Source organism: Abrus precatorius, unplaced genomic scaffold (genome assembly GCF_003935025.1).
Source record: "Abrus precatorius isolate BTA unplaced genomic scaffold, Abrus_2018 Scaffold6, whole genome shotgun sequence".
Classification (NCBI taxonomy): Eukaryota; Viridiplantae; Streptophyta; class Magnoliopsida; order Fabales; family Fabaceae; genus Abrus; species Abrus precatorius.
Genome location: NW_020874406.1, coordinates 19,757,650 through 19,813,935, shown reverse-complemented (window position 1 = coordinate 19,813,935; position 56,286 = coordinate 19,757,650). Strand labels below are relative to the sequence as shown.

General features: G+C 29.9%; 4 protein-coding genes across 8 annotated transcripts; 3 read left to right on the top strand and 1 right to left on the bottom strand.

Moving 5' to 3' along the window:
* Positions 1–21,214: 21,214 nt before the first annotated feature.
* LOC113868574 (AP2/ERF and B3 domain-containing transcription factor RAV1-like) lies at positions 21,215–24,450 on the top strand. The gene has a single exon (XM_027504268.1). The coding sequence runs from the start codon at positions 21,446–21,448 to the stop codon at positions 22,607–22,609; it is 1,164 nt and encodes a 387-aa protein (XP_027360069.1). The 5' UTR covers positions 21,215–21,445; the 3' UTR covers positions 22,610–24,450.
* A 3,941-nt stretch (positions 24,451–28,391) lies between these two features.
* On the top strand, positions 28,392–38,583 carry LOC113868949 (methionine aminopeptidase 1B, chloroplastic). 4 transcript variants are annotated; one of them, XR_003505444.1, is made up of 12 exons: positions 28,399–28,582; positions 28,681–28,762; positions 30,057–30,294; positions 31,885–32,046; positions 32,131–32,172; positions 33,083–33,154; positions 33,378–33,457; positions 34,207–34,304; positions 35,210–35,257; positions 35,985–36,134; positions 37,394–37,654; positions 37,817–38,520. XR_003505444.1 is itself a non-coding variant. In XM_027504969.1 (11 exons), exons 1-10 carry the CDS (start codon positions 28,441–28,443, stop codon positions 36,128–36,130), a joined length of 1,110 nt encoding a protein of 369 aa, XP_027360770.1. In that variant the 5' UTR covers positions 28,399–28,440; the 3' UTR covers positions 36,131–36,134; positions 36,340–36,711. The 4 variants fall into 4 exon arrangements, 2 of the variants coding, with proteins under 2 accessions (XP_027360770.1, XP_027360771.1); XR_003505443.1 differs by having other exon boundaries at positions 28,392–28,582; positions 35,985–37,654; positions 37,817–38,583; XM_027504969.1 differs by lacking the exons at positions 37,394–37,654; positions 37,817–38,520 and adding an exon at positions 36,340–36,711.
* On the top strand, positions 37,221–38,616 carry LOC113868950 (allene oxide cyclase, chloroplastic). 2 transcript variants are annotated; one of them, XM_027504973.1, is made up of 2 exons: positions 37,221–37,654; positions 37,817–38,616. In XM_027504973.1, the coding sequence occupies exons 1-2, from the start codon at positions 37,414–37,416 to the stop codon at positions 38,338–38,340; spliced, it is 765 nt and encodes a 254-aa protein (XP_027360774.1). In that variant the 5' UTR covers positions 37,221–37,413; the 3' UTR covers positions 38,341–38,616. The 2 variants fall into 2 exon arrangements, with proteins under 2 accessions (XP_027360774.1, XP_027360773.1); XM_027504972.1 differs by having other exon boundaries at positions 37,377–37,657; positions 37,820–38,368.
* A 7,873-nt stretch (positions 38,617–46,489) lies between these two features.
* LOC113870355 (zinc finger protein WIP6-like) lies at positions 46,490–49,172 on the bottom strand. The gene is made up of 4 exons (XM_027506949.1): positions 48,738–49,172; positions 47,437–47,916; positions 46,669–46,747; positions 46,490–46,608 (listed from the first exon to the last, which is right to left on the bottom strand). The coding sequence occupies exons 1-4, from the start codon at positions 49,170–49,172 to the stop codon at positions 46,490–46,492; spliced, it is 1,113 nt and encodes a 370-aa protein (XP_027362750.1).
* Positions 49,173–56,286: the final 7,114 nt, after the last annotated feature.

Genomic DNA, 56,286 nt, shown 5'->3' with positions numbered 1-56,286 from the left:
TGTATTAACAAATTGATGATTCCTTGACTTGTTATTAAAATGACACAATATTTCCATTCAATTTTTAGCAGTATCAGTTGCTTTCTTACTAATTAAATGCCACATTACAAAGTCCCTTTTTGTTGCATAAAAAGGCAACGGATCCTTTTATTTAGGTAATAGATTATGTTCAAACTTTGTCTATCTCTCTAAATAGATATTAAATTGGCCCTGCCTAAACAGTAAACACGATATATTAAAATTTTGACATGAGAGGATCACCCTACCCAGGCATGGATGTTTCAAACTCGGAATTTTGTTAAAGCTAGAGAGCTAAATGGTGGTTTTTAGGCTTCCATCGATTTTGTTAATGCTAGATGTACCTATATGGCTGTAATTGACATGAAAGGAAGCATTCTCAGGTAGGCATGATGGTTTCCACAGTTATCTAGTTGCAACAAATGAGGATACGTATTAAGACACCACATTGCCCAAATTAGGGTGATAAGGGAGTGTTTAGTCTAAAGAGAGAATATACTTGAGCATAGTTGAGATACCTCTATAAATATGGAACGAGAAGGGCATTGTTGCTCCCTAATGCATGGTGGAGCATAATGCACCCTTGTTCGTAATAACGATAATATAAAAAATAATTTTGTTGCTAATAGTACAATAACTTAATTGCAAGTGTCCTCAAATCACAACTAATGTATTTGTCAAGTATCCTTTGCCTTATACTCGGCACATGTGATAACATTGGTGCATTCCATTAACTCAATAATACATGAATTTGGCCAAACCTCGAAACTCATCCTCTTTACTTGGAAACATAAGTTAATATTTGGACCTCTAAAGCATAAATACCTTTAGGTTAAAAACAGCCTTGGTAACCAAAGTAGATTGGACTATGTGAGATTAGTGCTTATCAATCATCAGTAAAGCATGATAATTCTACATTCACTCCTATCAGGCATCAATCTCTTCTCCCCCCCCCCCCCCCCCCCCCCCCCCAAAAATCAAAGCTTACATTAATCATCCCCACATATTTAATAGCAAACAACAAAGAAAAATGCTAGGCATCTACACCGTATACAAATGAGAGGTTGATATAAACTGTGAGGTCATTAAATCAGGTTTCTTAGACTTTGCGGGGACATTTGATACCAGTTGTGAAGTTAAGGTAAAATGTTTCCTTGACCATACCAAGCGCTCTAAGATTTTTCCAGATTTTGTTGCTGGCAATATGGTGGACAAATTAGGGTCACAACTAAAGAAGACAAAATTTTTTTTAAATAGATTCAACTCGCACTTTTCTTGTTTACTAATTCAAAAGTTCAGTTTAGTTTACAATTCTTTAATTTCAAAGAGTTTCTATAAATATTTAAAAGAGTTTCTTATAATTCTTTAATTAAAAGTAAAATTAAAAACATTTTCTAAAATTAAACCACTTTTAAGACTTAGAGTTGATTCTCAAATAAATTAATTAATAAGAGAACTAAACAACTTTTCATATTGGTGTAACTCTCCTATGCAATTTATGTTTTAGCAAGTTCTTTAGTTTTCCTTAGGTTAATTACTAAGTAGACTTTTAATTTGTAAACGAGTTGGATTATTCTTATACTCCTTTAGTATGTATTATAGCTTATAAAAAAATGTTACGCCACTCGCGTGATTGAAAAAGATTAATATAGGATAAATTACTTATTGCGACATGCATATAATTAGGATAATGTAGTGATCATATTTCCTCACAACTTTAACATGAAACATATTACTAAATTCTTTAACTACTTGAGACAATTCAACCATGCTATCAAGTCAATTATTATTACAGGCATCCATCAACGACCTTTCAGCTGGAACACTACTAATATGAAGTTTTGACTTTGAAAAGCAAAAAGAAAGACTACAAAAGCATGAGTGAATATGACTTTCACAAGCCTACGAATGCATGACTTCTGATACATATCAAATTAATAAATTATTTTCCTTTATCATAAACTTTTTCTCTTTCAGCCATGCTTTGACTGGAAAGTCGATTTCAAACTCTGCAAGTGTAAACTTAATTATAATATCAAATGACTGGCTATGGTGGATCCACGACCTAGAAATTCTTATAAATTCTATTGCGCAAGTATTGTATTAGTTTATTAATAAAAATAATGCGGGCACTACATAATTTTTCTTAAACATTATTAATCTATATATATATTTGGACATTATCATATCAATTATATTTAAAAAGCAGTTAAATGAATTGATGCCCGCGTTTAATTTTTCTTATATGTATAGTCAAAATAATAAAATGAAATACGTTATAACGCCAAATATAAAAAACATTAGATTGATAAATGAACGGTGAAAAAAAGGAACCTTAGTTCCCATGAAAGTGGGCTCAAATATATGTTTAAGAAAAACAGAAATAAATTCCCGATGATAGTGATTCATATGAAGATTTTATATCATATTGCCCACAAACATGCTTTTCAGTACACCTTTAATTTATCATGAGCTTGAGATAGAAGCAAGAACAGCTGCAAATATTTGTTAGAATTAAACTCGTTGAGTTACCCTCACTGTATCCCATAGTCACTAGATGCTGTCACAAGTATAACAATCTCTCAGTCTCCAAGAAGAAGAAGAATAGACAACACTTGCAATATAAAATACATATTGGTTAAAATACAATTCTTCCACCTTCGTTATGCTTATTTTTAACTAGAGTCGTTCTTGACTTTTTTGGAATTAGGCGAAATAAGAAATTAGGATCCTTTAAAAAAATATAAAATATAATAAATAAAATAAAAGCATATGTTAATAATTTTATTAAAATAATAAACTTTTTTAAGTGGCTATAATTTTTTCTAATAAAATTATAAAAAAAATACTTTCATTCAAACAACTCCTATGTTATAATTAACTACAAAAATACAAAAAATCATAAAAAATGGGTTCCATGAGCATTCTGAGATGCAAAATCATTAATGATAACATTAATATTAATATTTTTAAAAAATTCTTTATCGATTAATAAAATTGTGAGACCTTTCAACAGTTCTTGTGATATTAATGACTTTAGATAGATTTTGATTAACTTTAACTCTAAAAAACTTCTTTCAGTTGATGATATAGTCACCAAGACTGTAAAAAAAATTATATAAGTGATTAAAATATTTAGATAACAATCTGTAAATTTGACAAACTCAATAACTATTTAATTTTTTTTGGAGAAAAGTAAAATTTTTTATGAGCTTTAATGTTAAGAATAGTAAAATTTTATAATTAAATAAAGTTTTGAATTTACAGAAGTCAATAAGTCGACTATGTTTATAGCAAATGAGGTACGAGAAATTAAAAGGTCTTTTTTGTTTTTCTATTTTTTTCAACTACAAACTGTAAGAGCTAAAAAATTTTTCAAGTAAAAGTATGATACGATTTTTATTTTCGGCCTTTTAAACTTGGGTTCTAAGCGATCGCACCTCAAAATTACCCTCAAAATCAGGCCAATTTTCAACATGATTCATTTAAAAATAACATCTTACAACTAATACTGTTTTCAACTTCAAGTGAATTAAGGTAAATAATTTAATAAATTTTTATTATCAAAGAATTTATTACATGCATGAACAAACATATCTTAGTAAATTGCACTAAAATTTATTAAAATAAAATTTTAAAAAAATTAGTTATAATCAAAGCCATTTTCAAAAATAAAATTACGAAGAAACCAAAATAAGATTGATGTATATCATATTCTTGAGATCACTAGAATTAGATCTTAGGATAGGAATAAGGCTAGCTAGGTTGGAGGGATTTTCTTGGTTATAGTATCTAGTTGCTTTTCAAATCCTATGTTATATATGTCTTTCGTATATTGTTTTTACCATGTACTTTTGTTTAAGGGTTGGCTTATCCCTTGTGATTAATTATCACTTGTTTTTGTAGGTTTGATAATAGAATAAAATATGATAATATTTCTATCTTATATCATTTTTGGTATAATAAATTTTATTTCTTGGAGATTTAAATTAAAAATATACATGATAGGATATAACGTATCTAGTTTATTATTATAGATGCATATAAAATAAGATGAGTGTCCTATTCTTATCATATTATATTTTTATTCAACTCTTGTAATCTTATCCTCATTTCTTTTGCTTATTAAAAAATATTTTTACAAACTACCTTAATAATAAGCTCTGTATAAATTCTTTAAATGTCTAAAGATTCTCTTTATTAATATAAAGTCTAGTATTGTTACAATATCGTGAGAGATTGACATGAAATAACTACAAAGAGTAGGAATCAAATTTAAAAGAAAATCAGAAAAACAAAAAATATAATATTTTGAACCGTTATGCATTTGGACACGCACTCAAACTTCGACTTTGTAGCCGTGTTCATGTTAAATTTGAACGTAATAACTTGCTTTTCTCTCGACGTACCAAACACGGTTGTAAGAGTAAGATTTTGGATTTGGTTGCATATTGACTAGAACCAATTATGATAGAAGTAAGATATTATTACAGTCCTATAATTAATGTGCATTGGTGATCATGTTTAAAAAAATCATGTACATCCATTCTAATGCGATAATCGATTATGGTCATCAAAACACCATACTAAACAAGTACGTAATCCATTTTTTTAGCTTGCTTTCTGTGCTATATGTATAAAAAATGATATATATAATTGATAAAAAGAAGAGAGGAGAAAAAGGTTGATACTAAAAATAAAAATTCATTTTTTTCTTATTTTCATTTTCTCTTCAATCTAAATTCAATTTAATTTTTCATTCTAATAAACAAGTGATACAATTAGTGTGACTTATGTACATTACAGAAATATTTTAAATTTAAATAAAATTTATATAATATTAATTAATTAAATAAAATAAAATAATATTTTATGGATAATATTTTATTAAATTAACAAAAAAATTAAAAGATAAAACTTTTTAAATTGAAATAAAATATTTTAATTAAGAATCGAATCATTATTGATATAATATGTCATAATTTAAAATTTAAATGATTAATTTAAGGTTGATCAATATTGCAATAATCTTATATTTTTTTGAAAGAAAAGGTGTATTTAATTTAATATATTGTATTAAAATTTAAAATAAAAATTAAGTAACATTATTTAAAAAGCAGTAAAAATAAAAAACTAAACATTTGAGTTTTGTTTACATTTTATATTGAGAAGGAGACGAAAGAAAGAGATGAGTGATTACTAACTTTTATTTAAAAACTAATTAAATACGAGGGAAGAGATAAAAAAAATTTCTAAATCTTTCAAAACACTCTTACTCTTATTTTTCAGAATTATCTCATTTTAAGGAGTTTTAGTGACTCATGCAGTAAATTTTATCATTTATATTTTTATTTGTTAAATTAAATATTTAGTATAATTTAGAGTCAGAATAAAAAATAAAAAATATATAAAGTTATAATGTCATTTATATGTTAAATTTTTTGTTTCAATATTAAACATTCAAAATAGATAGATTTTAACCCTTCTTTCTTAAACCCTTTAAATATTTTATTTTTTTCTTCTTTTAAACTCTCAAATAAAAACTTTAAAAGAAATGTTACCATGTCTAATAAGCACATAAAAAATCTATTAAAAAATTAGTCAGATCTATAATATAAGAGTATGTGAACTAGATTGTCCTCAACTTATGTTAAAAAAACATTATGCCTTAATTAGTGATTAACTTGAGCCAAAGTTTGAGAATTTCTATATGCAAAATGATTTTCAAACTATAGGCCTTTTCAGTCATATATTGCAACGATAATTATCTCATTTTCAAGGTTACAAAGTTAGGCAGTGGTACATTTCTAAGCCGAAAACCACAAATTCTTCTAAAGCAAATTGCCAAATAAATATAAAATGGCAACCTAACTATGCAATATATATAAAGAATCCAACAAAAATTTAAATAGATAAACAAAATGGTAACCACCTGGTTGCTTCGATGGTCGACAGAAAATACTACAGTTGACCGTTTACTTTAGTATAGGCAGTCATAATTGAAGTTATTAGTTGACCACTTTAATTTAGGTAGTGGTTGAAGTTCTTAATTAATTTATCATTTACTTTATAATCAACCAAATATTTCCTTAATTTCGGGTAAAGATTAAGCCATAATTTTTGTTAAGTTAGATAATCATCCATCTCCAAAAGACAGGTATGTATGTGAACAAATATGTTAAGTTGATATGCAAGCTTCACTAATTGCATAAAATGAACCACAAGTCATCCCAAATCTCTATATCAAATATATGGATAATTAACTATAAACACACAAATACTAACTATTTTCAAGATTTTACTTTGATCAAATCAACCAAACCTGCAAAGTGACAGGGTGACCTGAATAATTCTTATATAGCCACATATATATCAAATAACAAAGTGTTAAATTAAAGTCTATATATATATATATATATACACAGAGAGAGAGGGAGAGAGAATCATAGATAGATTGAATGATTTTTCTAAATTTTGCCACAGTCTGATCAGTTTGACATGTGATTTTTTTTATTAACATGTTAATTATGTTCAGATTTCTATATTATTGTTAATTTTTATATTAATTACTTATAAAGAAAACGAGTTATCTAATCTATTCGAACCAACTTATTGGAGACAACGGGCTTTAGTTAATTAAATAAAAAAACAAATTTTAATCGAATCAGATTAAAAAAACAAATTTAATTTAGCTTCAAATCTTAAAAATTAAACTCTACATCTTAATTATAATAAGAATTTAAATTTGACTTCCATTTTGTGAATTTTTAGTATTAAGTGATTATCAAAATTAAGTTAACGACGGTTGAACTTAATTGATTTCTTATTTATTATAATAGAATAATTATAATAAAGCATGTAAAAATATATTTAATTAATCGGTAATAATTTAAAAAAATTTAAACATGTTTAATTTATATTTTAAAAATTAATAAGCAATGATAAGTGATTAAAATATACGAAATAAAAAAATTATATTGATAATTATTCAAATAAAATTTAAACCGTATTGAATTTCAAAATTTCTAACTGAGAATATATTAATTTAAATTTGTGTATCAAATTTTTTATAATATTCAATAAAGAACTCTCAAAACTAATAAATTTAATTAACTTACTAAAATCGATTCACCATGAATTGAATTCATAGTGAGTCAAGATGAGTAAATAATAATAATAATAATCTAACTCCATCCACTAATTTTGAAGAGTTATATCACTAAAAGAAAACCATATACAATTGGTATCAACATTGCATAATTAGCTCACTTATTATTTTGTACTGAGTCCATATGTCCTTCGGCATATTGAATTCATTTTATTAAGAAATTATATTTAATGATTTTCTCCTCATTCATTATTTGAGAAATTAAGAAAAATATATAATTAATGTTTAATTTTATAATTTATTTATTTACTTAAACTTATTTCCTAATGAATTTCAAATATATATTATCACATTTTTGGCTAATAAGGATGTGGTCACATTAATATAATGCGAATTACAACATAGTTACTTAATTATTTGTGTTATATAATACTTAATGCATGTAAAAATATATACATGATATGTGTATTTTTAAAAGTTTTTATAATTATTCAAAGTTTATATTTCATTGAGTGAATTCGGACTGACTTCAATAATTAAAAAAGCGGGTACTACAAATTATGAATTGTATTTTTTTTACTATTTTTTTATGAGAAGGATATGATAAAAATTAAATAATTAAAATATTTGTTAATCTCAATTATTAAAAATAAGTTTGAGGATACGTCTAAAAATAATGTTTAATTTAGTATTTATTTAATAAATTATTTTTTAAATTCTAAGTTATATTTTCAATTTAATAATAAAATTTATTATAATTATTTTAAAATATTATCTTATTAAATTATAATAAAGTAAATTTAAAAATAACATACGATAGAAATTAGTTTTTATAAATTATTCATAATATTTTTAAATAGGTTCAAAACACCTAAAAACAACATTAAAAAGCAATTTTATATTAAATTATAAAAAATATTTTAAAATAAAATATTATTATTGTTGTTAATTACTTGATTAGAATTTTAAAAGTTAAGATTAATATTTGTAGTATTTAAAAAGAAAAACAAAACAATGGTTGCTTGTGTCATAGGTGACGCAATGAAGAAAAACTGACCTCTCATACTGTAAGCAAAAGACGACTATTGGTTGCCAAATTTTGTATGCGAAAATAACTTTTAATTTGTCTCTTCGTTTTCACCATTTTCAATTCTCTAAATATAAAACTCGGTTTCATTTATCAAAACTCAACTCATTTTGTTTATGACAAGAAATGCCATCAAAATTTGCTGACACGTAACTTGCGAAAGATATGCATCTAACCAAACCCTTTTAATCAATTCAAATTTTCATGAGACAATAATCCAAAATGTACACCGATTAATGGGTATTAATTAATGCTAAAACTGCATCAATCTCGAATTGCAATTGTAGAAATGGACAAAGATGTTGACTTGGTTGACCTCGATTTCCATGCCCATCAAAGTCTTCTCCAAAACCAAAATGCGCCATGCACAAATTTCAGCTAAAATTTGAAAAGAAAAATGAACGATTTACATTTTATAGTATAATTTGGCAACTTGGACAAGTAGATTAGATGAAGACGTGGACGTTTGAGTGAGAAATATGAGTAGTGCTCTAGAATGCAATGCTTATCTTCAAGGCTTTGTACAAGTAGCAAACAAATGAAAAAAACAAACAAACAAACAAGGTGCTTATGTTTCTCTCTCCTCTCTCTTCTCTCTTCTCTATTGTCTATACTCTACACCCATTGGGTCCTTAACCATTATGCTGCCCAATTACGCACCTTCCACTTGGCCAAATTTTATTTGACTTTCTAACTCGTTTATGCGTGCCATGTCGGCAACATAACCTCAGGTCTTAAGTTTTTATAATCTGTGGTTTCTACTGTTTTCCTCTTTTCTTTCCTAAATATATCTTCACACATAATATGTGTCATTCATTACGTATGGACCCCTCCCATGTTGGAGAATATTCAACGCCACACTGTACCAACAATAAATCATAGCCAGTAGAAGAAATAACTCATATAAGAGTGTTCCTTTTACTCTATCAAAATATATTGTTTTAGTTTTTCTATATTTCTCTTCATTTAAGTTTTATTACATCTGCCAACTCATGCTGTAAGTAAAAAAATTATTAGATTCCATTGCATTATAAGTTCTGATTTTGGAATAGACTAATATTCATTTTCATAGTAGAATACAATATTATGTTTGAAACAGAATGGGTAATTCATTGTTTACATTGACTAATATTTGCTTTATTCTTATAATGTAAAATCATTCAAAAAAATTTAAGTTTTACTAAAGCGACACAAATTCAAATTATTTCAATGCTGCTCTAATTAACTAGTTTTAGCTGCATCGTAGTCTTTCTTCCTGTACAAACAAGCACAACTTTAAGTACAAATCATGAGCTTTATTTCGTCTGTAAAAAAAGAAATTATTTGTTGACCCAAAAAAAAAAAAAAATTATTTAGGTTAAAAGCGATTCTCCTCTTATTTTTTAGATGACTTCCACCAGATAGTAATCTTATTCAAGAGTTTATAATATCTCTATCAAAATCAACTTGCCAGTCATTATTTAATATCTTAAGAAGAGTAGAATCATAGCCACAGATTCCCATGTGTGGGAAACTTCTTAGAATCGACAACGAAATTGAGGGGGACTTCTTACATAAACTTTTCTACTTTATTCAAAATTCTAGAAAATTTACATTTTTGACTTGTTGTGAGAAAACTTTGAAATCAGAATTGTTATATATAGCAAATCAACGTAAACAAGAGAAAATTAATAATGTTGATGAATTGTATAAAATAAACATAAAATAAGAAAAAAAAATATTGTAATCAGCCACGTACTTTGTGTGCTATTCGTAAAATAATTTTTATACCACTGAACAAACTTTCATTTGAAATTGAAGTGACATTATTCTACAAATACTAAGGAATCACCAACTTTTTTTTGTACTTGCATGGATTTACATACTTTGATCAAACAAAGACCTACATGAATTATTGCTAAACTCAACAAAAAAATACTGTAACTTTTAATGTGAATTAGCCTAAAATCAACGAAAGTCTTGTTTGAGATAGTCAATGATGTGAGATGGAGATAGATTCCTTTTGATCAAGTCAAACACAGGGAGACCCCATTTGATGCAATCTGTGGATCTAAAGTCTAAAACCGCGGAAAGTTCAAAATTATAGTACATGTTGAGTTTAACCCATTTTTATTTTTAAAAAAATACTTATTTATATTATTGATTAAAAAATGAACAATTATTTAAAAAAATGATTACTAAAGATAGAGTAAATATAAAGGGCAGTTTTCATGATTAGGAAGAAAAAGATGGGACAATAAATAGGACACATTGTGGCATTGACAGATGAAATTTGAAGGAGAACAGAGAAGAGAGAAAGTAACCGAATGGTATCTTATCCTTGGTTGAAGCAATTGGAATAGTTATGTGGCACACAGGGTAGAGTGGGGGCCACTAGAAATAGTAATTAAGGAAAATTGGCAATGGTGTTGGTGGCATCTTACTTAGTCAACAAAAGCAACTTACAGTTGAGAGGTACATGAAGGGCTACTACTGGCACTGGTAGCTACTTGCCATGTTAAGCCAATCATAAGCATTCCTGAGCAAGTGGGTGTTTTTTGTTGCTTTATAAAAACAACAATGCATTGCACCAGCTGGCTTCTTCCCTTGTTTTCATTGCTTTCCTCCAATACCAGTGGAATGCAAATAGAATCTTCCTCTTCCAATTAAGAGAAGAAGAACCTCTTCTCATTTCTTTTAATAACAATTCTCGTTAAATATGTTTTACAGCACTTGAGCTTAATTAACTTTGCTAAGTTAAAAATTATAAGTTTATTTTATTTTATTTTGTTATTAAACAATTTTTTCAATTAAATACCTTGGTCAAAGAAGAAAATGTCTTTACTAACTAGAAAACCCGATGCAATAAATTGTTTTCAAAACACTTATATCGCGCGCACCTGTGATTAATTTGAAATTGCTCACCCTAATGATTTAGTCTCAAGTAATTAGTATAATTAATATTCTAACTTTGCAGTTGTGTAATCACTAAGATATTGAATGCTCAACCAAATCCTTGGGTAGTCTGAATCCTTTATTATCCCAAAATTAATATTAATTATATTTTAAATGGTCTAAAACTTAAAGACGAGCATGGAAGCAGTTTACGTTAGTGGGGTTAACACTTGGCCACATGATTATGTCACTGTATGATCGGAATATCAGTTAATTAATCAACATCAAAGATGGTTAAATTAATCACACATGTGAATAATTTATGGTTTAGATAACGATCAATCTACTTAGTGAGTTGTACAGTTTATATTATCACGTGCTTTGACCATAAAAGATCAAAGATCTAAATATCATCCAAATATCGTATGAGTTTCTTATAAAACAAATTTAAAAGCAATTAGTACATTAATTAATAATTAATGCCAACTATATTTAGCATTTTTGGAGTTTTGTGGCGCCGTGTGAATGGACTGAAGAAAAAGCACACAAGTTGGAAGATAAGCAGCACAGAAAACAGAATTAGAAATTCCCCTAAATTCAAATTAACAAATGCGTGTAGCTGACGCACCAGAAACTTCCATACCACAAATACTATCATTGATTGACACTTTCGTTTTTATTTGTCTATAAGAGGAATGATTACCCTTTTTCTTCCTTTTTTTTATTTTTTATTTTTTATTTTTTTAAATAAAAATACTAGCCACCTAAAAAGAAAATATAAATATAAGGATTGTTTTTTTTAAGTAGTTTACTATAAGTTTTCAAGTAATGATGGAACTCTTAAAAGGAGATATCGTATAAAATACACGTTTTGTAAAATGTTCGGAATGAACGTAAATTTAGATATTGGAAAATATAAACTGATAATAAGATAGTAAATATATTTTAACTAAGTTTACTGAAATTATTTTTTCAAAAAAAAAAAAATAAGTAAACATATACAGAATTTAAATGTTGACCTCTAATAAGTGAACATTACATCAGTAACATTACAGCTATATTATAGAATCACAATAAACTATAATTTATTTATATTTCTTCTCCGTAAACATAATCACTCCATCACTTATAATCAATCATATCTCCTATTATGAATAGAGAACAAAAGTTAAAAACTAGGGTATATTTTTATGTCAAATTATAACAACTATCAAACACACATAAGAACAAGGAAAGTTTGGGTATAATTTGACATAAAATTTTTTCCTGACTTTTATAATATGTGTGTGCGTTGGGAGTATAACGTGAGAGGGTTATTTTTAGGTAAGTAAATAAATAAATATAAATATTGATAATCAAATTATATTATAAACAATCAAAATTAGCTACTCTGAGGAGCAACAGTATTTGTTTGGAATAATTATATATTCTAATGAATACATTTTTCTCCAAAAAGTGAGTAAATTTAATATTTTATTTTATTTTTAATTAATTTGTTATAATTCCACAACATGACAAGTGATGGTAATAACGTGACAATGACACGCACGTAACTTTTCATTTGCAATGCCATAACTTAATCATGACTACTTGACGCAAGAACCATTTTAATATATTTTAAAAATTTATAAAAAAATTAATTTAAAATAACACACACACATATATAATAAAAATTAAGTTCATTTAATTAATAACTTTTTTATAAATTTATTAAGCGGTAATAATGCTAGCATTTCTCTAATTATTGAGTTGAGAAACTTTAATAATATTTGCTCTGAAAGTATCTTAATTCCTACCCACGTGTGTGTATCTAGTGAGAGTGTGAGAGGTGATAGAATTAAATCTTAGCCACATAATTATGCATAAATAAGCATAATTATTTAGTTGATTTTAATCTTAACTATCTATTTTAATTACCACATTTTCACGATACATTGAGAGAGAGGGAGAGAGAAAAGAAAACATCTCCCTTATTTCCATTAACAATTTCCATTATATATCCCAACTCATAAGCCATTTTTCCCATCAATAATAGAAATTCAACAATTATGTCAAAGCTTGCAGATTTGGCAATAAAGTTGCTTTGTACGAAAAAGAGAGAGAAAAATCATTTCTCTTGGATTCTTCCATTTGATAAAAAGGGAGTAAAAGATTAGGATTTGTGCATGAATTTTCAAGTAATGATGGTATATAAATCTTAGAAGGTTCAAGGTAGGATAGCATAATCTGTTCAGCATGCACTTCAATTTGGATATGTGTCAATGTCATTGTGGTGGTATTTGATCCATGCGTCTCCTTAATCCCGAATTTAATTTAACATTATCGTTTAAGATCTTCAATCACCTTGGATAACTAAGAATCTACTTATATAAACGCATAAATCTCAAATCTATTTAACTATTGATAAAATGAACCAACAACCCAACGAATATAGAGTATCGAACCTTGCATTAAAATGAAAAGAAAAGGAAAAAAAGTATCAAACTCCTTTTGTTCAAAATCCTCTTAATTAACCACTTGTATATCACTCCTGTAAATCCACCTAGAAAATTAAAATTTAATGTTATTTTTGGTCAAAGGCCAGAATAAAATATGATATCTTCGGCCTATCATTAGTTTTTTCAAGGTCTTCAAGTCGAAGCTGCATAACTAATAGGTTGTGATATAGATATAGGAAGAAAGGAAAATGCGCCACAAAATAAAAGCTAGCAAGTTTCCTATATATCTATTATACAGGTATTTTTAAATTTGAATAAATTTTTAAGTTAAAACGTTTTTTAAAGAAACAACAAATGCTTTTATTATTAATAACAAACATTTCATTATATTAAATACATAAAATAATTAAAATTAATAAATAATTATGAAAATGAATTATTAAAACCAAGCACATTATCTTTATTAATATAATGTTCAAATTTAAAGATTAATTCAAACTAGGATTGATTGAGCTTATAATAATCTTAAAAATAATTTTATTTAAAAAAATATGTTTGATTTGATATAATGTATTAATATTATAAATTTTAAGAAAAAATATATCTTCAATTTGGGAAGAAGATCGTACGTACAATTCTTCAAGTTTTTTTTTTCTCAATTTATAGATTACTCTCCAAAGCATTATTTTGCTTTTACAACACCACATGATAAGAATAACTACTTTGTTTAATGGATATATTCAATAGTGTTAACATTGTTTAAATATAATAAATTAAAGGATCCATATCAATTCAGAAGATAAAGCTTAAGGAGAAATTAATTTCATAGAAAAATGCTCACGAGAAAAAAGATTATTTTTGGTCCAGAAAAATATCCAATTGATTTTTTTTAAATTAATATTTAGATTATAGAAAACTGAAATTATATTTGTGCACGTACCACACAAATAGAATACCGATGATGTGTAAAGAATTGATCTGGTTGCATCGTGTTACACATCTTTAGATATGTGTTTGTTGTGTTGTAACTTAGTGCAAGATTACAAATTGATGACACAACCCCAAATCGTTCTACCCTCTTTAAACCAATAGAAAGAAAAAGGGAACCCCATTAGAAAAAAGCAATTGTTGACGCGATCATCGTAGTGAGATAATCAAGTCCAACGACAATCATTATTAAACACACTATATCAAGCATGTTAGGGGAAATATATATATACGTGTGACATGTCTATCCTAATTGTGAGAATATGTGCTTGTAAGATTATGTTAAAGCATCAAATTAAAGATTCCACGAACTATGATGATTTCATCACAAAACGTGTAGCAACCTTTTTCAAAACAAACGTGTAGCATCTTCGTTTCTTTCTAATTTTATGCCGTGGCACTTTTTTTGGGGGGACCTAGGGGAATTATTGACGTGGCAACATAATCTCAAGTCATAAATCTAACTCATCACCAACTTGAAAGCAGCCTTAGGTAAGCAGAAGGGGAAGTGGGAACAAGAAACGCACTTGAAATAACTTAGTAAATTAGGTATACGAGATAATCACTAGTATTGTTTTTTATTAGAGGGGAAAAGTTCAATGATAAAGATAAACGGGTACTTTTGCTTTTGCTTTTTGAGGCGAACAAGGGAAAACTATTATAACTAACACAAGGGATCAAAGACGTGAGAAATAATGGGGTTCCTCACCTCTTATCACAATCACCCTCTCTATAGAAAACCCTTTGTCGGAATTTGTTTGGTTGATTTGTGATAAGGGTTTCTGACATATTGGAAAGAAATGGTACCCAATATCTCTCTTGAGATTACCTTTGGGATTCTTTTATTATTAAAAGTGAAAAACGCACTTTAGCGCTGGTTATGTAAGATCAAAAGGTGACTTGCGTTCATATTGTGAAGGAAATAACAAAACCAAGCGCATTTTAAAAAGTGGAATAGATTGGCATTTGAGGCAATTAAAGAGATATCCGCAGTTGCTCAAGTAGTACATTGGTTGGAGTTTTTTAAGATTGTATAATTATAGCTTTGTGGTGAGAGTTGAAGCTTGATTTCCACTAATTAAACTATTTATTTCACTGCCTTATCTATATACCTTCAACTATAGTGTAAAATAATTATATAATAAAAAAGTTAAACTGCACGTTAATGAGAGTAGCTCCAAAATCCATTATGAAAGATTGTGGAAAAGAATATGATTGTAGAGAGGAATATTGGGGTGTGATTATCCTAGTGGTTATGCTTAAACTCTGTGCATGAGATTAGTTAAAAAGAAAAGTGCTTTATGCTATGATTGCTTTTGCAAATTAACCACACTTGGATAGGAAATTGAAGGGGGTATGACTAGCCAAGTGGTTATATATGCTTAAGCTCTGTGCATGGGATTAGTTAAAAGTGCCTCAGGCTATCATTGCTTGTGCCAATTAACCACACTTGGAGCAGTTTAAAGTAAGTTTTGAATAATGATTAATATCCAAACCAGCATGTTGTTAGAGTGAATGAAACAACCGAAGCCTAAACACAGAAAATATAGGGTATTTACTATTTGTCATTAGTTTAATCTACTTGTTGTGTGTACAGGGCATGGTATCGAAAAGTACTTGATATATGATGTAACCATAATTTTATCAGATTTGGATGACTTTGACGTTTATATTATTCTATTCAGCAGCCCTAAAAGGGCAAGCCGACAATTGACCTATTTGATATGATAAAAATATATTTAATTATAGATATAGGTATACATTTGGGTGCTACAAGGGCAACAAAAGCTTATCGTAAAAGAATATTAATTTGTGAAATAGAAATGGAAATCTTTACTGTTTTAGTTTCTTTGTACCCCCTTTTTGTATTGCTTTATGTTGTTATACTGCAATATTAAACTTTTTTTATTTTTAAAATACATTTTCAATAAAATTATGTGATTAAATTAATTTAAACAAGTATTTTTAATTATATTTAATGATTAATAATTCGTTTTAGTAAATTAAATTTACTTAACTTTAAAATAAACGGACGCTTAAACTTTTGTTTTTCCAAAGAAGATATTAAAATTAGAATCAGCTTGAGATTAGTTCAGATTTTGAAATTATAATTATGATTTTGAATTTTATTTTAAAATAGAACCTCGATTTTATAACTTAATTGTACAGAACTTTAATAAAATTTTTTTTTTTTATATTTTTAACTTTTAATCTCTATATTATTCAAAACTTTATTCCATATTCTATGATTATTATTATTTTCATTTTTACTGTCATTATTATTATTGACGCCTATATTACTAGAAACTGTAATTATTATTATCACTATTAATCATTTTTACTACAATAATCTTTATTTCTGTTGTTATTATTATTTTTATTATTGACAGTCATTGTCTTCGTTAGTATATTATTGTTCTCATTTTATCGTCCATCAATATAATTATTATTTTTATTATTATTAATCTTTTATTTTATTATTGTTACTACTACTAATAATAATAATATGAAATATTTGTTGTTGTCATTTGTTCACCATTGTAGATGTTTCTGCTCATTAGTCGTGTTCCATCCCATTACTCCTTATTTTCATCATTATGTGTCATTTCATAGGTAAATTAAAAACATTTTATTTATCAAACTCAATATGATTTAACCCATTCCTAATTTGTTAAAAGTGACACAATAAAAATAATATTTAACTTAAAATTATAATCTTATAGTTTAATTACTTACACAATATAAACATTAAAGTATGATAATAAAACAATTATATTTTTGACAGAAAAATACATTAAAATATAAACATAAATTTAACACAGATTATACCTAATTACATTAAAATAAATATAAATTAATATTCATAACATTGAACAGACGTTAAATTAGATGAATCGTACGTGTGATGGAGTGATCTAAGCAATAATATCACCAAATCATTGGCCTCTGTTACTTTTTTTTTCTTCCCTCTCTGTGACACCACAAGCTTTTCTCACACGCACGTTCCCACTTGGTAGGAAATAGGAAATGGTCATTATACAACAAAGACAACTTTTCCGTATGCTTGTTCCTTGTTCAACAATAATAACGTATGTCTACACTGTTCTCTCATACCCATTTTAATATATATTTTCTATTGCTTCAAATGTTAATGGTTTCTTGATGTTTCCTCCTTCACATGCCAACTAGGGATTAAAATAATGTTTTCTATTTAACAAACTAACCAAGTCATCAAAATATTGTCTGACTATACATTTTTTGATGCATGATAACTTGAAATATTCGTATTACCCAAGCTTCTTCGTACATAGATATGTTTATTTAAAATAAAAATATCAAAAGCTTAACCTTACATTTCGTCAGAGAGAAAACATGTGGAACCTGTTGTATTTGTACCAAACAAGGACTGAATATGGTAATAGATGCTCAAAACCCTATTTTGAAGATAAACCTCTAATCCTTACCGAGAAATGTTAGTAAATACAGTTTTTACGATTTTTTTAATACATTACTGTTAATTAAAAGTTATTGAGATTCATTGAATTGTATGTCCTTCCTTTTATTTAATGAATCTTGTAAGTGGTTATGTCAATTTTATAAATTTCAAAAAATAAGTAAAAAATATACCATTAACATTTTTCAATCTCTATTTGTACCATTGAGTTGAACTCAGGCTTGATTCTTTGATGTGGCAACACTTGAATATCTGTTGCTAAATTTGTTGGTGGCTATATAAACCGATAGTCAAATAATTGGAAAGAGAAAAAAATAATATTCTATAAATTATTGAATATAATCAAGTCTGAAACAAGTTTTTGAAAGAAAATGCAAGGTAAACTCCAAAGAGTATAAGAGATTTTCAAGAATAAAATTATTCTATTACTTTCCCTTTATATATATAGAAAAAAGCAGAAGTAAAACTTTAACTACGGAAAATTTTAGCATATGTTTTCGTAAAAATATAAAAACAATAAAAGATGTCTTCACTTTAGTGAGACCTGTAATTCTATTGTGTAGAAAAAGATGAATAGGCAAAGTTATCAAGTATATCTATTCTTATTAATGTCATATGTCTACTATCACACCTTAAGATCTCTTTAAGTGACTTTTAACTAAAATACTTTTTTTTCTTTTAAAACTATTTCAATAGTAAGAATATTTTATAAATTTTTTTAGATTGGACTAAGAATAAATATATAAATATGAAAATAAATCCTCAAAGTTACCTTAAGTACTATGTAGTGAAATATTTATTTATTTTTAACTCGTATACCAATATATTTTAGGAATTATTCAGAAGAATAACGCGTTTGTTGGCTACACTTCTTTGACTTGTGTAGAAATCAAACTTAGTTTCACTCTACCTTTTCTTTCGTTTCTATTGAAGCAATTCCTACTCAGTCAATCCATTGTAACTTTAGAATGGAGTTTAGTTAAGAACTGTTAAAGGTAATTTTTCAAATTAGAAGTGTCTGATAAACTCAATTAGCTTAATTTTTTTTATATAACAGATTGATTACAATAATACTCTTTTAATTGTTTGTAAAATTTTTAATAAAAAATACATATTTCAATGGAATTTGTTAAAAAAATATATATGTATAATCCCCAACTTGAAATAACAGAGAATCAACAGGATTCGATTAATTGGGATGAATAAATCTCATTAAAAATAATTTTTTTAATATAACTAAGTCTAAATAATTGCAGTTGGTTTAATCATTGTTTTGTATAGATATGACTCAACCTAACTTGTAATTATTTGTACTATTATGGATATGAATTCTTTTCCTTCACTGGATATGGTCCTATTGTATAAAGAAAGACAAACAAAATTAATAGATGTTACAGTTAATTATGATGAATAATTATTTGATAAAAAATATGTTTTTTATTTTTTAAAAAATCATATCCTACTAATTAAGAAAAAAAATAAGATTTAAATCTTACAATTACCTAAAACTTTTTTAGAACGACATTAACCACCACAACTACATGTGTGCATGGTCGATAACTGAATTATATTTCCAATGAATATTTAGTTTTTAATTATTTAAATCACGGATATTTTTTACAAGAAGCCGTTCAAATTAGTATGTTTTTCTCAATAGTTTTTTATATACAGAAAATAAAAACTCAATTTAATAAAAGATAAATATATAAATTATTAAAACTAAGTGGTGATTAATTATGTAGCAGTGACTAATATTATTAAATTGAGATATATTATGATAAAGATTGTTTATGGATGAGGAGCTATAATTGAAATTTTTGGTGGGAATATTATTATTGTTATTATTATTATTATCTTAGAAGAGGGTCCACATAGAGGACAGAGGCACCGTCTCTAGCACCCTGGTGGCTGGTTTTATCAACTAATCCGTGTGGAGTCTCTCCGAAGGCGAAGGACTTGTCCGTACAGAATCCACGTTGTGATATGCAATTTGTTTACCCACCGATGCCATTATTCACTCGTTTGTCAAACATATCCTTATATGTGTTATAAACCTCAGCTACAATGATAAATATGATGATTCATACTCGCTAGTGGCCCCAACCCCTTAAGTTAGTACATGTCAAGCACTCTTTCTCTCCATCAATAAATGGCTACAATATATTGTTATTGGCGGAGTCTATAATGATGCATCACAAGGGTTGTCCCAATCTGTACCTTGAACCATTCCAAGTCATTCTAAGAAGTTTCATTTTGGACAATGAATGCACAAAACAAACAAGAGAAACCCACTTGAGCAAATGAAACGTCCATTATATTGCAAGCCAAGAGAGGGGAATTATGAAATGAGGGCATTTTCCCTTTTCTTTTCTTTTTTTTTTAAATTTCTATTTTGCTCTTGTTTTTATTTTGGTTTGGATAATGAGAAGGTACTGGGGTGAACCTGGCTAATAAGACAAACTAGAACTTGGCAAGGGCGAATGAGATGAAGCCAAGTGGGGACAAATGAAGAAGGGTAAGAATTTCTTGTTGGATGAGGACGTCCCTTCTTCTTCAATGCCTATCCATGCCTCCAATAAAACTATAGCCCCACAACCCATCCAATTGGAAGGAAAAATATATAATCCCCTTTAAATTCCTTTTTACTAAACATTTGGTTTACCAAGATTCGCCCAACAAATAATAGAGTAGATTTTGATCAAGGACAGGAGTATCGGATCAGACATTTTATCATTTATTGTTAAAGAGAAAAACAGTTTAAATTGAATTGAGGCATGCAATTGCAAGGGAAAGAGAAATAATAGAAGGCATATATATATATATATATATATATATGTGCACAGGAGCAGCAAAGTTCAGGGGGGATGAACCTCACTAAATCAAGGTCCACCCTCCTCATGTGAACCCCATCAACTTGATAATATGTGGGTCCTACCTCACATACAAAGCCCACAACTCAAACATAACACTGAGTCATAAACACACACAGCCTTTCTCTGCTCATCACAACACAACAGATCCAAGACCCCCCATCATCTTCTCCTTTTTACCCCCTTCCATTCCTTACAGTCCCCACTTTCACACCATGAATCTTCCTACTCCCTTACCTTCCATCCCCATTTCAGTTGACCCACACCACACCATACCCACATATCCCCATATCCCAAATATTATTATTATTATTATTATACAAAAATTAATTAAACAACTAGTTATTAATACCACCTCATCATTAATAAATTGTCCCAACTAAGCATATTTTTCCTTTTCCACTTAGGATCATAATAAAATAACACATTTACTAGCGACAATTTCCCTCTATATATATTCCATCCTCAAACAACCCCTATTCCCACACAAACATAAACACAACTCACCTTGCTACCTCATAGTCAAACAAACCATAATCCTTCTCTTTTTTTCTTTCTCCCTCCCTTTCTTTCTTTCCTTTCTTAATACCCATACAACATAACAACAACATGGATGCAATTAGTTGCATGGATGAAAGCACCACTACTGAATCACTCTCTATAAGTCTTTCACCCACCACCGCCACGTCATCGGACAAAAAAACTTCTCCGCCGCCGCCCAACACGCTCTGCCGCGTCGGCAGCGGCGCAAGTGCTATCGTCGATCCCGATAGCGGTGGCGGAGGAGGAGCCGAAGCGGAATCGCGGAAGCTTCCGTCGTCCAAGTACAAAGGCGTGGTGCCGCAACCCAACGGCCGGTGGGGCGCGCAGATTTATGAGAAGCACCAGCGCGTGTGGCTCGGAACCTTCAACGAAGAAGACGAGGCCGCGAGAGCCTACGACATCGCCGCGCAACGGTTCCGCGGCAAGGACGCCGTCACGAACTTCAAGCCACTTACCGGCGCCGCCGCTGACGACGGCGAAGACGACGGAGAAGCCGAGTTTCTCAACTCGCATTCCAAGTCCGAGATCGTCGACATGCTGCGGAAGCACACTTACAATGACGAGCTCGAGCAGAGCAAGCGCAGCCGCGGCGTTGTCGGCAGGCGTCGAGGTGGAGGCGGCGCCGCCGGAAACGGAAACTCGATGTCGGGGGCTTGCGCGACGAAGGCGCGTGAGCAACTTTTCGAGAAAGCGGTTACGCCGAGCGACGTTGGGAAGTTGAATCGGTTAGTTATACCGAAACAGCACGCGGAGAAACACTTTCCGTTGCAGAGCGTTAACGGCGTTAGCGCGTCGGCGGCGAAGGGTGTGTTGTTGAACTTCGAAGACGTTGGAGGGAAAGTGTGGCGGTTCCGTTACTCATATTGGAACAGTAGCCAGAGCTATGTGTTGACCAAAGGTTGGAGCCGCTTCGTTAAGGAAAAGAACCTCAAAGCCGGTGACACGGTTTGTTTTCACCGGTCCACTGGACCGGACAAGCAGCTTTATATTGATTGGAAGTCAAGAAACGTTAACGATATCGGTTTGTTCGGACCGGTTGGACCGGTTGTCGAACCGGTTCAGATGGTTCGGCTCTTTGGAGTTAACATTTTGAAACTTCCCGGGTCTGATGCTAATGCTAGTAACAATAATGCTACCGCTATTACTGGGTGTTGCAATGGCAAGAGAAGAGAAATGGAACTATTTTCTTTAGAGTGTAGCAAGAAGCCTAAGATTATTGGTGCTTTGTAACATTAAGTTAGCTTCTTTTCTTTTCTTTTTTCCTTTTTTTCTTTTTGAGTTTTGTGACTGATGAAAGAAAGAATGGGTACGAGACCGGTGGTGTAGTCGCAAGTTGCAAAAGGTGAATTGTATATTACTTAATTAGAAGCTGAAATTAGGTGTAACAAAACTGTACAAGGAAAAAAAAAAAAGGTTTAATTAAGAAGGGGAAAAATAAAGGATAACTGTTTTAATTGTATATGTTGATGGCGTGATCGGGCGACGTGTGAAGTTTCTTTCTTCTTTTTAGTTGTGTGGGGGCAAGGGAAATATGGGACATGGGTTTCGAGAAATATCTGTTGTGTTGAGAAAGAAAAAACAAATATTTTGTTGGTGAATGAAAGGTATAATGCTAACTATGGTTGTGAGTTGATTAATTTTGGTGATATATATTTTGGGTAACCATAATGAGGCATTTTGTCTGGTTGTGAATTTTGTTATGATTATGAATAAAATAGAAAGGAAAGAGGGTTATAGCCTTGGTGCAGGGAGAGGGGGACCCCACAGGAGGCATGGCCTAAGAAAGTGTGAACAAGTTGATAATGAGACATTTGTCCAATAAAGAAAGAGCCTGGTTGGCAAGTGGGCATGGTGATTGTGTTGTGTACACTGTACATACCCACATCGCTTCTAATCTTAAAATCCTTCCCAGTACGTCGCTTTTGGAACGGTCAACTTTACATGAACCTTTGTTTTTGTGGCATCATTCTGCACTACTGCAGAATCTGTAACTCAGATTTTGCTCTAGACATGTTCTTCCCAATATCAATATCGTTTTGAAAACCACCTTAACTATTTTTCGCAACGGACGATTTGATTTGTGATCATTTTTTCTTCAAACTCTACTAGCTAGTGCGCTTATTGTTCATGTCACTTATCTTTTTGTCAAATTTCGGAAAGAATAATGTTGATAGAAATCGGATAAATTATCCGTATTTCTTTGATATACAACATATTCTTATGTTTTTATTCTTCATTATATTCTCCTGCCCGTTTCAGACAACGTGCTTTTGGAATTCCGAACTTTTGTACATACTGCTTTTTCCTCTTTTTCATGTTGGCATGTTGCTTACAAGATTGCTCGTAAATTTAGTCCTGCCTGATATATCATTTTGATGATCTAATGGAATTTATTTATTTTTATTAAAAAAACTCTTTTCTAAATCTATTGGTTTTCAGCTCACGGACTTCGGTTCTAGCACGCATTGAATTCTACGTGCCATAACAATAGTAATCGATTTCTTATTCTGAAACTACTAAAGTCAACACTACTCTAAATGTGCTTAATTCTGTTGTTGAGATTACATAGAGATGTTAATAATAGTTAATTGTGCACTGCTTCTTTTCAAATTTTTTCAAAGTATCTCAATGGTCAAATCTCACTGTCTACGAGTTGATACATCGAACCGAAAGCGACTAAATTAATTTTCGATAATATTATTATTTTTTATTTGGCAAACTACTGTATAATTATTAAACATTAACTATACAAGTCATTAGTGTATGCATTGAGTACTATATATTCTCATACTAATGTAGGACTATGTATTAAATATTATAGGCTTCGAAGCATATCTCTAGCCAGTTGAATTTAATTAATTATTTCTTTTATTTTAAGAAAATATCCTCTCACTGATCAAGTGTGAAATTAATCCTTTCGTTTGAACGTGAGATTTAATCAACTATTAGCAATAATCTTTGGGTTTATTTTTTTATCCTAGTTAATTGGCTGCCCTTGTGAATTGTGCCTAACTCTTACCATTAAACTGAAGTATACCAATAGTCAAATGTCTGGCAAAAACGAGAATAAATAAAATTATTGAAGATATATTATTTTTAAGCCCTCGTTTTAGTGGTTCATTTTCACATTTTTTTGTATGAAATGCAAAACTATAACGTTAAGTGTAAACTTCATTTTCTTTACTAATATTTTTTTATAAAATATAAGATTGATTAATTTTAAAAGTTTTTATAAATATATTAGTTTATAAAATTTTATATAAAAATAAAATTAATGAATAATTCATCTCTTTTTTTATTTGTTAACAAATATTATTCTTTTAAAAATATAAATATATTAAATTTTAAATAACATATTTATGAATATCTAAATTATGTAAAATTTAATAATATAATATAAATAATAAATAGTATATGTTTCACATTCACATTACAAGCATTCTATTTATCTTATACTACAAATGTTGGTAAAGTTACAGCTGACAAAACAAGTTAAGAACGCTACTTGTGAATCTTGTGGGTGTGTTTGGGGGAGGGGGAGGACCCAAGTGTCTTAGCTAGTTAACGTGACAATGTTGTTGCCTAAAAATAACGTTGACAATGTTTTAGTCAAACCCAAGATTATGAACAAATACCTACGTCATTAGTTAAAGTTGACAGCCTTCCAAAATTTATATTTTATTTGCTACAACGATTTTTTTTTTCTTATAGATAGTAGATAATAATGCAATACAGTGTATGCATACTGTTGAAATTTATTTTAAATTGTAATGAGTGATCAATTTGCCAGCATCCCAGCACCTTCCTTACAGCTTCCATAAGCAGTTCACAGGAAGTCATAACCCTAACAAATGTCCCTTTGTTTTATTATGATTTTTTAATAACTTAATTTTGCAGTTGATGTACTTCCACACGTTACATAACATCATGATATCAAAATTGATCACTTGTTATATTTTTATTTTGGGTAGCATAATAATCGGAATTAATTAATTAGACAACTCTCAACAACCTTCAATGGCAATAAATATAATAAAGAAAACCAGCTGAAAATAAAATTTTGTAATTAATATTAACTTAAACAAATGTTAGAACAATCCAAGTGCGGAGTCTGTAGATGCAAAACACTATATATGCATGATTGTAAACCTCTTGCTTTGCCCTTAATCCACGAGTTTGAGTTTCTGGATCATGTTGATGCTAGTCCAATGTATACCAAATTTCTCAATAAAAGCTTAATGGAATTATGAGGAAAGTTATGGTGAATAATGTTTGTGTATACAGTTCAATTACCCATCTTTGTATAGTTAGTTTTAATCATGCTTTGACCATAAACTAAACTGGGTCAACTAATTGAATTATGATTCGGAGATTTTGCAGATGGATCAACATTTAAAATATTGATATGTAAGTAGACAGAGTTAGTTTAAATAAAATAGACTTTAAATACTCAGAAAGAAAGAGAACTTTATAATAATATTATTTAACTTGAACATAAATTTTTTTTTTAGGATAATTGTGATTTAAAAAAAACTTAAAATTGTAAAATGTTAATAAAACATTTAAAAATCAGACGCGTATTGAATAATTGACATCGAAATCAAAAGAGAATGTTTTTAAGTTACTCTTTAATATAGACGATAATTTTGAGTGGTGAGAGATATATATGCAGTAACAGTGTGCGTAATAAATGAAATTAAAGGTAGAAATTTTGGTGATTAAATGTCAACGGCAATCAATGACTATTCCTATGGAAACAGATACAATAGCACCAAAGTGATCATGTGAAGATTTATTTATTTATTTATTAAGTAAACGGTATAAATATATTATGTTGAATGAACTCAATTAATTTTGAGAGAATAGTCATCCCATCATTTAATTTGATCAAGCAGACATAATGCATTAAAAAAATTCAGAAAAAGAAGCACAAGCCTTGCAATGCAATAAAAAGAAAATCAAGACATGAAGTAAAAACTCAAACTTGAAATATAAGCTTATGTTTAAAAAAAAGTTATAAAATGTATAAATTATAAGTCAAAACTAATTGAAACTTGAAAAAGAGTGTTAAATAATAATAAAAATTACATTAATAAACAAATAACATATTAAAAATATCAATCAAAGAGTTATGAGGGTAACTTGTTGAATGACATTTTAAATAAATAAATAACATTTTTAATATGCATTAAAAATAAAAATATACATCAACAATATTTTTTAAAGAACATTAAACTTTAAAATATCAAATGTTTATCTAATAAATATTTAAAACAAAAGACAACATGTGTTTGAAATAATTGATGACTTGTAATATAATATTTGTATGAGAAATTTTAAAACAACATATTATTAAATTTATTTAATTTTATCTACATCTTTATTTTATAAACATAAATTTAAAAATTGAATTATATAATTTAATTCAAATTACACGTAATTAAACTATATTGAATTTAATGTTACATTTAAACCAATTCAAACCAAATTGTAGTATATTCTTTTATTTGTAAAAATGAAATTTATTTTTCTCAAAATTAATCTAACCCAATCCACAGACACCCATTTTATTTAAATTGTACAATTAATAGACTTGATCTTCTTCTGTCCTTGTAGCCTTTCTCTGACGCGATTAATGGAATTAAACTTTAACATGAAGGATTAATGGTGTGTGACCTTTTGGGCAACTACAAAGCATGCATTTGAGGTCCCACCTTCATTCTTTTTCTACTTAGTTTCTTCATTTCATTTACATCTTCTTACAACTGCCCATTTGCCATCATATTACGTTGAACAATTTTTAAGTTGAATATTTCAATCTTCAGCAGCATGCCAGTTATTGTACCGTATTAGACTTGTTTCTCATTTAAGTTTTAATTGTTCATAGGGGGAATTATCAACGTTCATTAAGTTTTATTGCCTTTTCTTTTTATGTAATTTTAATGAGATATTAAATGTTTTTACTAAATTTAAAAAGATTAAATGAAACTTGTTAAGCCACGTGTGTGTTAGAAAAATTTATACCCAAGTAATTTTTTCATAATCAATATCCTTACAAGTTTAATATAACAAATCCGATTCTACAAAATATTAATCATTAGTCACTAAAGTGTGTTATTCTAAATTTTCCATTAATATTTTTCGCCCATTTAAATTTCTTGACAACTTTACATGTCTTCTATCAACTACGCTTCTTCCTTTTCACACACGCATATATATGAATTTTTCAACTATCTTTCTGAAAAAGAGAGGAATATTAATGTTTAATAGTGCGTGCAGTTGTAATTATAAACATGTAAGTTCCGTCACGATAACAAATTTTAAATTGTTCAAAAGAAATGTCCATTGTATTTGTTTGAAAGAGTCCTTAAGAGTGATGTTTTTCCTTTGGACATAAAATAGACACTATAAGTTCCATTTTTGTTTTTAAAGAAATAACTTGATACAAATTTTACATATAAATATATTAAAGATTATTTTTTAAAGACAAATATATCATCATAATAAATATAATCTCGAAGATTTTTCTTTTGTAAACCAGATTAGCTGCGTTTATTGTTGTGATTTATTGACAGCCACCAGTATTATTCTTTTTCTGTATTTTTTTTTCAAACGTTTTATATTAGCTTTCAATTATGCCAAAGGCTTAAGCATGAAATTGCTGCATGAACAGCTACCTCTTATTTATGAAGTGATGTTGCATGACTATGACTTTATGAATCCTTTTCATTCCCTATAGTGAGTTAAAGTTGATTGCGATGCATAATGCAGAAACAATAGGGTTCAGTGCATAGAATATAAGAAAATTTATATAAGTTTTCAAATAAAATTGTCTTCAAAGAAAACAAATTATGATGTAATTATCTTTAAACTTTTAGAGTTTTTTTTTTTTTGTTTCTAAATAGGTTCTTAAGATTTGTAAGCGGGCCAATCTCTCTCAGATTTTCTGAGCCCATAAGCCCATTTATTTCTGTGTTATACTATTTATTTTTTTTTCAAAATCCTGAAAACCCCTCTAACTCTGTTATCCTTTCTCCAACACGCACACTTCGCTACTAAGAATGGCGTTTGCTGCTTCGCTCGCTCACAACGCATTTCTGAAATTGCCAACGTCGTTTCATGGCGAAGCACCGCCGTTTTCGTCAATTTCTTCATCCTTCATTGGTTCTCCGCTTACCTTCTCGCTCTCCACTACCCTTCCCGGTTCGACAATTGCCATTTTCCGAATATTCATCTTCATTTTTTCAACCATAAGTAAATAAATAAAATGAATTCATACGAATGGTTTTTCTATGTTCCAGGGAACCAACAACTTTCCAGAAAGCAATTTGTGGTTTTGGCGAGGAAGATTACAGGGTTGGATGAGGCCATGAATATCAGAAGGTAACTCAATGCCTCATCTATGATGGACTTTTGTTGTTGTTTTGTTTTTGTTGTATTCTAGTGGCTACATCACTTGATTTTAAACCTTCACTGTGTTATGTATTTTTAGAGTGTTGGCTTGTTGTTAGTCTTCTACCAATTGTTTGTCGGTCAACAAGGTGACTCTTGATGAGAGACAAATTATGTTCTATTATAAATGAAACCGAAGACCCTTTTGAAAGCTGGTTATGAACTAAAAAGTAACTAAGTGTTTTAAACAAACATGCCTTTCAAATGAAACAAGGTGAAAGTACCCAAAGGCGTAAGCAGTAAGTCCAACAAACCAATTGAAGCTAATGCCATCATAGATAGTCATTAAATTCGTTGTTATTTTTTCTAAGAAACTTCTCGTTGTGTTGGCAATCTGTCAGCTTCTTATCGCCGTAGTCTCTATATGATGCTTTAGTAGTTTCTTATTTCTATTTGCTTTGGTTGCATTCTCAACACCACAATATCTACACTTTTAATTGGAAATTAGGGGGGAAAACATGATTTAGAAAAATATGTGGGTTGGGTTGTGTGAGTTGGGAAAGTTTCAACTTGGAACTGGAATTATTTTCTGCAGGATAAGTTTTTTAAAACCAACTCATGAATCAAAACTGTCTCACCATTTGTGGGTTGGGTTGAATTAAAACCCATTGAATTGTGGGTTAAACCAACCAGGTGAACACTTTTGTTTTGAGAATTTTTAGTTTATGTACTCAATGATGAATTGTAATTGCTTGGCATACCATATTTGGGTGTAAATGTTTGATGGATCGTATGAATTCTTAATTTTTATATACATAAGTGGAAATGGATATTTTCCAGTATTTAGATATTTGATAATCTGAAGTAGTAGTTGTTTGTGTTAGATGTTGAATTGTAATTGTGTGGTTTGCTGTATGTGGGCAATAAAAATGTCCAAGAGATTTTTTTATCCATAAACTTTGAGAGATCTTAGGGTTGTAAGTTTTTTTTCCTATTTTCTTTCTTGTATTTGCTCGACATCTAGGTGTCTGATCATTTAGGTCTTGGAATATGTGGAATAGATATCAAATCATCTATTATCCCTTCCTCACCTCATTTCTTCATTGCACTGCGATATAAAAATGCTTTCTTCCGAAAATAAATGCTCAAACAAATAATTTCCTTATTTGTGGCTTTGTGCATTTGCTTTCTAATATCCAAATAAAACTTTATTTTTTATTCATAAATAGAAATCAGTTGTTGCAACTTTTATTAATATTCTTACATATTGTCTGGTCATATGAAGAGAACGTGAACTTAAAGTTGTGACAAAGGTTAAGAAAAGGCCTTCATTAAGGCGTGGAAGAGTATCACCAAGTCTTCTTGTTCCTGATCACATACCAAGGCCTCCTTATGTAGGTTCAAATATACTTCCAGAAATTGCAAAGGAGTATCAAATTCATGACTCTGAAGGTATAGCTAAAATGAGGGCTGCATGTGAGCTTGCAGCGCGTGTCTTAAACTTTGCAGGAACTCTGGTTAGGGTAAGATTTTCTCCTTTTGGCATGCTTCCTATGTCATTTATTTACCTGATGTTCACCTAGCAAGATAGTGGTCATTATCATTTTTTTTGTGATTATTTATTCATAATTTAGCACTTCTGGACAAATTTTTGTATGGTACCATTAATGTATGTTAGTGTTTTTTTTTTTTTTTTTCAATTAAACTTAGTATGAAGGGTAATGGTTTTTTCTTACACTTGACACTGGTGCTGATCGTGGTAACTGCTTTTTATTCTTTGTGCTTGAATCAATAACCAATTAACCAGATGCTATAGGTAAATAGTGAAAGTTGGCCTGTTAGTGGAAGGACCAGTGCGTGAACTTGGTGCCAATCGTGCCATATGCCTAGGTTCTCTTGGAAGTGGGTCATGGTGAAAAGTGGTAACTAGCAGGTTATATATGGGTAGGTGATGGAAGTTTGGATGGTGGTTGCGGAAAAATGATTACTATTACAGTCGATTTGACCTGTTTTAGGCAAATGATCTTTCCCCACGAAGATGAGTTTTTATAGTTCTCTTCAAGGGTTATTGTGTAAACTAGTCACTTCTAGCAAACTAATATGCTTATCAGTCTACTATTTGTTTTATTTTTAGTTTGACTGTGAAGTGGAGGAGTTTTGAAACTTGAGATAACTTCCGTCTAATTGTCACCACCCTCGATCTTATATATAGTATAGATCATTACACCAACCTGTTGCTAATTGAAAACATTCTTCTGCAAATCAGTTCTTTCTATCAATTTGAAAGGAGTGTGAAGTTCATAGCTATTGACCAAGCTTGCTTATCACACACTTGTTAGCTTTTGGTTGAGGTAATGGAGACAGAAATTTGAAATACATAGTCCACATGTTATATATATGTCTTGACATATGATTGAAATATAGGATTTGGGTAGGGAGAAGGAAGAATAGATAATGCACTCTGAGCAATATGATATTTAGATTGATAGATATAATACAATTCCCCTAAGCTATAGCTACTATTTATGCCAATAATTAGATCAAACACTAATACTATAGTTCAAGCCAAAGGCTGCAAATACAATGACTAACAATCCAAATATTCTGACTCTGACAAAATAAAATATATCCCAATTTTCATCTGCCATCTGGTCATTTTTATTTAGCTATTGAGATCAATGGTGTTGAAGTGGCAAAACTCAGATTTGACAACTAGTCTGCAATGTAGTTAGATGAAATATAAAGTTTGCAATCTTATAAGACTTAGATATATATTTGAATAGTTTAGACCTTTGGTTGTCTGGTCCCTTGTCCACTAACTTGGATCTAACATACCTTTACTTGAATTTGGGGTTTTGAGGGCAGTGAGAAGACTTTGGGTTCCTTTTGACAGTAGGATGCACCATTGCCTTAAGTGGACCAGAACAATGTCAAAATTTTGATCAGTTAAGAGCATTTTTTGAATGTTTAAGAAATTAAACCAACAAAATTTGGAGTATTTTATCGATAACCTTATTCAAAGTATAACACAACATTTGATATTTTGGTTTGATAAGATAATTTACTTTGCACTGGTTTTTTTAATCTAACTTAATCTTACTTTGTAATGTCAGCCTTCTGTAACAACTAATGAAATTGATAAAGCAGTGCATCAGATGATAATTGATGCTGGTGCTTATCCCTCACCCCTGGGCTATGGTGGGTTTCCGAAAAGTGTGTGCACATCAGTTAATGAGTGCATGTGCCATGGAATACCTGATTCCCGACAGTTACAGGTTTTGTGAGCCTAAAATGCTACTTTTCACTCTATCTTTGGTATGCATATTACTCATAACTGATGACAGTGATATCTTCTGCAGAATGGTGATATTATTAACATTGATGTGACAGTCTACCTGAATGTATGATTCTCACTCCTTTCTAAAATTTTATTTAGGCATAAGTGGTCACAAGTATAGGTTAAATGTATAATGTCCTATCTTCTTGGTCTTGTTAATGCATACAGCTAGAATGGTTAGTTATTTGGGTACCTCTTATACCAGAAGTTGGTCTACAGCTTTTTCTTTTACTTTCTTACTAAGCAAACGTGCTTTAACATGAAGGATTTCTTTACTATTGATAGACATGCATTGGCATTGATGCCAAAAGCTAAAACAAGCAAGCCATTGCTACATTGTTGATACAATGGTCTTTTTTTCGACACAATTTATGCTATTATATTTTGAATTGACTTTTAATATTTTCCTATCAGTTTTCTGATAAAAGGGGTGTTTGGAAGAGCTTAAGAAAATAGCTTGTGGCTTCCATAAGCTCATTTTATCTTACTTCAATAAGCTTCTTGGTATACCTTGTCAAAATAAGCTTTTTCTAAAACTTATTTCCATAAGTTTCATGATCATTTTATGCCATAAGCTCATGAATGTGTTTAATTTAAATTGTTTATCTAAACACACCCATGAAAATAAAACATTTGAAGGAAATGATGGGCAGGTTGATATGAACTCTTGATGATTCAATTGGACAAAAGCTTTTCTCTTTACGTCTGAGTAAACATGAAGATTTTATTTTTAATCTGCTGAAACAGCAGCTAGATGGTGAAGGAATTGCAGTTTATTACTGCATTTCTTTCTCTCCAAATTATTTGCATGTCGGGTATCAGTGGGTATAGTTTTGTTTTTTGCCTAAACATATTTGCTGTGGCCTATACATATTGGACTTTGGGTACCATGCTGGGTACCAATATTCTCTTCTTTTATTGCTTTTAGTGCTAATGACTAAGTTAAACAAATCCAATTCTATGTGCTATGTTAGGGATATCATGGAGACACATCAAAGACATTTTGTTGTGGGGAAGTCAGTGATGAAATGAAAAAGCTTGTTAAGGTAAATAATTGTCAGCTGATTGTGGGGGAAAAAAAATGTGCTGTATTTTTATTTTAATTGTGGCTGGATGGGCTATTATGCTCTATTGAGTATTGATGGCATATTACTTTCTTAATGTATAGGTTTTTTTTCATTATATATTGAATTTAATATCTCATTAAGCAATGCCCATTTTCAGTCATTTAGATTATTCATGAAGCAAGTGTCCTTTATTTGTTGGAAGGTAAATGAAGAGTGCTTGGAGAAAGGAATAGCTGTGTGCAAGGATGGTGCTCCTTTTAGAAAAATTGGAAAGAGAATCAGGTAATTTTTTGGGTTGCATCATAGTTAAATAAAAGACCTTCAGGTTTGTATATATACTGATTACTCCTGCTGACATTGATTATGCATTGCATGTGAAACTTGGTTTCCTTTTATATTTTAACTGGTTGGAGCTTCCAATTGAATGAACCCATTAACATATTCTTCCTACGACAAGCTATAAAAGAAGATTTATATGCTGCTTCAATCTTTTAAATTACCAAACTATTTCGAAACAAGTTCAAAGCACAGTAGTGGATTAATATTTTTATTGTGTATATTACTCAGAAGACTCTTATTAGGGAGAGAATGAGGAATAAAAAATCCTAGGCACTTAGCAATTAGAAGAGTGTTAGTTAACCCTCATTAGTAGTTAGTTAGTTACATTAGTGAGTTAGTTAGTCAGGACTCAGGAGATTTTGAGGGTTTGCATCTCCCAATGCCAAAGGAATAAATATTTGGCATAATGACAAACAATTTTTAGCATAAAGGCCAATGATACCTAGTGTCCTCCATTTATAACTGTCCCCAGTGGGATACTCAATCTAGCCTTGTTCTTTCGATTGTGTACAATTGGCACCTGTACGTGATTGAGTTTTCTAATTTCATGTTTTGAGCTATAGTCATTAATTATACATCTGTCTATTTCTAGGTTCTCTGAACAATTATTGTTTGTATTAATTGATGATGTGATCTGCAACTGATGGCTTATTCTATATATATTTTTAAGCATTTTCTTTTCTTTTTCTCAGTGAGCATGCTGAAAAGTTTGGCTACGGTGTAGTGGAGCGTTTTGTTGGGCATGGTGTGGGAACAGTGTTCCATTCTGAACCGATTATTTTACATCATCGTAAGTGACTTATCAACTTATATAATTTCTTCATCATATGGCTTTTTCACGTAGTGATTGCTTGGTTTTTGTTTGTATGGATTTTTCATGTTTAGTATGCTTTTCTAAATGACAACCTGTTATAATTCACATTCATAGGTTCATTTTCCTTTGACAATATGCTAATAATTGCTACTTAACTGCATTATTTGTGTTAGTGTGTTTTTCGAGGTGTGCATGGTTAGAAATTGGTTTTTAAACCAAATCTTGTTTTTTCAACTTTTTTTTACGAAATCCAGTTTTGAAACTGGTTCAAAATCGGCTTTCAAAACCAGTATACTGAACTGTTTTCTTAAAAAAAGAAAGCCAGTTTACATATTCTCCTGAATATTATTATTTTGTATTTTATCTTTTTTCATGTGTCCACTCATCCACCGTAACAATTTTATTTCTGTCACTCTCATTTTCTTATCATGTTGTTCTTTTAAGACCCATATAGGATAGCTTTTAAAAAAATGCGGAAGACGAAAATTTGCTTGGCTAAACAAATTGAAAAGACTGTATTTTCAACTTCGTCAAACCATTACCCCACCAAGCCCATTTCATTTGAAAACATCTTAAACTTGTTTTGCTTTTCAATTTTTAAAACACTAAACAAAAGCAAATTTTATAAACAATTTTATTTAAAAGTAAAAAAAATAAAAAATTAAAATTTCAGGCAAGCCCTTAGTTCTTGACGATATATATTTTTTGTCAAGTAACCTCTATATTCTAACAAGGGACAAAGAAAAATCTTCTACACGGCTTACCTTCCCTCCCTTGTTCCCTCTTGTTTCACTCTTTGTTATGTGAGGGTTCTGGAAGTAGGAGGTAGTCTTATACTAATATTTCCTAACATACTTTTAATTTACATCATCGGTTGACAGGGAATGACAAGACTGGTTGCATGGTTGAAGGTCAAACTTTTACAATTGGTAAGTGCATTTTTAATTTGTACGTAGAATTGTAGGTGATTGCTGCGACCTTTTCTTTGTCATGCTGCTTCACGTATTACTTTCTGTTATGTCTAGAACACTGAATTTGTGGTAGGCCTGACCACAATTTGTGCAGTAATTTGAATTAATTCTTTGCTTTGGAATAAGTTATACGTACAATGGAAGTTTTGCTTGGTATTGCACTAAGTTGTTGAAAGAATTGATTGGCAACGACATGTTAGGTTTAAGAAAATATATTTCTATTTTCTGTTTCACTATTACTTACAAAATTGCCAAAATATTTTCACATTTGGGCATGCTGTCTTCGTTCTACGAATCTATGCTTCTAAAGCATTTTCTTTAGATTCATCATCAGTTCTACTTGGTTATCAAAAACACAAACAGTACATCATAATTCATAATCCAAGTAATCCTTGTGCAATAATATTTTGGTGTCTTTACCCCACCCCCAACATGTATTTATCATGATTTTGAAATTAATTATGAAAGAAAGTCAACAAAGACGTGATGACAATTACGTTTGTGCTTGGCTTCTGATAAAAATAACTAGCTAACTCATTTGCCATTCAAGTTTAAATTCTCTTTCGTTCTGAATTTCTATTGGAACTGGATGTTTTTTTAGTTGCTTGCTAAGGTATTGCTGAAGCTGGGTATTTATAAGTTTTGAAATTGAATGATCCCTTGAAAATTCCACATAAAACTGCAGAGCCTATTCTTACAATGGGAAGCACTGATTGCATCACCTGGCCAGACAACTGGACAACGTTAACAGCTGATGGCAGCCTGGCTGCTCAGTGTGAGCATACCATTTTGATAACTAGGACTGGAGCTGAAATTTTGACTACATGTTGACATGGTATTTTTTTTTTTTAAATTCAGAATGATTATTTTATGATATCTGATTAGTGTTTGTATTGTATATAAGTTGTAAATATCTGCCTTGAAATCAAATTGCTTCCGGTTCTGGAGAATTAATTATGCACAGACAGGTAAAGATTGCCTAGAAGAGCTGTATATCAAATTTTCTTGTGCATTATAATTTTCATATATGAACTCACCAGATATAAAGACACAGATTAAGCAGTACTTGTTTCTATCAGCAAAGACAAGGTTACAGTAATTCGTTAGGGAGACTTGGTCAGATAAATGTCTAATTGAAAGCTGCATTCGTAGTATGATTTAGGCTGCGAGAACTGTTGGTCGTTGTTCAAGATAAAAGTTTTATTGGAAATATAGATACGCGATGGAAATACTTGATTTCGTGTGGAAAGTGTTGAGCTTAGATTTCGCTTGAAGTGGTGTAGATACGCCATCGGAATATTTGATAAAACTGAACTGGACGAGCTTTTGTCATGATAAATTTCAGGTTGTTGACATAAACAAAGTCTTTCATGCCATACGGTAATAAGCCCAGGACCCGGCCTAGAGAAATATAGATACTTGCATAAAGTATGTTGTGTTATTCTATAAATTTATCCCATGACTATGGGTCGGAAATAAGTTTAATTGAGTTTTATTTGAAGTTGCATATCTTGTTTTAATGTTTTGCACATCATTTCAGCATCAATTAGGGACAACCGAATCTCATATGGAACAATGTAATTTATTGACATTTAATTACTTTCTTAAAGGGTCAATCAATTGCTATTTTTAATTACATGAAGACCAAAACGAATCTAGGGGCCGTGTAATGTACAAAATTATATATATTAGAATATGGTATAGCAGCCCCAAAGAACAGTGACCCTTCTGCTAAATGTGATGTGTCCTAATAATTAATTTTATTTTAAATTGACCATTAAATACAGCCACTTGCACATATATAATATAGTTTTCCTGAAATTTTGGCTAAACCTTTCGTTTTACTAGTTAGCTAGGAGGAAAGAACGCAGCAGATGCAAAGCCTTTATTTTTATCCATGAGGAAAAGGACCAGGAAAGAAATAATTGAAATGGGGAAAAGAAAATGAAAAAAAAAAAAAAGGTTTCCATTTGAGAAAAGGAGAGCACTCGCAGGCCTCGTTTGCTTACCATTGCTCCACACATCCACGTGTTAAAACTCATTCTCTGTTTTTTACTTTTATAAAGCTCCTTTAACTAGTCATTCTTTTACCAGTTCCTCAATCATCACCATCGATGGCCTCCATGAGTTCTCTGAAAATGGTTCCTTCCCTCAAACTCTCTCATCCATGTTCTCTCTCTCCTCTTCAAACCCAAAAACAAGTAGGTTCTAGTCTCTGTCAGTCCTTCCCAGCCAAAATTTTAAAATTCTCAGCTACCCCACAAGTATATACAACCAGAAGAAGTTCCAAGAACACCACAACCACAGCATTCTTCTTCAATACCTCAAAGCAGCATCCAGATTCTTCAAAGCCAGGTAAGTTCTTTCCAGATCTCTGCAGATAATCTACTCCAAGCCCACTTTTCAATGGCCTTGATCATGTCAAAAATTACAATTTCCCTCTTTGAGTAGCATTTTCTAAGCATAATTTGTTTGATAGCTAGCATTTCTTATTCATGTATTTGTTGATTTCTCTAGCTGAAGTTCAAGAACTCCATGTTTATGAGATCAATGAACGTGACAGAGGCAGTCCTGCATACCTTAAGCTAAGCCAGAAGCCTGTTAACTCTCTTGGAGATTTGGTGCCTTTCAGCAACAAGATATACTCTGGAAACTTGGAAAAGAGACTAGGGATAACTGCAGGCTTATGTGTGCTCATCCAGCATGTTCCTGAGAAAAAGGGTGACAGATATGAGGCCATTTACAGCTTCTACTTTGGAGAGTATGGTCACATATCAGTTCAAGGAGCTTATCTGACATACCAAGACACATATCTGGCTGCAACAGGAGGCTCCGGAATCTTTGAAGGTGTGTCTGGTCAGGTTAAACTTAAACAACTTGTGTTCCCATTCAAGTTGTTCTACACCTTCTACTTGAAAGGTATTCCTGATTTGCCAGCTGAGCTACTAGGGAAGCCTGTTGAACCATCACCAAATGTTGAGCCATCTCCAGCTGCTAAGGCTGCTGAGCCTCATGCCTCTATACCAAATTTCACCAACTGATACTCCAATTGAGCCTTTTTTTCCTCCGAAATTTTTAATTTTGAACCCAAAATAAATTTTAGATGTTGCATATTTTGCTATATTAGTCAATCTTCTTTGTTTGTGCTGGACTAGACGTGACTTATGTATTTGCTAGAATAAAAACATTTGTTCTGCAAAATTAATTTTATATCAGTTTTCTTTTGCGGAACTAGATCAGACTACATACAGGCTGACTTAGTGGTAGAACATTCATTGATATTTCAAACCTGATTATGAGTAGGAGGATTTGTAGGCTGAAATAGGATATAGCATTTTTCTATAATAAAATTAACGAAATGTTCCGTCTATCTTCATGTGGCCCTTGTGGGGTAAAATTATTCTTTGATATTATGGACTTAGAAAAAGTATTGCACTTGGTTGATAGAAACAGCAAATGCTAGAAAAATCTCATTTAGATTTAGGTGGAGAAACGTGGTAGGACATAGTTTTAAATGTGGGAAACAACTTCGTTGAAAGGATAATGACATGGAAGGATTACTATAAATAATTAAGGAGGATCATCATCATATCAAAAAATCTTTTCGTCTTTGACTAAAAGTAACGAGATCTTACAAGGGTTAATTTATCGTGTATAATATGCATCTTTTATTTTATTTTTTGTGGAGAAGGGGTTGTGAACTTAATATATGGACATCTATGCTATTAAAAATTTAATTTATTTTTTATTTAAATTGGATCCCATAAAGAGCTACAAATGCAATGGTTGTAATCAACTACACCTTTCGGAAGTCGTGTGTCAGATCTTAGGTATCTCCTCTAGGCCCAGATGTGAGTCAATCACACTATCCAGTCACCACCAATCCTCTTGGAAAAAAGTACTTGAGATGTACACATTCTTGTCCATTGTTTCAACGTATGCTTGAACGCTCGGGGATAATTATAAGTTTCATGTGTAATGATTTCTCGTTCATACTATTCAACACTTCAATTTGGTTTCTCTCTTTCTCTCTCTAAAAAAAATTATATTTTCATCACGTCAGATAATGGGCATTAATAATTGAAACTAAAACTTCTTATCCTTTACCATTAACTCACTTGTAATTACAAATAATTTTTAAATCCATGTCCACATTAATATACTTTTATATAGAAATTAATTGTTACCTTAGCAAATTGTTATTATTATTATTTAAAACTTATGTCACCTATAAAAGAAAATAAAAGTGAAAGACGCGTGTAATAAAAAGGCTATAAATATTATATGTCTCTATCTTCTAAACTCCAATTCTCAATTAAACAAGATTATCAGCTTTCATAGAATGCCCCATTTAATAAGTATCGAAACACCCAAGTCATTGTATGTCTACAGACCACACGTTGTGTGATTCCAAATAGTTGGTCTTAATTTTTCTTTTTTTCAAAACTTGTCTGGTGAGAAAATAAGAGAATTTTTTCAGTCAATTGATCTTGAGTTTAAATTCTAGATTTATTTACTTCAAATATTAGAAAAAGACCTTTACTGTACATAATGATTTTATTGGATTTGAATATGATTGTGTGTGTGAAAGATATATCTGATTTAAATAATTTTCTTTTACCATTCCAATTCTTTATTATCTTGGTCCTTGTGCCCTCCTCTTCCAACCCTTGATCAATTTCATAATTCACATCGATATCGTCAATTGAATATGGTTTTTAGGGTTCCTCTTTGGATCTGGGGTTTCACACCATGAAAGCGTCTTTTTCTTCCAGATGGGTTAGTACAAGAGAAGCAATTGCAAATTGGGTCATTCAAGAAGGGTTACATTTAAGAAGTAGGCCCACTCATTTGAGGTGAGGATTTTCTATAAATAAACCGTAAACCTCTCATTGTTGACACTATAAATGTCAATAGGATTTTATTTTGTTGTCAACGCTATCATTAGGATGGAATTCTGCAAGCAATTACAAGCATCAACAATTAATGGGAGGAACTACAGAATTTAAAGATCAAGGAAAAACGATGTACATGTGAGGGTTGGCGGAGACTGATATTGAATTTGGGTACTGAATGGTGTAAGGGATATGATAGAGCTTTTGCACATTAAGTGTGGTATTGATTTTGTGATGAAAATTCAATTTTCTTTTTTGTATAGGAAACTATTTGGTTTAGTTTTAGGTCTCGAAAACATGTCAATTTGAAACTAATTAAAATTAGTTTGAATGTGATTTCTTTACATGCCAAAATTTACCTTATAATTAAGTCTCACAAAATTTTTGAATTATATGTATTTTAATAGGCTTAATTAATCTACTGAATAAAATCTTTCAATTTAACAGTTGGATCAACAAATTTTAATATGTGTGAAGGATTATCAAGTATAGTAACATCATTAAGAAGTATTCTTGAAGTAATTTGATTTTTACCTCCTCCCTCCCGACATACACACAAGGTGGAGATCGAGTTAGTCTAAGAGCAACTCTTCTGATTGTTAGTTTTATAAATGATTTTTTATAAATATTAAATTTTATTAAGTTAATTATTAAATAATGTGATATTAATATGTTAATTATGCATACCAAATTTTAAGTCAATTAGACAGTAATAATATGTAATTTTAAATTTAACATTTACTTATATTTTAAAAAATTATATTATACATTAAAATAAAATTATTTTTGTTTGTATGAATATCTATTAACTTAGTCTATTCAGTAAGATTTTTTAATTGAATAATTAGATTGATAAAATTTAATAATTAAAAAAATTATTAGGCAAAATAAGAGTAATATATATATATATATATATATATATATATATATATATGTGGATATCTTTAACATTAAAATAAAAAATTAAATCTGACTTATTTTTAAAATGATAAAAAGGAATATATTTTTTTTTTATTTTGATGTGAACACCCACCGGAGAAACGTTCTTTGTTTTCTCTACCTCTTGAATATCCTTGTCGAAAAAAAATCATCTAATAAATATTTCAATCAAATTTACACATTCTTGTGACTAAATGCAAGAAAAAAAAATATATTTATGAGAATATAGATAATAGGAGGAAATGATCGTAAAAAATGAAATTAGGGTTCCACCAAAACCTCATTGAGAAGTGTTGGATAGACAATGTGGAGAGGAGGGAAACACTAAACCAATTGAGTTAGGGTCTCTCTTATGCATAGTGAACATGAAGGAGAGACCCTAACTCAATTGTGATCAAGTTCAAGCAGATCCATACGAGAGGCATTTTTTACTATAAGCTAAATAAAGGTGGTCAATCTTAAATGTTTTAATTTTTTAAATTATGTGCTGATTGATAAAATTAATTTTATTTATGATAAAATTATGCAAATTAATATAGAAAGAAATATAATTTTTTTGATAATTTAGTAAAAATATTTTTAACAAGTAAATTATTTGATATTTAGTTGTCAAAACTGTGATGAGATTAACTTAGCAATAAAACCCCAATTAAAGCAAATAAAGAGGGTGATGAACAGAAAACATGTCACACAGATATAGGTTGAGAAAAACAAGATTGAAATTTGTACAGTGAAAAGCTTCTCTGGCCGCATTTGCCAATTGCATATCTTTACAGAATTCACAGTACAACCACAATTATACCGTACACGCAGCTACTTCTGAATAGCATATGCCATTACAAATATATGGTACCAAACACACACAGATATAGACTTGCAGCCATGACATCAGAATGTATATATATTATATGTATATAATAATCGATATAATCATTGTATTCCATACATTCATCGCGCGTATGTTTTTCCATTGACATGAATTTGTTGTTTAATCTCGTGATAGAACAATTTAACATACACCCTATGCATATGTTAATATTCGGATTGGTTTACAGTTGAAAATTTGATTTCTATATCTTAAAATTAATTAAAGCCGATAGTTTAGATTAATTTAAATTTAAATCGCAAATATATGTTATAGTTTAAAATTAATCTTACTCAACTTTAAAATAAATAATTGCTTTAAAAAGTTATGTATATTTTAAGTTACGGCATGTTAATACTCTTACTTACATGTTAGCCAAGAAGGATTAAGTGACAAGTATGAGAATTTAACTTTAGCATAATATTATAATAAAAAATTTTATACCGTTGACTAATTAGAATGTATTATAAATATATTTTTTAATAAAATCTTATTATATTTTAATATTTAAATCTAATTCTAAGAGTTGAAGTATTGTAATAATATTGTATCATGTACCACAAAATTTAAATAATGGATTCATCACAGTCAATATTAATCCCTATTGAGTACCTTTATTTGGCCGAAGCATTGTTTTGGTATGGAGCTTTGCAGCAGCTTTTGCCATTGAGAGAGGGTGCAGCTACGGTGATATATGAATCCACTATCGTTTCGTAACTCACGGGTTCAATGAGGTTGGAGAAACCGAAAAAAATACAAAGTAAAAGAGATTGAACTTTCAAGTTAATGAGTCATCTCTGACTAATTAACTTTTTAAAAAACAATATATTTTATTACTTTCATTAATGATAGTGTTCCAGCAAAAGAAACACCTTAACACTCAATACTCAAATTATGAGAAAATTTTGATTGTATTGGGAAGGGTACAAAGATACCTAATATATAGTAGGAGTCTTGTCTTCTCTTACTTATAGGCTTCGACTTGCCCTAAACATGTAAAATGTCCATTTTTTCTGGCATAGCGGAATGGAACCATTTTTGTAATTATCATGTTAATTTTGTAATCACGCGCAGCTATACCTTGATTATGGTATGACCCTCAAGGAGTGATTCTATAGATATCACATTGGTCATTATCCTTTTTTAAGATGGGATCATGTCAAAATTATCTCGAGATCATGTGTATGATTGCGACATGACATCCCCACCTGAGGAGTTCGAGATGCCAACAAAAATTCACCGATAATTTAGTTCTTCGCTGTCATAAATTAGAGCTAAGAAAATGAAAGTTTAAAAGAAGAAAATCAACTAGTACACAAAGCTTTGGTCAAACCATGAGAAATAATAATTTTATCTGAACAACGCTAGATGATAGGTGAAGACAACTTTGATGGCGACGACAGTGCAGAGACAACTGAGAATGCTACGAGGATGAAGACAACGTAAAGTTATGGTTTAATTTTAGATTTTGCTCAGAGAATAATCGCTCTAAAATTTAACTTAGAGAGATGTTACATGTACGTTTTCTCTCTGGAACAAAGATTATTCTACAGCTATTAAATCTAAGTAATGTTTAGAGAATGATTCTCAATTCTTATTCAATCGTTATCTAAGTTAACGAATCATAAAATAAAATAAAATAAAATAAAAATCAATAAAACAATTAGATAAATCAATTATAAATAAGCTATTTCTAGTCTAGAATAATTTGTGTTAGATAACATGTAATGCATGTATTAAAAATATTATTTTAAAAAATCATTTTATTTATTTTATCACATTTAATTATTAAGTACGTATTTTTATTTTTAAACAGTACCAAAAATATAAAAAATATTATATAATTTTTTTAGAAGAAGAAACCTAACAGCTGTATATAAAAAATTATTAAATAAAAATATATATTATAAAATTAGTCACATACAATTATTATATATATATATATAATAAAATTTATATTTTAACTATTTTGTTTTATAAAACATTAAAATTAAATATAAAAATTCATAATGCTCACGTATAACTTTCCGTTTTATTAAAAAAAAATTGAAAGTCAAACACAGAAGTGTCGACTTACTACATTTTTAACTTTTTTTATCATAAAAACACGATTATATATTATAAATATGACTTTTATCTTTTAATTAAAAAATAATTATATATAAGAGATATAACATATTTTATTTGTATAAAAAATTGAAATTTATACCAAAAATTACACTAATACGATAAAAAAAAAAGCCATTAATAGATTCCTTTTAAAGTGTCTAAAAGATTAAATTTAACCAGTGGACCATCAGCACACAGAGAAAAAATGAGGAGCTAGCCTTTCCTTGGTAACTCTTTCATTGATTATTGATTAGTTAGCAAAACATTTATTCAAATGGCACGCTTTCAATAACTAACGTACATATCACTTGTGTATTTTTCTAGCCTAATATGCAACTGAAAATTTGTGTATAGTAAAGTAATTACCCATATCAATGGTCTTTTAACAGCCGCTCCTCCAAATAGTTAAAACAATTTGCGTTGTTAGTGGTATCAAGGATGTCTCTGATATAAAAAAAAAAAGTCACTAAATTAAGAGTGTAATTTATATAATTTTTATGATCTTAATAAATTTTAATAATAACAAAAATGTGTTAAAAGAGGGTAAAACTAACACTTATCTTAATGTTTAGTTAATATGTGAAGAAGCTAGTTATTAAATGATGAAAACAGTAAACTGCCTCCTTAACAGGGAACTAAACAATTTAAACGCTAAAGTGGCTGTTAGTCTGAATTGAATCTTTTGCCTCGGATCTTAAACTTATGTCCCTAATACAACTTCATTCTCATCCTATGAGACTCCCTAGTGTTTCTTTTATTCAATGCTTTTGAGAATTGTTTATCCCTCCCCAGTTGCCAGACAAACATTAATTGATGAAAGTTTAACAAGACCCATGAAGTAAAAGCAAAGAGTTTCAATTAGAATATCCAAGCATGCATGCACAGTACTAATGTTTTCCTTTTTTATTATTGTTTTATTTTCCAATCGTTCCATTTTCATCTATTTTCGATCTGCTTTTCATATTACAAAAGAAGAAAGAGGGAAGAAAAAGTATAAAAAGTAGAAGATTGACGTACAAAGCACAGAGACAAAGCCTCGAGCAAAGAACAAAGATCAGAAGGGCCATGCACATGCATTATTATTTCATGAATGATTACCTCTGATTATTATAATGTTATGACGATGAATAATTGAATTGTTGCAGATTTATTACAGATTAAACCCTCATTATAACTTGTCAGATATTTTAACCCATAGCTTTATCAAAAGCCCATTTGAAGTATGTTTCTTGAAAAGACAAAGTTGAGACAAACAAAATAATGACAAAAAAAGAGACAACAAAATGTTATTGATTTTATTTTGTGAAATATTTTTTACGTAAGTGAATATAAAAAGACAAAGAATAAAAGGGATATAAATAATTATAAATAATACTACATATAGTATCAGTTTTTCATATTTAAATAATGGATATCAATTTTATTTTACCCTTCACTTTTAAAATTCACCATTCACTTTAATCTTTAACATAAACAAAAAAGAAGATTAAAAAAAAAGACTAACGTAAATAATTACATTTTCTTAAGTTAAAGATTAAAATACGTACAAGTTTAATAAAGTTAAAAACTAAAACAATTATAGCGCATAAGGATTTATAATAAGCAGTCTCTGAAACACGATACTTCATAAAATATTTTACATTAATAAAAATATTATTAGAATAATTTTTAATATAAATATTTTTAATTTGTTTGAATTTTTTAAAAATAAATTGAGTTTATTTCATTTCTAGCATAATATTAAGACACACGTTCAAGTAAAGTCGATGTATTTGTAGTAAAAAAAATTACCAGTAACATACTATTTTAAACACACTATTTAATACACTATATTTAAATTATTTAATTTATAATTTAATTATTCTTAAAAAATAAGTTAAAAAATTTCTCACTCTAGGAATACTCTTCCATTGACATGCATGGAATATTCTTTGAAAGTATTACATTATTATATGTGTCAACTATCAATATCAGGGAACTAATAATTCAGGAAGCATTAGGCATACAATTACATGATAGAGAAAAGTAATAAGTTATTGGTATTATGTATCGTATTGGGGGAGGGGTTAAAAGGAGAGGTGAGGGGGTAATAATAAGAAGAAAGGAGCTGAAAATGTGTTGGTAGTATGTGTTTGTAGTTGGTCTGAAAAGGCAAAAGGCAGCCCTTTGGGTGAAACCCCAAAAACAGCAACACATAACATAGCAAAGCAGTGGTCCATCTATGACTATGGTTACCTACACACACACTGACACTAGCAATCCATCAAAGGTGAGTTACCAGTGCAGTGCTACTCCATGCTCAGTAAGTATCACTGACCCCTCAAAACAAAATTAAAAACACACACACTTAACATATCTGTCTTTCTCTCTTTCTTTCTCTGCTCAATATCTATGGCAATGCAAATGCAAAGTTTTGAACAGTAGAATCTGTGACTGCCCTTGTCTGCATGTCTGTCTCTCATCTGCAGTCACTGAATACTCTTGACTACCTCTCTCTCTCTCTCTCATTATCACAGAAAAAAGTAGCATGAAAAAGAAAACGTCCTTTAATTAGATAAGACTGCCACTTCTGGCATTAAATGCAAGAACCTTAGCTTTCATTTCACTGTTTGTCTCCATCTTCTCGCACCCTTTCTCTCTCTCACAAACAACAGACAAAGGTTCAGTCTCCATTTCATTAACCCAAATCTTAGTTACAAAATCTAACCTTGTAAATTATAAGCACCGGATCAATGCATTGTCCCACGTCAATTTTTTATATCTCAAAAGTATTCTCAAATCTTCCTTGTTTCTCTTTTAATATACTTTTAATATATTTAGCATCTTTTTCACATTCTCATGATAGGTGATATGATGTAAAAAGTTATATATACAAAAGCTATAAAATATCAACTAAAAGGGATATATACAAAATTTAAACAGCATATATAATTTGTTGTCTCCTTTTACATCTTTCGATTAAACAAATGGACAACACATAGATTAATTTTTTATATTATTATCATAACGAATTCTCCAGTTGAATATGACATGCATGTAAATATTGATTTGAAATTCTGTGATCCATATATAATGAAAACTCACTATCATTAATTTGTACAAAGAACTTAAGAATAGAAAATTGATACGAAAGCAACAGATCCGTGTTTTATTTTTGAAAGTAACACTTCAACAAAAAGAAGCTATTAACTTAAAAAACGAGTCATACTTTTAATTGCATGAAACTTTCAATTAGGCAATAAGAAAGGAGAGAGAACAAGAGAACAAGAACAGAGAGGAACCATTTCCAAACTAACACCTATTTCGTATTAATTAAAACCAAAAACCACTTCACTATTATTATTACTATCATCTTCATCTTCTTCATCTAATTCTAAGTCCTCATCATCTTCATCACCTAATAATTCGTCTTCTCCCATTTGATCACAACTCTCCACAGTGTGTGGAGCGTGACCATCACCAAAGGCACGAACATGGTCTTTGAGAGACCTCTTGTGCTTGAAATCAGAGCCACAGATGCAAAACCAAAGCTTCCCACAATTCTTCTCGTGTGTTCTCCAATCCCCTCTTACAGCAAATGGTTTCCCACACTTCCTACACCCAAATGGCTTTGCTCCATGCTTTCTCTTGTAGTGTGTCTGAAGTGTCCTAAAATCCTTCAATGGCCTTGACCTTGGATGATCTATGTTGTTCTTGCACCCCTCAGCACAACAATAGCAAGGAAGCCTTAGCATTGAAGAAGCTGGCTTTGCCCCTCTCAATGATTCAGGCCCTTTCCTATATTGTGACCCGTGTCCCCACATATGCATCTGCCATGTAGAAACGCATTAGGGAAATTTGTATGTGACATTAATTAACACACTATGCTCCTCCTTCAAAAGAAAATAGTAAAGTGCAACCAAAATGAAAATATATTTGTGCTCTTAGAAATGGTTTTTTTTCCCTTACGCTTTTGAATAATGATGCTTCACACAATTTTAAGGGGTAAAATGTGCTAAATTGAAAAGTGATGATTACATATGAAGAAAATGGATTTGTGGTTAGTTTGTGACTTTACAGTGATACCTTCCTGGTGTGTAGAATGGCTAATTATGCCTCTTAGCCATTGTCATGTATTAAACAAAACTTCATTTGGATAAGGGCTTATTAGGCAGTGTGGAGTGATTTTGTTCAATTAGGATGTTTTTACGCTGAACAATTTTATATAAATATGTATAGGGCACCTTCGATACTCGATTATCAATAAAATTTTTCTCTTATTAAAAAAAATACATGTGTGAAGAAAAGGGAAGAATTATAGATAGATAGATATGTAAAGAGAGTGTGAAAAAGTAAGAAAAAATTCTGCAGTATATTAATTACTTTTTATTCATAAAAAAAAAAAAATCAACGAAGGATGATAAATGATGTCAAGTTTGACCTTTACTGGAATGTAACGATTACTTGTTTCTTCTATATTTAAATCCTTGATCATAGAAAAGAAAGCAAGTAATGTTTCTTACTTCCTTTCTTCCAAACTTTTTACCTAAGTCTAATAAATGCTTATGAAGTCATGTTGGGCTAGTTATATATACTTCACTTTTTCTTTTCTTTTCTTTTTTTCTTCTTTTTTTCAGTGTTATTGACAGACCTGCATGTTGTTGAATCGGTTGAACATTTTGTTGCAAACAGTGCAAGAGAACTGGGTGGGTCCAATGAGGATTTGAGCAGGAGAAGGGATCCAATATTGACCCTGAATGGGAGTAGAAGCCAAATGAAGATCATGAGGTTTGGTAGTGGGGTGGTTGGTGCTGTTTGGTGAAGTAGTGGGATTGGGAAGGCCAATGTGAAGGGCAACAGTTACACCACTTTGGTCTTCAGAGGTAGGGTTTTGCTGGTGATGATGGTGCAGAGTAGAAGGGTGGTTTGAGAAGGAGGAAGAGACTTTGGGGTTGTGTTGTTGGCCAGGAGGGCCAAGAGAGAGGGAGATGGAGGCTTCATCAACTACAGCTTCATGATCATGATCAGGTTCTAAGAAGGCACTTCTTGGACAAGAGGGTATGTAGGAGAAAGGGTGAGTTTGCATGGTGAGAGGTATGGTTGATGGGATGGTGTAATATTATATGATATGTTGAGAGAGAGAGAGAGAGAGAGAGAGAGAGAAAGGGAGGGTAGTAGCTAGCTAGGAGAGAGTAGAGTGAGTAAGGGGGAGAGAGAGAGAGGAGGGGGAGGGGGAGTTTTTTTTTTGGTGTGCTGTGGTGTGTGTGTGAGTGTGTGTGAGATGGGTTAGTGGGGACGAGAAAGGCAATGTATAAATAAACAAATCTTGTGGATGTTAGTTTTGGCTTTTGGCATTTGAAGAACATTGCAAAAGAGTAATTCCAAGCGATAAAGTGTAGTTTATTGTACACACTTAAAATCAACATTAATTAATATTTAACAAGCATAAAAATAATTAAAACTTTGATTTGATATGTATCTAGCTATATACGTAGTTCCTTCAATTTGTTTGATATCATATATCAGACTTGTTTGTGTAATGGTCTCATGGAATAGAGAAGATGGAGAGGGAGAGAGAAGATGTGTGTGTGCACGTGGAATGAAGGGAAATTGGTGATATGATGTGTTTTGGCGTGGCATGGGAATGGAGGAGACACAGCACCGGCAAAGGAGGAAAGGGAAAGAGCGGCAATGAGGCAAAGAAGGATGCAATGCATAGAACAGCGCACCAATAATACGACACCAGTAGCAGCAGTGCCATTCCCTCTTCACTTCTCTCCCTCCCACACACCGCATACAAGGATACATCTTATGTCTTTCTTTTTCAAAAACCTTAAATCATTATCTTAAAATAAGAGTTATCATGTTCATATAATTCTCTCATATTTTTACTTATATTGGTAAAAAAATATAACAGTATAGTAAATTTTTATTTAAAATAATATAATATCATGGAATTTATTGTACTGATAATATTAAATATTATAATTTTAAAAAAAAATTGTTTATTATATTCTCTCAAGTACATATTAATTTTTTTTCATTTTTCACTCTATCTTTTTTATCATGTCACATTAATTAATTTTTATTTATTTTTATCTTAAGTTATAATTTAATTAACTACTTATTTAATAAAATTTTATAAAAATTTATATCATAAATTTAATCACCAAATTTATTGAAATAAATTAAAAATTATAAATCATAAGTTTTCGATAAGTTCTTCTAGAGTGAATGTATGAAAATACTTTTTTCAAATATAAAGACACTAATGATTTTGGGAACATTTTGAAACATCTTATTTGATGTTATATAAGTGATATATGATAACTTTAATATAACTTATTTTCATAAAACGTTGTAACCGAGCTTATTTAAATAGTTTACAAAGATATGTTTTATATCAAGACAGTTTGAGTTCCTTTGGTAGCCTATGTCAATAAAATTTTATTTTGCTGCGTTAAAAAATGTTTATAAATTAAGACAAAATGTAGATACCATATTTTAGACATTTTATCTCATTTTTTAATAATCAAATTAAAGTTTCACTTTACTGTTTTTAATAATAAAACTGATACTAACAATATATATCAATTATGTACTTGATAGGATACTAGTCAGCTTTAGAAATAAAAGAAGGAAGAATGAATATTCCTTCGACCTTAACAGGACAAGTACTCTGTCAGTCAGATTAAAAAATAATTAAATCAATTAAAATAAATAATTAAATTATTATTTACTTAATTACAAGGCTAAAAATTAAGGTTAATTCACAAAGTCTAATAGCTCATAATATTGTCTATTAAAAAAAGGTAAAAGATTGACTTTTAAATATTAAATAACATTTATTATTTAAATTAACACCTAATTTTATCATTGGAGTACTTTTTACATGTATACCTTTCTACGTCAAAAAAGGATAAACTTTCAACTTTAAGAAGGACGTTATCTAATCTCTTAGTAAGAAGATATTTTAAAGATTAGTATCTCCTTAATATTAATAAATTATAAAAATAAAAATCTATTTTTATTTATAAAAATGAAAAGTAATTAAAGTACGTGTTTGTCCTTTATATTGTAAGAACCAAGGTTTAATATTATACCTCGAAATCTTTGCACCAAACCAAATGCTCGGCTTATGAACTTTTTAATCTTCATGTTGGGTTTCTGATGGTTCTCGTGCTCGCATTTACTCTCTCTCTCAAAAGTGAGAGTGAGTGGGCGATGGCACAGTCCCTTTCCATTTCAGAGAGACACAGAAAAATCACAAAATAAAAAGTGTGTATATTATGAGAACACAGGAAGTAGACATGGAAACTATAGAAGGTGGAGGCGTGTGTGTCTCTCCCCCACTTTGTTATTACCAAAAGGGATAGTGAGAGTGACGCTGACGTTGATAGTGATAGAGATGCTAATGCAATCGAAGTGATAGTTGCACTGTGTAATTAGCATGTAAACCGATACCTTTGTGTCTCTACTATGACTACTCTTATTTCATATCCAGTCACAGAAGGTAAAAAGTGGAATCAAGAATTGATGACTTTAAATTTCATAATGATAAATATTAACTTTTTAAACATACGATTAAAAAATAAAATAAAAAATTATTAAAATTGTTATTTTATTTTGACTATAATTTTGATAATTATTTTTTAATCAATATTTTTAGAATCCTGATTGGAAAGACCAAAAATAAAATGAAATGGTATGAAGGAATTTTGCAAAAGTAATTTATGAAATTTAAAAAAAAAAGTGTTTTTGTAAATTATCTTTTTAGTTTTCTTTTCTCAATCATATTAATTATGAGTTATTTTATAATAAACTTTGCATAAGTATTCCAAACAATGGTCCTGTTAAGAGAGAGTGAAAATGTGTAAATATTCATGTTTATCGTAACGGAAGAAACTAAACTTGTACTGCATATGAATAAAATTTAAAGAGTCAAATCCTCAGATCTAGTTTAAACTTTTTATGAAAACAAAAGGATCTTGAGTTGGATAATGCCATATTAGAGAAGAGCAAGATTTATATTTAGTAAAATATGTATATATCATTTTAAGAGAGAAAATAATAGTGTAGATTTGTTCAATGCCATATAAACTAGCGAAATAATTAGATAAAATTTAAAATCAAGCTGAACACAGTTAGTAGACAACTATGTCCCTCTAGCATAATGATAGGAGTCTAATTTTTTATTATCTGTATGAGAATAATTATTAAAAAAAACAAATTGACTGTCAATAGAAAGATATCCTTGATATCAAAATAAATGAAATAAAAGATGCAATGTTTTTCTCTAATCCTTGAAGTTATTGGACTGTACAGTGTTTTTGAAATTTTGTTTTAATGAAAAATCTGCTGAATAGTTCACGTGTTCGCACACCCATGTAATTAACTTTTGGTTCATATTTTGGTAAGTTCACTTAACCCTACTTGGATATTAGTTATTGTAATCTATGAAACCACTGAGAATCTTTGCATTAGTACCATCACGGGATACAAATGGAGAAATTCTCAATGTTGGACAAAAAGTCAGAGAAATATGGGATGATTCCTTGTCTTGCCTTCTCAATTCATTAATGCAAGCACACTACGTGAACAGTTAAGAACTTTTCACCATGAACAAAAATGAAACTTAGGGGACAACATTAATGGGCCGAAGCAAAGGGCTGGTGTGGGCCATATCTTTGATTGGACATAGCCCAAAACTTTAAATCTTTGATTGACTGTCACACCCATCCCATCAATAAGCATCTTTCTCTATGCTTTCATTGAGAGCGTCCACCAAAAGGGCTAGTAAAAGGTCAGGTAGAACTTCCACTTTGAGTAGTTCATCTAAGCTAGGTTTATTGTGCCTAGCTTCTTTGTAGGGCTCTAGGCTATTTTATCTATGGCTTATATTCGGTTTCTACTCTCCTACACTTTCTAGTTGTTTAATAATAAGAAGAAACTACGTAGCATAAAATTTACCAATACAAAGTGCTAAACACATATCTATCCAAACATTGGTATAAATTGATAGCCGTGAATCTAGGATGTATCCCTTATCACTGTTAGGCTTCTATTTTTGCATGTAGCTGATTTGATGTTACTCTGAAATTTCCACTCACCACTGTTCTAGGTTGTTTAATGTCAATTAGGAACACCTGTTAAATCAAACTAATCCCTGTCAAATTAAACAGATATAGACCAACTTGACCTTGTCAAACTGTTACCACCATAGATATATTGTTTTCATCCACCAAAAAAGTAGAGGCATTCTTTACTATTCTTTATTAATAATTAATGATTCCTTAACTTAAAATAGCACTCTTTACAAAATTTACCATTATTGTTGTTTGTATATTTGATAAGAAAATATATGTACATTTTGTGCAGTTAGAAATGCATAGTTTATGACAAAGAAAGTTTTTAAATAGTGTTACTTTAAAACTCCTTTATTAATTTTTAAATACAATTTTAAAACATGGGTTAAGGAAAATGAAATTGAAAAAAAAAAGTATTTTTAGAAGATCAATTAATCAATCATTAGACTATATGTCACTAAGTAAAAGGTTAAAGTCAGAGAGTTTCTTGTGAATTTAGATCGGTTAATTGGCATTCGTATTATTGTTTAATATGTGTAAATAAATCATGATATAAAAATTGAAAAAAGAAAAACATGTCTATGTATTTCCTTTTTATCAAGTATATATTGCTTTGCTTAATAAGAAAAGGAAAAGAAAATCCAGCTATAATCTCAACTACAACAATATAATTGTAGTTAGCAACTGTTATGAGAAATATTAGTTGAACCGCAACTAGGACAAAATATGATTGTGATAGCAACTGTTATGAAAAATATTACAGCTGTTCATGAAGACATGAACTTAGAAACGTAAGTTCCATATATATTATTAATAACACATTTTTTAATTCATTAATTCTCATAAATTTTGTTGAGTTAAATTTATTAGATCTAACCAATTTATATATAAAATTTATTACAAAAAAGTGAGATACGCATTGTTTTATAAATTATAATTAATAATAAAAAGGGTATTAACTTCATCATAAGAAAAGGGTTATCACAGTGTGAACATACATAACAACCTTATATTATGCTAGTCAAATTGGTACTTCCCTGCACGACTTAAACATTAAAGTCCCAAACAAAAGTGTCCTGCACTCACATGGAAGACAGATTATTACAGAGCCTCTGAACAATGCTAAACACAGTGACAGCATAACTGGCCCTAATGAGCTTGTCCTTACATAACCTGCAGAGGAAATAACATTTTCCCAGACAGCATCAAACCGTCAACACAACAGTTGAACGAGGAACATCCTCTGGAATCAAAATCAACACTGTCAAAACACTCATGTCATTTCAAATTAACTTGCTTCATCCGTGTCATTAACGAATTAAGGTTGGGAATTAATGGGACACACCTAGGTGAAAAAGAAGAAAATAAAGTACAACACCAAAGTTGGCACCTAATTAAAAAAATTATATTTCTTTTCAAACCCCACGTGACCAAAAGATCCTAGTAAAAATATTTGCTAGATTAAGGGGATTTTTTGATCTATTTATTATTGGGCTAGAAATAAGAGGAACAAAATTAAAATTCTCAAGTAAGCTAGACAAATGAGAAAGCCCCACTAAAAATCCCACATGAGCTAAATGCCTTGGAGACTTTAAATTGAAAGTCTTAAACCAGTCCAGAAATTGAAAGAGTGTTGAAGAAAAGGAAGAGGAGAGGGGGGGCATATAAGGCTTTGGATTCTAACACATTGATTGAATGACATGGGCCAAACAAGTACAGAGAGGGACTGTAGCTCATGCATGAGTTTGCTTTGTGAAATTGGTATAAGAGGGACTTTGAATGAGGGAAAGACAAAGATAAGTTTGCCAATTTGTTGTTCTTGTACGAGAAAGGAAACTCGGACAAAGCCTACAGTGGTATCTGTGACTTTGGTAGCCGCCCCATCATTGATATGTCACACCCTCTCACTTCGCAGTTCACAGGTTATCTCTTTGTTGCAGCTACCCATTATTCAATGCTCTTACAATCTTCTCTAGTCATACATTTCATGTTTGACTCCAATTTAAACTCCTTAACAGTCTTTGCACCTCCAATTTTATTATTATTATTATTATTAGACAAATGTTAATCAATATACTATCTTAAAGACACTTGTTTAAAAATTCTAAATAAAAAAGGTTTTCATAAAAAAATAATTAACAGGTTCTATAAAAACAAATTACTTTTTATTTCATTAAAACTGATTCCCCAGATTCTTATTATATTATTATTAACTTATTTACATTACCTCGTTCTAAGAATATATGTATACATGTTTGTAAAAGATGATGTTTATATATTAACAATTAGAAATAATATTTAATAATATAACACACTATATTATTAAATAATTTTATCAATATAAAAAAATTACTATTTATATTTTTAATATAATAATATATCATATTATTAGTAAAAATTATAATATTTATAAATATGTATATTCTTTTTATTTTTATTAAATAAATATCATACTAATAAAAGCAATTTTAAAGTGATATGACTTTTTTTTATATATACAACGCAAAAAAAAATTATAAGTTAACGTATTATTAAAGGAGCTTCAGACGAACGCATAGAAAAAAAAATTCAAATTGTACTGATATATATTATATATAATTTTATATCATTTAATTATTTTTTATAAAATTTATTTAAAAACAACTATTAAAATGAAAGGCTAATCATATTGATCATGTTTGTAAATATTAAATCAATTTAAACTTATTTAATATTTTATTTTTATATATTAAAATTAATATAATATATACTTTTGAAATGTAAAAATAAAGACATTTTGATTATATTCTTGTAATTGTTTAATTTTGATAAAATTTAATATTGATAAATAAGGTAATGTATTGTTTATAATTTTATAGTAAGATGGACAAAATTAGTTTATATATAAAATTGTTAACGTTGTAAGAATGTGTATAACTTATACCAAAAATCAAATAATCTAGAATGTTGAGAGTAATGACTTTGGGAGGTTCATTAGCCATGGAACTGTAAACTATTACTTCACTAATATTTTAGATTAGATATGGTAAGATGTTTTATACTTATTGGATATTGTAAAAAAAATATCCATAATGAGTAACGTAAATATTTTAATTGATTTGAGTTAAGATATGA

What these genes read in the sequence shown, in the direction of transcription:
- LOC113868574 (XM_027504268.1), top strand. Translation starts at nt 21,446, where the DNA reads ATGGATGCAATTAGTTGCATGGATGAAAGCACCACTACTGAATCACTC.
- LOC113868949 (XM_027504969.1), top strand. Translation starts at nt 28,441, where the DNA reads ATGGCGTTTGCTGCTTCGCTCGCTCACAACGCATTTCTGAAATTGCCA. An exon ending in ATGTGACAGTCTACCTGAAT is followed by an intron (nt 32,173 to 33,082) that starts GTATGATTCTCA and finishes GTGCTATGTTAG; the next exon opens with GGATATCATGGAGACACATC. An exon ending in AGGTCAAACTTTTACAATTG is followed by an intron (nt 35,258 to 35,984) that starts GTAAGTGCATTT and finishes ATAAAACTGCAG; the next exon opens with AGCCTATTCTTACAATGGGA.
- LOC113868950 (XM_027504973.1), top strand. Translation starts at nt 37,414, where the DNA reads ATGGCCTCCATGAGTTCTCTGAAAATGGTTCCTTCCCTCAAACTCTCT. An exon ending in TCCAGATTCTTCAAAGCCAG is followed by an intron (nt 37,655 to 37,816) that starts GTAAGTTCTTTC and finishes TGATTTCTCTAG; the next exon opens with CTGAAGTTCAAGAACTCCAT.
- LOC113870355 (XM_027506949.1), bottom strand. Translation starts at nt 49,172, where the DNA reads ATGCAAACTCACCCTTTCTCCTACATACCCTCTTGTCCAAGAAGTGCC. An exon ending in ATAGTAATAATAATAGTGAA is followed by an intron (nt 46,748 to 47,436) that starts GTGGTTTTTGGT and finishes GTTGTTTGTGAG; the next exon opens with AGAGAGAAAGGGTGCGAGAA. An exon ending in ATTTAATGCCAGAAGTGGCA is followed by an intron (nt 46,609 to 46,668) that starts GTCTTATCTAAT and finishes TGATAATGAGAG; the next exon opens with AGAGAGAGAGAGGTAGTCAA.